At 29.4% G+C, this 67,500-nt stretch overlaps 1 protein-coding gene across 1 annotated transcript; it reads right to left on the reverse strand.

Annotated features, from left to right (window-relative positions):
• Nucleotides 1-4,059: 4,059 nt before the first annotated feature.
• LOC148299517 (uncharacterized) lies at nt 4,060-33,333 on the reverse strand (the record flags this gene model as incomplete). Its single annotated transcript, XM_088275979.1, has 2 exons — nt 33,036-33,333; nt 4,060-5,096 (listed from the first exon to the last, which is right to left on the reverse strand). A coding segment is annotated over exon 2 (920 nt), but the record flags the coding sequence as incomplete, so codon positions are not given.
• Nucleotides 33,334-67,500: the final 34,167 nt, after the last annotated feature.

Raw genomic sequence — 67,500 nt, forward strand, 5'->3', positions numbered from 1 at the left:
TCTCGATAAAAAAACTTTTTGCACACTTGTGTTGATATCGTTAATATGCGTATAATATATAAATTAAAAAAATAAAAGTAATTTGATAAAATTTATTTGGCTGTCATTTTGTGGTAAAATCTTTTAATTTTAAATAATTTTTTTAAATACTATGTTTGAAAATGATGCAGAATGTATCGACATGCGTATTACAATAGATTTGAAGAATTAGTGGTATTTACAAAATAACAATTAAATTAAAAATATAATTACAGTACACTACAAATGAACGCATCAAAATTCTTAAAAAAAAAGTAGCATTAAATACATAATGGTAATAATTACAACATTTAATACGTACTTTAAAAATTAATCAAAGGCCTTAGTATTTCTCTGGGTATGTAATATAAATAAACGTTATTTAATTTTGATAACATAATACATTTTAAATCAGGTTTCTAAACGATTACAGCTATCATGAATGGGTTAGAAAAAACATATATATGTTTGATGGGAATTGAACTCTTCACAACTAACACGCTAGCATAGGGGTCCGCAAAGTGTGGCTCGCGAACCACATGTGGCTCTTTTAGCAATTTGTGTGACTTTGTTAAATTTAAAATGAAATTTTTGCAGATTTTTTTGTTGTTGCGCTTATTCATTTTTAGTTCGGTTGAGGAAGGAGAGATGGTGCCGTTTAAGCACATATGAACCCTCATAAAACCTTTTTCTTGATAAAAATGCAAACATTGGAAAGAAAAAAACCACACTACATAGTTTCAAACCACTTTCATTGTCCAATATGCCAGCAGAAGGCTCTCTGATTAAAAATCTATTACTATGACTAGAATTTCATTAGTGACATCTATGGTGAGATGAAAATGCCCCGTAAATGCCCAGACTTCTATACTCTTCTTTATCTATGTTGAGATGTCAAAAAATAATAAAATAAAAACTCGTAATTGGAGGTAATCCAGATTTGGGAACAAGTATTTGAATACACTCAAAATGTTGAAAAAATTGGCTTCCTAAAAATTTTCTAACCGTTTTTTTGTTCTCATGTTTGGCTCTTTTGGTCCAAAAGGTTTCCCACCCCTGCTCTAGCACATCGTTCACCACGCTTCTGCAGATAAACTGGGTCAAGTTGATGGATAAGACACGTTATAATCACCAAATAAAACTTGATTTATCTTCGTACAGAGTAACTTAATTATATCGTTCATGTTTATCGTTTTATCTGCATCAGGTAGATATAAATTAAAAATCTACTGTTAATTTGTTTGTATTTTTGCCTTGTTACTTACTCCGTTAGTTTAATTAGCTTACGTATGAAATTCACACAACTACGTATACGTTTGTACGTGCAGTATGATTGTCTGCAATTAATCTATTTAAATAAATTATACGGTGTTTGTTTTGACGTTTCTCACGGATTACTAAATTGAATGAAATATAAACTGAAGAAAATAATTTCAGTATTTTAAAGGGTTAAAATTTTCGCAAGGTTCACGTCAGATAACAAGGTCGTAATTTAGTTTTCTAAGAGGCACTAAAAAAATATTTGTCTTACATAAGTTCTTACATTCGTTTTACAGTATATATCATTATTGTAAAAAAAATATCGAACAAAGGCAAAATAAAGGAGTGGGTCAAGTATTAAGATCGAGAGTAATTTTTATAAAAATTGTAAAATAGTTTAGGTTCTTAATTTTTCTCTCTTTTTGTGTGTATGTAGGTTAGAATGGTTAAAAACAAAAAAAAATGTTTGCAAAAAGAGCTCCACCGACAAGACACACATGGTGGCTTGGTGGAACTCTGCAAAAAAAGATTAAAATTGTTCTTCAAATAAATAAATACAATTTTGTTAAAAAAAGTTAAAAAAAAATAATTGTCAAGTGAACATTAATATTATGCTTTCACACGTCTTTTTTATTTTATTTTAAATATGTTCAAATTTATTCTTATCGTGTCATCTGGCACTGCATTGAGAACTCTCTATAATATACAATATACAAGTTTTGCTCAGTAGAAGAATGTTAAGTGGTGTTGCATAAGCCGTAGTTACATTTCAGAATCACTTGGATATTAGTCAAAGTGTCACTAGGATGTTATAATCGTTTATAATACCATATATTATATTGTACCATTTTTATAATTTTACGCTTACCATATTCTTTCGTTAATTTTTTTAAAAATTTGTATTCACTTTGTTTGAATAAAAAAATAAAGTGATTCAAGTTAAACACCAACATTAATTACCAAAAGTAAGTAAGCTAGTACGTATATATATATATATATATATATATATATATATATATATATATATATATATATATATATATATATATATATATATATATATATATATATATATATATATATATTATATATATATATATATATATATATATATATATATATATATATATATATATATATATATATATATATAATATATATATATATATATATATATATATATATATATATATATATATATATATATATATATATATATATATATATATATATATATATATATAAATATTTATATATATATATATATATATATATATATATATATATATATATATTATATATATATATATATATATATATATATATACATATATATATATATATATATATTATATATATATATATATATATATATACATATATATATATATATATATATATATATATATATATATATATATATATATATATATGTATATATATATATATATATATATATATATATATGTATATATATATAAATTTATATTTATATATATATATATATATATATATATATATATATATATATATATATATATATATATATATATATATATATATATATATATATATATATATATATATATATATATATATATATATATATATATATATATATATATATATATATATATATATATATATATATATATATATATATATATATATATATATATATATATATATATATATATATATATATATATATATATATATATATATATATATATATATATATATGTATATATATATAAATTTATATTTATATATTTATATATATATATATATATATATATATATATACATATATATATATATATATATATATATATATATATATATATATATATATATATATATATATATATATATATATATATATATATATATATATATATATAATATATATATATATATATATATATATATATATATATATTTATATATATATATATATATATATATATATATATATATATATATATATATATATATATATATATATATATATATATATATATAATATATTTATAAACTCAACTCATTAGAATCGATAGAAAACAGAATAATTGACAAATGTTATGGTCTTCTAAGTTACGTTGGAAAACTACTTGTTGATGCAGATAACCAGCTACAGATGGCAGATGATGATCCTAGTCTTCTTATCGTCCTTGTGAACAAAAATATGTTCTTAAAAGTCTAAATTGCTATGCAGTACTTTGCCATAAAGCAGTTAGACATGTTTTTAGATGAAAAAATAGTAAATTGAATTTAATAGCTGATGAATAATTAAGATAGGAGCTACAATGATATCCAACATGACAGAAGAAGTAACGCGTCAGCATTATTAATTCAACTTGTTGCGAAATACATGGATTATCGATATAACCTACATTTTCCGAACACGTGTTTTCTAACTGACAAAACATCAAAACAAAAATGACATGTAAAAATACAATCAATTAATCAATAAAATATGTCAGAATAAACCTGGTTGAAATTTATGTATGCATTAATTTTTAAATCAAATACTTTTTTTTTAAGTGTAATAAGTTATATTTTATTTTTGAAAAAAAAACACAAAAAAATAGTATTTTGACAATTGTTTCGCCTAGTTATTGCATTTCCAAACAAATGCCATTACTAGGCGAAACAATTGTCACAATATCAATTTTTATTGTATTTTATTTTATTTTATAAAATACAACTTAGTAGACTCAAAATATCTGTGTTTGATTTAAAAATTAATACAAATACAAATTAAAATAGAGTACTTACTCATTGCACGCCTTCACAGCTGACTGAGTGACGGTGATCATTGTGGTAGTCACGCCTTGTGTGGTAAGACAATCCAAGGAGTCGACAGCACCTGGGAGGCTGCAGATTCCTTTCCTGTCTCTTCCACCAGATCCAACGAGGTTCTCACCATTATCTCCAAACATCAGCTGCCGGCCATCATACTTTGGCGGAGAATTCTGGACCGAAGTTCTTCTGTACTGCACATTGGCGTTAACGACGCCTTCAGCGTTGATTGTGGCTTCTTCCGTTACTATAAAAGCACTTCCGTTTCTGCAAACAGTTGTAGTGCTTCTTTCAAATTTTCCACCGTTGTGAGATGAAGGAAGCAGTGCGCTGCTGATGTCCATGATAGGAGGCGGCAACGGTGGTCTTTTGTTAGAAAGGACAGGGTAATTGTTGAAATCTCTATAACTGCTGTAGGGGTAATTCGGATCATCACATGTGTTTATATTATTTTGATCAATGTGCGATTGGGTATAAGGGTAAGAGGGATAACTGGTCGGTCTTGGGGAAGGTGTTTGAGGTGATCCTGTTTGAAATCCGTACATGGTTTCAGGATTCGTTCCCAGGAGATAAGGATCGTGGTAGGGGTAAGGATCAGGACTCGGTACCTTCGACTCAGTTTTTCTTTTGTATTTGATTCCATTAGATGTGACATCAGCGACGTTTGTCTCATTGGGGTTACCGAGAAGAAAATCGTCATTGAGTTCTGAGATTTGAACGCCGTTTTTCTTTCCGCTTGTTGGAGCAAAGTTTCTCCCTGTCGCTTTTCTTCCATACAATTGTCTGTAGTACTTTTCTTGGTCTCCATACATCCAGCACACTTTCCACCATTGTCTGCACATGAGAATGTTGGCGGAACTGGCAGTCTTTATTTGGCTATTAGCTGTGGTAGACATTTTGACGGATGGTCTTCAACACTCGAACAAGATAATCCGCTCAAACACAAATAGATTTAACTGTTTTCTCACTGTTAATCACTGCACTTATTTCTAAAGTAATCGTCTCTTCCATGGCTAGAACGAAGATGAAATAATATTGAAAAACTGGAAGTATGAACTAGAAACGCACGAAAGGTTTTTTTGACGACTACATCTTATCATTTTAATAACATATACAGTAAGCTCATAGCGACGCTGACGGGTAAATCATGTTGAAGCTCGTTTATAGTATCCTAATTTACATTTAATTAAATCTCTGGAAATAGAGGTCGACAAAAAAAGTAGCATGTTGAGAGAGTTACAACATTTGTTTGATTCCGTTTGAGAATAATTATTAAATATAGACTTACAAACATGAATTATGGAATGTTGTCTGTTTGACCGAAACCATTAATCTTTTAGTAAGTTACTTTGTAAAATGGAACACCGTTAAAATATTCAAACGCTTCCATGTAATGTTTTTTGTTTCTCATTTTAAACTAATATATCTTTACAAACATCATAACGAACAAATAAAAAACAATATATATATATAATATATATATATATATATATGTTGCATGTTACATTATATTCAGTTTCAAAGAAGAACAGAATACTTATGGAATTTAATACAGTTATATAAGCATTTTATTTTTTACCTATTGATAATAAAAACGAAGCTTAATATAAGGCGTTACGAATTCTTTTAAAAAATAAGCACCCATGGAGTCTATTATAACAAAATATAACATATTGAGAAGGCTTCAAATTATACATAAATACTAGATGACCACACACGGTGATTAATTGTACCCATTTTAGATTCGACCGCGAATTATTATCCAGATTAAAATAATCATCTCGCGTTTAAGAGCAATGCCATAAAAGTTTTATTTCAAGAACTCGAATCCATCTGATAGTATCTGCGCCAATAATTCTGCACGCTGGTCAGATCGGGGAGCTATTAGTACTAGCGTGTCGTATGTTGATCCAGGCAATACGATATGAAGAATATAAAACCAAGTATGTATACCAAGCTAACTAACAGAAAGTTCTCAAGAGCTTTTGGTAAAGCTTAGGATCTCGCATGTTAATCATTTCACCTTTCTGCACTGGCGCTTCAGAAAATTTGCCTGATCTATTTCGCTCTGTTTCAGAACGAAAGAATGTTTACTCGCGTTGTTACCTGACCACTGTTTCATTTGATATGACGGACTGAGGCAATGTGGGCGTGTATGTGGATGGGTGAAGCGTTCGCAAAGAGCCACCAAGATTTAGTGTGATCAAAAAATATTTTTATATCTGCCATTTAAAGTGGTATTCTGGTACAAATTTTTGACTTCAATTTGGACGTTTTACAAACCAAATTGATATATCATAAATCTTATGTTATTTCATGTTTGAGTTAATGGCAGCATCTATGGTTAATTTGGAAAAGCCTTTGTTTAGCAGAGGCCCTTTTTTAATGTACGCAGACTTGCATAAACTTCTTCATCTACATACATATGATGAGATGTAAAAATGTGGAGAGAGCCAAATTTGTGAACAAGGATTCAGACCCACCCACAAAATGTTTTTTTTTGTATTTAAACCGATTAAAAAACGTCAAAATTTACCACAAACGGTAACAAATGGTAAAAAATGGGAAACAAAAATCATAACTCGTTTGTGAATCAAGTCAATTCAATATTAAACATCCTGTATATCGTTAACAGCTGCTTCAGAAGCAGCCAGGGCATGCTTTAAACCCCCGCATTATCGCTTCTTGCTCATTGAAAAGTCTCTTGGTCGGGAGCTTTTTGATTTCGGTAATTAATACTTTTCACAAAGAAGAGGGCGGTCATTTTCGATTCCCTCGCGAGATTGTAGCGTCATTAGGAGTGCCTCAAGGATCTGGTCTCGGGCCCTACCAATAAATTCAACGCAGTAAGAAGTACGTAGATGTATACCACGATACGTTGCCCGTTAATTAATCTATGTTGTGTGTATAATTGTGCGAACTTTGTATGAATAGCCACGCTGAGCACGGTGATTAAGTTGTCCCGCAGTGGCCTGAGATGTAAGCAATAAAAAACACAAGTTTTCTCACATAAAATACACTTTCTGCTGGGATCCAATGCATCTGGTTGACAGATATCAAAGATAAATAAAGGAAGAAAAATGATTTCTGAATATTTTGTTAAAGCGATTTATTTATTGATTGATTTGTCGTTTAATTTGAAGAAAACCATTATTTATAATTAAAAAAATTATATCAAATAATTATTTTTAGAATAAACTAAGTTGTATATTTTATTAAAAAAAAAAAACAAAAACATGTATATGAATTCATCGTGACAATTGTTTGGACAAGTGCCTACTGTAATTTGGTAATGCCCGGAAAAGGAGAAACAATTGTCACGACGATTTTTTATGTTTATTTTTTTTTAAAGCACATCCTAATGATCAGTGTTTGATTTTAAAATTTTAATTTTAAAGGATTTCGTCAATACTATTAAAAAAATCAAAATTTCACAATGTATATTTGTCTATATCATAAATATATATTCATTAAAAGGAAATAAAAATAAAAAAAATCACAAGGTTTTTGTGGTTACACTGTCATTAGATTAATGATATATGTAGGAGTTCCAAAAAAAATGGGTACTGTGTTTATTAATTGTGGGTTAAATGGTAAATGTCACACTTGTGTAAAGTGATCACTTGACCAGCCTATAAGAGGCCGTAACTTCAACTTCAAACCCCTTATCCGCACCCCAATGGTGCATAGGGCACTGTATCATATAAACGCAGTGTTATCTTGATCGTTAACTCATGAAAGGTGATTAGCCCTCCACTTCAGGTACCAGTCCAGGGTAGTATTGAATAAATATTACAGTGAGAAAATCTCTAATATTTATTTGACCCTCTCTAGGAATCGAACCCGGGACCTCCAGTACGGTAGCCGAACGTGCTGACCATTACACTACGGAGGCGGATAAAAGAAATACCAGATATATATTGAATAAATATAAGAGTGAAAAAGAGGTCATAAGCCCTAAAAATATCGAGACCATATTCTTCCAAGTTGAGGTATCAAAATATATATATATTAATTACCGTTATATTACAGTTTGTCGATACCCGTCAATACTGAATAAGCATTAATGCACAAAAATATTCACGTAAACGTTCCTCGGGATGTGGAACGGTTCAAGGGAAGCACGCTAATTCATTCGGAATGGAGAATCGTGATGGAGATTGTAGCGGAATTAGTGTTTCCACTTTACGCCACGGGTAAACGACTCGCCAGGATAATGCAACCGTCACAGTCACGCCTGGGAGACTTCACTTGTTTGACAGAATGGCGTAGGATGGATCTCAAACCTTACGCACACATTGCACTTGACACTCCGTTAAAGATACGCGTTTTAAACGCTGTCACTTCGCAACCACTTATCAATGTATTATTTAAAGTAAAATGATGTTTCAGCTGTGGTGATATTATTATTGTATGCTTAATTTAAGGCGGGCAAGTTTATTAAGTGATCACTTAGGGCAGGTTATAAGCTCTGGAATGCTCAGACTAATATCATCTTTCAGTGAAAATAATAGATTCCTCATCTCAAGTTGAGAGACCCATAATACATATATAATTTATACTATAGGTTTCGCAACATGAGACAACATGTTAGGAGACATTACAACACAAATTTGTAATGATTCCCGACAACGTATGTTATTACTTGTTATAAATATTTACTCAGTATCTGTTAATGTTTTCAAATAATTTATTTCATTAATTAAGATTTTGCTTAAATGAAGGCTTTTTTTTGTTCCAACACGATTAAGGGTGAAATTTTGATTGGTATTAAGTTGACAAGTTTGTTATTTTTAATAGTAATTCAAGATAAAGCTACCTTATTTCTAACACTTGACAGGCTTGTCTTCTCTAAATAATCCGCTTATTTTAAGGCTCACGAAATATTCTCTCAAATTTAATTTTGATACTACATATGTGCTCTGAAAACCTGTTTATTATTTTAAATGTATTTGTTTATTTCTCGATTTAGAAAGAAACTACGTTCATCACCTCTAGGTAAGCACTATTATTGTCTCTCATAAGGGTAGTATTAGATGCTTTGAATATGAAGTAAGGCTTATTGTTGATATGTTAAATTTTGTATTAGTAAAAAATCCTTTTCATTACTTTAAAACGCCTTTAACAAAAATATACAAAAAATATATTGAATTAGAGTAACAAGCTAAAATATTGATTTTATTCTTTAAAATGTTAATTACACTACACTTATGGTACATATGAACTTGAGTTATATATAAGTAGCTTCCATCATTATTTTTTGGCCTTATTTGCAGCCATTGGTGCAAAGGGCACTGCAACACATCGAAGCAGTATTTTCTTAATTATTAATAATACAAAGATAACGTGATTAGTCTTGCGCTTCAGGTACCATTCCAGGGTGGTATTGAATAAATATTATAGTGAAAAAATCACTTGTATTTGACTCCTCTCTTTGGAATCGAACCCGGGATCTCTAGAACCGGTGCCGAGCATGTTGACCATTACACTACGGAGGCGGGTGGAGAGAAACTCATATATGTATTTATATTAACAAGAGTAACTCAGATTTGTAATATGTGGCCGTTCTCAAAACTTAAATGTCGCGTCAGCTTTAAAAACTGATGTTACTAATTGCATCCTTTTGAAACAGTTTTAGAGCCATGGGCAGAATTAATCTTATCACACGTTAGTAGGCAAGATGTCATAAGATAAACTGACTAGGTTTGCAGATTGCAAGAGCGATTCACGAGGTGTTAATTCATTGGATACGCAAACATATTGTGCTGTTTAAATATGGTAATTAATCATCACGATTCCTCGTAAAACGGCAGATTATCTTCCATCAGTGTCAATATCAATGGCGCGCTAAGAAGGCTGAGTATGGAAATATTTATACACACACACACACATATATATATATATGTATATATATATATATATATATATATATATATATATATATATATATATATATATATATATATATATATATATATATATATATTTACATATATGTATATGTCTGTGTTTATATGATTATCAATGTTCGGAGGGTGTCCTGTCTAGGGCATGTGCTTAGAGGAGATAGCACCTCAGAACAAAAAAAATATAAGGTCGTCTAGGTGTGGGCAAAAAGTATATCTCCTGGCTCCGGAATATATGAGATTAGACGGGGATCAGGACTATTAAATACAAGGATAATGGTCCAGGATGATGAGTCTTTTGTTATACCTACTAAAATAATATTAACATGAATTAATTCAAAAATAATTATACGAGTATGTCCAATGTCCTGCCTATTTGAAAGCGAAAATCATCACTTGTACAAAAAAAAAAATATATATATATATAATTAAAATGCAACTTTGTTTTAAAATCAATATAAATTGTACAAAAATATATGTTCATGTATAAACTTTAATCGATACTGCAGCCGAGATTTCCATTAAACCAGAAGTCCTTATTACGAGAGAAACGGCTTCACCGGGACTCGATCCTGATCGTCGTCAGGTCGTGATGAAACGCAATCTACTATGAGTACCCCTTAACTTGCACATAGATCACTTTTACTGCTGATAGAAGTTCCTATCTTCAGCCATTAACCACTTACATAATAATTTTGCTAAATACGAACATAAATTTATACACGGCTTTGGATGATCCTAAGGAAGCTCGTTCGATGTACTTGGAAATATATTTTTATTTTATTTTTACTTCAAACTAGCCATACTCAGCTACGCATTGCCTACATTGCTGAGGCTCAGCATAGTTTAATAGGAAAAAAGACGCGAAACCGCATACATATTTTACACATGTTTAATTTCACAATGCTAGGGCTTACAACATTTTAACAGCTGCCAAAAAGTATGCTGCCTGTAAAAAGAAATTTCTAGTATTGCGTGTATTGAAGTTGACAACAGATAGCGCTGCCATTACGGTAAAAAAAATGTTTAAAAAAATCAATATAAGGTAACGTAACGTAAACAATGTAACGTTTTGTCAAAATTTTAAATGAATCGGTAAACAAATTTAGAAGACATTTCGAACATCATATGCAAGTCATACTCGTAGGCTGTTAGGTGATCACTTTTCACACGTGTAACATTCACCATTCTACCCATGATTGACAACCACACTACTCAAATTTTGGATGTTAATCATGAGTAGAATGCTGAATGTTATACGTGTGCACACTTACCATTCTATGACAGGTTGTAAGCCTTGTAAATACCCAGACTTCTATTTACTTTTTCCCCTTTGTTGAGATGTCAAAATGTTAAAATACTAATTTTTGAGTTTAGTTGTTTTGACGCAGCACACTCGTGCGTTATCTAAATAGAAGGAAAACTTATAATAATTTTCCTAAGCGCTATTTACTAAATCACTAATCTATGTGGTAACAAGGACCGAATTATTTTAATAAAAAAATAGAGAGATCCAGATTTGTTGGCAAGTATTTGGACACACTCAAAATGTAGTGAACTTTAGAAGATTTAAGCTTCTAACAAACAGACATTTACATTTTTATTTATGCTCGTATAGAGATCTTCGGAGTACCATCATTTCCTTCTTTGTTTTTGTGGTAATCTCGAAGATGGCGCACAACAGTAAAATCCGATAATTATATCCCTGGCGTATTTCCGACGTTTACTGCAGCGGCCAGCCGGGCAAAAGTTATTAAGAAAACGTTATTTTCTATCCCGGGACCGTGTTTATCCCGGGATCGTGCTTCGAAACACGTGGACCATAATAATCATCACTCCGAGATGAAGATGCTGATATCGGCTTTGCGAAAGTAGATAAAACTTCACGCCTGATTTATTTCTGAGTAAGACATGATCGAAGAACACTGGAGATGAAGATAACTTCGATTAATGGAGAGAAACATGTATTTTATCTACCGATATTTTACGAGCAGTTGTTACAAGCATTTAAACAGTACAATAAACTTGCGGTAAGTGCAAATATTATATAAATTAATTTAATCGTAAATATTTACTGGTTATTATGACTCCTTAATGCAAAATGGAGTCATGGTTCCATACTCTAATGTATTTTGACAAAAATGGCAATGGATTAAAATACGTAGACTGAATGCAGTCGGAATGCAATAACTCGGATAAATATACGGTAACACAATATATGGTAGAATATTTAAGTTGAGATAGGCATTATCGCAAAAATTAAGAAACGTGTGACAAGGTTTTATTTGTTTTATTTTGTTTTAATTTTTTTATTTGAGAGTTGCATTTATTATTTACCTTGTTTATTATAAACAAGGTTTATAAATCATTAAGTGGAATTTTATTTCTTCTTGCTAAAGATGTGGTCATATGTCGTAACCGTCTCGTTTATATTTATAATTAAGGATTCGGACCTCACATACAAATGATGGAGTGTCTTCTCAATAAAAAGCTTATTTCATCTCACCAATAGATATCTCTAGTGAAATTCTAGTGATTCAAGCACCATGTTTCGAAATCGAATCATATATAGAACATCCAAGAATTTGAGTAGTGTGGTTGTCAATCATGGGTAGAATTGGTGAATGTTACATGTGTGTAAAGTTATCACATAAACCAGCCTATGACGGTCGTAAGCCCGTCATAGGCTGTAAGTATGAAAAACAACTCATAATCGGAGATAGACCAGATTTGTGAACAAGTATTTGGACGCACTCAAAATGTTGTAATATTATTCATAGTTAATAGGGGTTGAGTATTGAAATGTGTACACGGTTTTGAAAGGGTGATTACAATATTAAATGGTGAACACGATATTTAACTTTCATATAAACAGAAATGAGTTTCTATAGTTGAATATGCCGAGAATGCAATCTTCTCAGCCCGCTTCCCTTATTAACAAATAATCAGAAGACATTTAAGAATTAATGTTCACAGCCGTAATAGTAGATAGCATCTTTCCTTTATACTTAAGCGCCTTTAACTTCTGTTAGCCTGGTACCCATCGGGTGTCGTTATTAATGAAGCAATATATAATGACGTATCTTATCGTATGATTGATCTAGGAATATTTAATGCCAGAGAATAACACTACTGCGAGCTACACGGTTCTGTATTCCTGGTTCTTAAAGGATTATTATTATTTATTGTTATAAAAAAAAACTTACTCGTGTCAATTTTGATACATTACATACTCAACACTCTGATGAAAACATAAGATTTAAGAGATTGCGTTGATTGGGTAAAAGTAATACATATATTAAATAAAATTAAAAGACTGCATTTTTAATGTTTAAAATAAAATAAAACCTTGTTAAAGACCACGTTTGAGATAACTATTTTTTTTTATTTCATGGTTTCATCTAACAGTTTGTATTTTCGATTGTCGATGAGAACATCTGTAGTTTTCGAAATTAGTCGTGTTTATATCAATAATAAACTTAAAAGTGACGTTTACAAGTGTTTTATTTTATAATTTTAATCATCACGTAATATTATGCTCTACTGTTTTTTTTAATTAAAAAAAAACTTTTAACATAATTAACATCCTCAGTCTCAAAAGGAATTTTCTTAAACAAATAAAAAAATACATTCATATTAAAGCATTTGAGAAATATTTTTACAAAGCTCATTTTCATTGAAGTGAAGTATTATTGTCAGGAATAAATATTTTTTTTGGTTCACAAATTAAAAATATAATTTTGTTTGTAACCACTTTTATTTTTGGTGATTTTCTCCAACGGTTTCCTAAAGATGACAAAGTTCTTATCGAAATCGGTTGGAGAAAAAATGTACCAATAAAAAGTGGTTAAAAACAATGTTTATAAAATGTACAAAAGAGTAAAAAAAATAAAAGTGGTTAGTTCTAGTTTATGAAGTTGTACGTAGTGCGCCACAAATCATCTGCATAATTTTTCAAGAAATTATTCTTTAGTTATTGAAAACCCACGAAGATTATATGTTTTTTCTCATTTTATAAAAAAACTTAAAAAGCTGAACAATTTATGTTATCTCGTTGTATTTTCGAATGATGTATAGAAAAGGAAAGAAACAAAGTTTTATAATTAGGATATATTTTTAAATTTATTTGAAAATGACACCAAATAAATATTGCATAGAATAACGATTTATGTTGTTTCCAATCAATTATATTTATTCCGGTGATAGTTGTTTTTCCATAAAATATGGTAACCAAATCTACATAATAAACTAATCATCCTTTTTTACATGCTGTATTTATGTTAAATGTCATATTTAAAAACATTTTCATCAATAAAACAAAACTCTATGTGCTTATCGTAATACATGTTTAATTTATAATGAATATGCTGATAAAAATAATGAATCGTAGTTTGCGTCGAGTATCCCCATAGATTTATCTTGCAGCAGACGGTATTTGATAATGCAAGCAGCGTTCGTAAAATGCACGATCAGTTTTAAAGATCACCTTACGCGGTGCATAAAGTGCATTGCATACGTTATCTTCAAGAAAAATAACAAAAGAACTATCTTGCACTTTCATTTATTTAACACACAGACTAAGCAGAATTGAATGTGAAAAATAAATATCTTAATGGTACCTAATTGAACTTCATAGATTTTTTTACGCCTATTTAATTTCTTGCATCTTGAAGTGCAACTTTCTAAGGCGGCGATTCGATAGTCGATAATTGGACGAGGATTGAGAGTGAAATTTCAAGAACGCGTCACGTTCATTTGGCGATGTTCGTTACATAAACGAACAGAAGGAAAAGAGATGTACATTTCAACGCTAAGGGAGTGGAGCAAAAGAGAACGAAGTATAAGCGATAGTGTCGCGCATTTGCCCGTTGTAGATGTACACGTCAGACGTTATATATGAACAACTGAGGTTGTGTAAATAATATTTATCATTGTATTTTAAAAAAACTCAAAGAATCAACAGCAAAATCCAGAACAACAATCGATGGAATTTTTTTGTTAACTCTAAAATATCGAATCCCGGACTTTAGTTATCACAATCCATTAATATCAATAATACCAATCGAAGCAACAATCAATAACAGTATAAATATTGAATATTTTTCTTGCAAACTTTGTATTGTTGTATTTCTTTTAACATGCTCTCTCTCTCTGTGTTTCTCAAATAAAATCACGCATATTTTTTATTTTTTAAGAAGTTTCACTTTTTTCACGTATATCGCTCACTCCTTTCAAGAACGTCATAAATCAAAAATCGTCAATATTCAGTTGTGCATGTTTTCGGAATGCCCAGAAAATGTACTATATCCCAGCAAACGAGGCATATTTTTAACTTAAGATTTACCCGCTACAGGGCAGAAAGTGTTGTTTTTGCATTTTGAAGAAAAGGTTTTGTTTAATTATTGAAATAAAAATATAAGCACTATATATTTTTCAAATGGAGAAAAAACCGTCAGGTTTTACCTAAAAAGATCTGTTGCACACTAAAAAGTTCAATAAGTGGCTTGATATTTATTTTTAAAACATTGTATTATATTTTTAAACTTTAAAAACGTCCTCCTGAAATATCAAGTTTTTTTATTTATGACGTTTTTGAAAGGAATGAGTGATATGTTACTGCATGGAGGTGGGCTATCACTAATTCAACTAAGCGAAAACATTTTTCCTGATGATAATTTAAAAGTAACATTTTTTAAATGCAGCAAAACTTGCTGATTACTGAATAAGAGGCGGTAAAAATATGAACATGTTTTATTTTCCTCATCAAATCGTACAGCTTAATGAGGCTATTAATATTTACGAGAATACTGAAATATATTTATAGAAAAGACAATTATTGTAACAAACTGGCTTTGAAATTTATAATGTCGATGTGGAAGCAGGTGTATTGTGTGAAACATTTAAATTAGTTTAAAAAGGAGAGATAATTAAAAGGAAGAGATAAAAATCATTTGTTAATTGAAGATTGTATGCGTTCAACAAGACTACAATGTTGGATGTAGTATGCATGTAAATTTATTTTTATAAATACACATATATGTATATTGTACATACATAATACCTTTATTTTCAGATTCTCATTAATGTCACGGAGTAATTTATTGACTAAATTTATATGAGAAATTTTTTTTTACAAAATTGTTTCATTAAAACTTAATAAAATCCCGATTATTGAAAAAACAAATCATTGTTTTTTCTCGAATAAAACAACTGCTGTATAGTTTTTGAAAATTTATTTTATTTGACCAGTTACATGGTTTTGGCATAACGAACATCAGATTATGCCGGTAACGACAAAATCCATTTATTTTCATTAATTGATTCGGCAGTCACATTGTGGTAAAATCTATCAATTTTTTATTAATGTTTTACTTCGTAAATACCACTATTTCTTAAAATCTACTGTGACACGTGTTTCGATGCATTCCGCATCATTTTCAAAAACCGTATGTCCATTTAGTTGTTTGATTATATGAAACGCAGTGCTCCAGAGGAATGTCAATATAAGACTTAAAACATACGTTGTTTTTACTGAACACACACGTATATACATCTATACATCGTGTTTGTGTTTCGTATGCGACATTACACTGGTCATTGGCTTGTTCAAGTGATCATGTTACATTTACAATTCTACCCGGTATAAAAAATCATTGTATTCATTCCATTTGATAGGAAAATATAACATTTTTATTATTTTTGAAATACAATTCTTGCTTTGATTTACGTAAATAACTAGCAGGCAAGCAGTATAGAAATATATGAATGTACTATTTCTAAAATATTTAATTTACAATAGTTGCAATAAATAACAGCGCAATCGAAAACATTATAAACGCTAAGTGACAGGAAATGCCTAGAAGAATTCTGCCCGCCAGCACGCCGCTTCTGCGCAAGGGTGGGATAAAGAGACTAGAACGCCACGTCAATCTGTTTTGCAAACAATCTTTGCCTCTTCTATATTCATGCATCTCCTCATACATAGCCGCCGATTATTCCGACTCATGACCTACCACTATTATTAGATATTTAGTTGATAAAGTCATGCGTGAACTTTAGGTAACGTAAGATTTTTAACAACAAAAAAAACATTTACATTGTTATTTATATAGATTATTCAAATAAAAGGGTAATTTAAGTGACCTAATTATGTATTAAAGATACAAATTAGATCAAATATTATATGATGCAACGTATTATTTGGGTGCGTTTATGTCATAATTTTCCTTCATTGCATATTGTTGATGGAATTTTTAGAATGCGCGAGCAATGACGTTTTATATTATTTTGAGAAATAAAAACACTTTGTTTTTTGATCCATTCACATTTTTATTAACAACAAACTAGTTTCGGCAACAACCTATTGCCCTCTTCAGGGATTATTTTATGACTCATAATTTATCTTAAATAATATAAATAATATATCACCATCATCCATAAGGTTAATGCTTTCAATATTCAAAATATGATGTTTTATTTTAAAGTAAAGCTCGTATATTTTTATATTCAAACTGTTTGGTAATCTAAATTAATTATAAGTGAGAAAAATAAATGAACAGGTTAGAAATGCATATATTAAGTGTCTTGAGCCATACGTTTTATTTCATCATGTACCGAAAAGATAGTGAGATGTTAGAACACTGATGTATGGATTTTATCTCAACATTTTGACAACTCTGTCTAATGAATTGTGTCGGTGTTTCTAAGCTAGGAATGACAGCAACACTTACCATAAATGAGGTATAACTGCCTTTTAAAATTCATTAATTGATTCGGCAGTCACTTTGTGGTAACATCTATTAACTATCTATTTAAATTTTACTTGGTAAATACCATATTACTTAAAATATCTTGAAAAAAGTACCTACTGAAAATAAAAATATGTTTGTAGGTATTCTATACCAGTTCGATGATACAAATCTTAAATGTGAAAATATATATTATTGTTGTTTAATTACATTTTATTTGAATCTGAATATTTATTTTTTAAATTTAAAACCTCTACCTCTATCTCCTTCCCTAAACTGCTTTTTTCCTGTGCCTTCCTTATTATCATCAATTTGAAATATATGTTTTTTAAATGTTCATGTACTATTTACCCTCTGATTGCAAACAGCTATATATGGTATCAAACGTTTTGATCAATGTCACTTGTTTGTTTTTTGCTGGTTGGAAGTTTTTCTTCTCTGTACAAAAAATTTCTGTACAAATGATAGGATACATTTGATGAAAAAATATGTTATAAGAAAAAAAGTATTATAATTTCGCTACATTCTGAAACATTTAAACAAACGTAATTGTGTTTTTGTTTATTTATATAAACTTCACTTGATAAATATCAATATTTTTTACTATCTTATATACCATGCCATACTTTATTTAAAATAGTGGTTTTGAAATGTAAAATTTAAATTGAAATGCATAGATATTACCACCAAGTATCTACCGAATCAATTAATGAAACTTAATGCAATGTTGCTTGGTACGTAAGTTTTTTTGGTCTCAATATTTGGCAGCAAACATTTTATTACGCACGTATATGTAATACTCATGCAAAAATTCTTCAAAACCATATGCCGGATAGAAATAAAACATACGTATACCATTTTAACTGGAAGGGGGGTACTTTACACATCATATATTATTCTTTATTGCGTTTTTTCCTGCTACCTTTTCTCAGAACACCCTGATTCATATTATTTTAATATCTAGTAGATATTTAAGGCTGTATCCACCAATTCCTAGAAGTTATCGTTATCGTTTAGGTAGACGGGGGGCGTTCAAAACCACTCCGCTGGACACTTCACTGTGTACGGCCCGTAAAAGTTTGACAAGGTCAACTGGTATCACTTTTCGAACGCCAAGGTGCTAATGGATACTAGAAAACAGATCGGCGATAAGCTCTTTAATTAGACCACTTTTAAGGCATTTAAACGACACAGAAATATACTCCAGTCTCTATAGAATGAGGCGTTTCAAGCACGATGCGACATCGTTTATATTATATTTTACATTCTGACTCGAAGAAAACATCTTGTTTAGTATTACCTAATGAATTTATACGTCATTAATTGATTCGGCAGCCATTTTGTGTTAATTTCTATCCATTTTTTAAATTCAATTTAACTCACACAGAATAAAATAAGAACTATGTATTGTTGGGTAATATATCCAAAATTAAACATGGTTTGTTGGATTGAATTCTACATTTATTTATGCATATGTTAATACGTGACGCGTTTCGTCTTCTTAGAGTGTTTGATAATGTCCTAAGAAGACGAAACGCGTCACGTATTAATATATACATAAATAAATGTAGAATTCAATCCAACAAACCTTGTTTAATTTTGGATATTTTACCCAACAATTGAATATGGAATTCTACCTACTGTCTGCAGTTACAATAAATAAGAACTATGTAGTTTTTTCCACATCACCAGTCTGATGATGTCAGTTACGACAAAACACGGTGGCTGGTAAAATAAAATTAATGTGGAAAAAACTACATAGTTCTTATTTTATTCTATAAAATGCAGTTCCACCAAGAAATCTCATTAGGTACAAAACTTATAACAAACTAACGACCTAACTAATTACCCATCATGCTGCTTCACCGCATGGGTAGGCAGAGAGAAAAGAACACCACACGAACCTGTGTTTTGCAAAAAAATGACTCTTCCACATTTATGCATCTCCTCATACATACCCGCTGAAAAATACTTGATCATATTAATTTTTCCTCGGTCTTCCTTTGCTTCTATTATCAAAAAAAACTATTTAGTTTTACTATTCATTCTTCACTCATTCGATTCTCATACTTAAACCAACTTAATACACATTTTTAATATGATCGATAGGTAATGTATTAATTTTGAAATCAAGCACTGAGTCAAGTAAGTTGTATATTATTCATTAACATTCGTTTGAGAATGCCATAACTAGGCGAAACAATTCTCACGATATTAATTTTTATGTATTTTTGTTAATAAAATACTTTATAAAAAACTTCTACAAATGAAACGCCAACTCAATAAATAAATTTTCAATAGCGTTTATCTCAGCCTTGCATTAATTCCTTATACCAACATTCGAACAACTATTATACAACGTTTTGCTACAATTTCACTTGAAATATACCAATCCAAGTTAATACCAAATCAAAAAATGATCTAATCCAGGAATTTGGCCCATATTTCAGCCGAATCAAACCCAATGAAAATAAATAAAAAAGAGAAAGTATTGTAGACAAACCGCCAGTGGTTCAAATGAGATAATTTATCAAGCGCTTTGTGTTTAAGTTCCCAGAATGTCACGAATCAGATTAACAGCTTGAAATTATTGTGTTTGATTGGTTCCTGAACAGATAAATCCGATTGGTCAAAAGCTCCCATCGATTTGAACAATATCTTGCCCGTTGTGAGTTTGCATTCTTTATCTGTCGGTATTCGAACCCGCGGCTTTGGATGACTTTGCAAAACCTAACGACAGGTTCTTCGGATTACCAACAAAGGTTTATTATCCGCGGAGAAGCCTCGAGGAAACTCGGTCTGATGTCTTGATGCAGGGCTCGAATGCCTTAAATACATATCTTAAAGCATGATGGATTGTCTGTTTAACAAGAAGGGTCTGTTAAGAAACCCTTCACGCATACCGGAGATAATTTCAAACGTGCATACTTAGAACTTTTTTACATAAAAAGGCGTAAAAAGTTAGGATCTTTAAATAATCGATTGGATACATTTCTGCACACACACGCACATACTTTTTGCATATATTTGTTAGACATATCGCTCACTCCTTTCCAGAACGTCATAAATTCAAAAATCGGCAAATTTCAGTTGTGCGTGTTTTTGGAATGCCCAGAAAATGTACTATATTCCAGCAAAAGAGGCATATTTTCAATTTTAATATTTATCCGCTACAGGGCAAAAAATGTTGTATTTGCATTTTGAAGAAAAAAATATTGTTTACTTCTTTTTTTAAATTTAATAAATATTTTTCAAATGGAGAAAAAACCTTCAGGTTTTACCCAAAAGATCTGTTGCACAGTAAAAATTTCAAAAAATGGCTTGTCATTTATTTTTAATAAATTGTACAACATTTTTAAACTTCAAAAACGTTCTCTTGAAAAATCAGGTTTTTCTATTTATGACTATCTTGAAAGGAGTGAGCAATATAGATTTTAACGCCTATATTCCCTATACTTTCTATTCTAAGAGTAGAGGCTTTGTGGATTTTTCCATTAAAAAAAAACTTCTTTGATATATAGGGTCCGCCATCTAAAGTTTTTTTTTTAACTAGTGCTTATTTCGTGAATGGTAACACTTAGCTCATGTCTGATTTGACAGATAATTAGTTTTATCCTTCCGCTAAGCGAATATGGTTGTGTATACGCTTGAACAACGCTGGGAAATATTGCGACATTACTTTGAAAATCATGGTAATGTTGCAGAATGTGTGCGAAAATTGCGTACGGTTTTTGGAAGAAGAGAAGCACCGTCAGCTCCGTATGTTCGTTATCTTGTGAAAAAAGTGAAAGAAACTGGCATCCTCATCGATAAACCAAAGCGTGAAAAGCCAAAAACAGTGCGTACACCCGAGAATATCGATGTTGTGGCAGAAAGTGTGCGTGAAGCGCCATCAACATCAATTCACCGTCGTTCTCAACAATTGAACATTTCGGAGACATCATTGAGACGAATTTTGCATAAAGACCTTGGTATGACGCCATACAAAGTCCAATTGGTTCAGGAGTTGAAGCCAACTGACCATCCAATGCGTTTTCGCTTCGCTGAGTGGGCCTGCGATCGACTTACAGAAGATGCCGATTTTGCCAAAAAAATCATCTTTTCGGATGAAGCTCATTTTGATCTTGGCGGGTATGTAAACAAGCAAAATTGTCGTATTTGGGGCACAGAAAACCCGCACGCATACATTGAAAAGCCGGTACACCCAAAACGAGTCACTGTTTGGTGCGGATTTTGGTCCAGAGGCATAATTGGGCCATTTTTCTTTGAAAATGAGCAAGGAGTGGCCGTTACAGTCAATGGCGATCGTTATCGGGCCATGTTGAACGGATTTTTGTTCACAAAAATTGAAGAGGAGGATATTGGCAACATTTGGTTTCAACAGGACGGCGCTACGTGCCACACAGCCGAAGCTACGAAGTTTTTTTTTATAGCATTTTCAAAAAAAAAAAGTTATTTGGCGGACCCTTTATATCGTAATGACTTTCCTTAAACTTCGTGTGATGATGAGACACCTCAAGATGTCCCTCGCCCGTTGATGCTTTGCTCCCATTTCAGCTCTCAAAGACAACAGTTGGAGACGCGTTGCAGGAGCCTGGGTAAGGACCTATACAACATCGGATCCGTGATAGTTCATAAGGAACTGTCACGAGAGGTAGTATCATACATGATAAAAATAGTGAAGGACATTGGTACCATAAACCAAGCTAGATACAAAACTCTGAACCCTCTTCTAGTGGAATGGAAAGCCCGCTGACGACAGTCAACAGTCCGGCTTCTCCTAAGGATTTTAACGTGGTTTCCTCCTAGCAATAAGCAAATGCTGATAAGTTCCTGATTTGCTCATACTAGTTTATCCCTCGTTTTCCCAATACAGATCAAAATAAAACATATTTTTTGGCTAGAAGAAACAATAATCCACTAAATTATCTATAAATCTTGTAAAAATATCCTTAATTTTCATTGAGGAAAAAACAATCAAATTGGAAAATTTGAAAAATGTTAAACACTAGATTTATCTCTATAGGGTTAAAATAAATATACCATACATGTTTCAAGAAAGACAGATTTTCTTTTTTTTTAGAGATTTTTATCACATTTGTAACAAATGCATTGCTATGTTCAGCGTTGAAGAAGTACGAAAGTAAACGACATCATTAATATTTGTACAGTTGCATGTCATGATGGCTATCATTTCAACCTATCTCCCTTCTTTACGGATATAAAATAACAATACGAACGTAATAATAAACGTCACGGACGGAAACCGGACTATTTTTGCACTGTCTTTGTTTAACCATAAGTTTATCTGCACTACAACTAATACTCTCATTCAAAACCTTCAGTTATCATTAACTAAAATTTAGACAATTGGATCGGTAGTTTCGATAAAATAGTCGTGTAATGATAAAATTATATTGTAATGTATTATAATTCTAATAACAAGTATATATTCAATACAAATGGATTTCCATATAAAGAGTTACATTTATAATGGCTTGTGGTTTGTGTAACTGCATTGTAGGTATTAAATTGTCAACCTTTATGGTTAATAATAAATTTTCCGGTCAAATAATAAAAAAAGTTTATTTTTTGCTTTTAAGTCCATATATGAGACGAAGATAAAAATACACTTTTGAAGTTAAACTTTTTAGGTGACGATTCGATAATCGTTGATTGGGCGAGAATTGAGAGAAGTGTATTAGGGACATTTCGTTACATAAGAGAGAAGAAAATATAGAGCGAAAGAAAAAAGAGCTACACATTTTGACACCAAAGCGATAGAGCAAAAGAGAGTGACGTATACAAAAAACGGTGGAATAAGATAGTTTTGAGCATGCACGCGTTGTAGATATACACGCCAGATGCTATATATGAACATCTGAAACCATCACATCTGAGACCATCTCTTAGTATTGAATTTTGCTGTCGTAAATAATCCATATTTGGATTTGAATTTGTATATGGTTGGAAAATTTTACTTTCTGAAGTAACATAACTTCAATTAATGGATTTGTCCAGTAAAAAGCCACCAAAATGTGTGTCGATGGTTTTTTAATGTCTAATGCTAACTTATTTTAGCCCAAAAATTTAAGACTGATATTTTAAAAATAAAACCCGATTGGAACAGAACTCAAAACGTGAGAACCAGGCGCCGAAAGGGAAAAATAATAAATATGTATTTAGATCAGATGTACAATAATTATTTTATGTATTCCACGAGATTAAAAGCGTTTTAAGAACGCCTCCTTATCTGAACGGCACAATTTTGATAGAATATAATTTTAACGAGAGTTGTACGCGTATCCGGCGCACAATCGACAAATTACACGTACAAATTACGAAATACCCGAGCAACCGGTTAGAGCACTAAAAATATGCAAATTTTGTATTACTGCCTTCTGTGTACCTTCTATGTACGAATTATTTTTGGGAACAGCTGCTAATCTTACGTCTAAAACACGCTAAAAAAACTCAGTAAAAGTTAAGCTATTTTTGGTGTAGTTTGAGATCATAATTTCAAGGCTTTGCGGAGATTTAATGCAAAAATTTTGACCGCTGGCCACGTATGACAAGCGTAAAATTTAAATAATGATAGATGAAATAAGAATTATTTATTAAAACTTTATAAAATAAAACAACTCTGTTTAAACCACTCTTTATTGGTTCAATTTTTCCAACCGGTTTCGACAAGAACCTTGTCATCATCAGGGTTTATGTACTAATTCTAAAACATTGAAATACTCAAAGTTAAATTATAGTTAATTACCCTTCCCTTCGGTGCCAAAAACTTCCACGCACTCCGTACACCATACGAAAATGTGATTTAAAAAACGGGAAAAAACCCCTAAATGTTGCTCTTATTTGCGGAAGACCGAGAAAAACATGGCACGATCTGGTTTGCCAAATACTTGAAAGTGGTCAGGTTAGGAGTCGTAACAATCGGCGGGTATGTATGAGGAGATGCATGAACGTGGAAGAGGCGAAGAATGTTTGCAAGGACAGAGTGGTGTGGCGCTTTATTCTCTCTGCCTACCCCTGAGGGGAAGCGGCGTGATGGTAAGTTAGTTTTTTTTTTTATGTTCCAATAAAAATGTTCCATTGCTAGATCCGAGAAACCCGGGACTGATTAGCCTATATTCGATTGATCAAGTTAACACTAAGTTCGATTGATCAAGTTAACACTAGATTCGATTGATCGTGTAAGCACTAGGTCTTTTTGACTTTTTTTCACTATTTCTTATACACCACTTGAGTGCGGATGAAAGGTACATTAATATTTAATATAATTCACCTAAGGGATGTTATTAATAAAAGGGTAGATACAGAGCTGCCTTAGGGGTGTAAAAAACGTGGGAACGGAAGAAGATACTTACAAGAAAGTCACCTAGAACTTGTTACCTCGACTACTGAAGTGTATCCATCCGAAAAGGTATTTTATCTTCTTAAAAAAAAAAGTATTAACGTAATTCATTTTTTATTTGATGAATATGTGCTTCAATAAAAACCAGTTTTTAGTTTTAAAAATATTTTTCTAATTTCCAAACAAAATATTAATTATAAAATAAAACAATTGTACAATACCACTTTTGAGTTTATTATTAAGTTTAAGTTTTGAGAATTAGAAATGAGAACTACAAATCAATTGATGAATGCTATGCCTATAATTTGTATTGTATATAAATGTTTTATTACTTCATGTGGAATTCCATCCATCCAATCCAGCCTACGACAGGTCGACTCAATTATACAGGCATTATAAAAGTGTATTTATTGACTTGGCGTTTAATTTGTAGAACTCCATTTTAATTTATGTATTAATTTTAAATCAAACACAGATTTTTTGAGTCTACTAAGTAGACTCAAAAAATCTGTGTTTGATTTAAAATTAATGCATAAATTATAAAAGTGTTTAATATTCTATATTAAAAAAAGTAATATTTTTATACGTTTAAAATAAAAGTACTTAATTTTTCTTCTGGATTTTTGTAATTCTTTTATAATGTAACGGCCTCATACATCTCGGTGTTTTTTCTCTCTCTTCATAGCAGGTGTGTAGTGAACATATTATTCATACATTATTATAGTTCACACCTGTGTATTACTAGCTCGGCTATTAAAACTATGGTCACAAATGTTTTGAAACGAGTTAAAAAAAATATATGTGTAACACGAGACGATAATAATAGAGATTTGGTATTAAAATGTAACATATGTAGATGCTTACATCAAAAGTAAAATAAGTATGTTAATATCGTAATATAAATGCAACAAAATTCTTGTCAAATTGGCTAGTTAAACACATAGATATCATCTTTATTTTTTATTAATATAGTTTAAAAAAAAACTAACGTTATTAGACTGACTAACGTAAAATTAATGAAATTTAGATATGTGTATACCTATATTAGGTGAAATTGATAAACTTTATATTTTATTAGTTTATCATACTCTCCGGTACAAGAATGACAGAAAAAACTACTATTTCTTGACTATAGATATTCTCATACTGTTTATATTTTCTACATTATTTTTGACATATCAACATAAATGAAGAAGAATATGGAAGTCTAGGCATTTACAGGGCTTAAGATCCTCATAGGTTGGTTAAAGTGATCAATTTACACATGTGTAACATTCACCAATTCTACCCAAGATTGACAACCACACTACTCAAATTCTTGAAACTTCTAAATATATTGATCAAACTTGAACCAACAGTGTGCGAAAGTTCCTAGAGAAATCTATGTTAGGATGAAGAAAGCCTTTATTAAGCAAGAACTCTTTCATTTGTATGTGAGGTTTAAATCCTGTAGTGTATGTAGTGTCGTTGTCAATCAGTGAGTAAATGACCAGAATATTTATATTCTGCTTCATCTTTGTATGTATGTATTGCAAAAATAATGTAAAAATAACTCCTTATTAGAGATAATCCAGACTTGTGAACAAGTATTTGGATACACTTAAAATTCTGTTTATATTTTCACCTGTTATTTGTTGATTAAATTAAATTAATATTTCTTGAATGTTTTTCGTAGATACTTTGTGGCACATTTTATAAACTTTATAAAATAAAACAACTTTTTTTAACTACTTTTTATTGGTACACTTTATCCAACCGGTTTCGACAAGAACCTTATCATCATCAGGGTTTATATACTAAATTCTAAAACATTGAAATACTAATGTGCGTGTAAGGTTTCGGTAAGGGAAGGGTTATTAACTTTGAGTATTTTTTGAGTATCCCAGATAATGCATACCCGAAAGCACTAAAGCAAAAGTGCAAGAATCCCGTACCCGTAACATGACCTTGGATATATAAGCAGGGTGCAAAAAAATGTGAGAGGGAGAAAAAAAAAAAAAAAAAAAAACTTTGAGTATTTCAATGTTTTAGAATTTAGTACACAAACCCCGATGTTGACAAAAGTTCTTGTCGAAAACGAGTGGATAAAGTGTACCAATAAAAAGAGGTTAAAAACAATTTTGTTTTATTTTATAAAGTTTTTAAATTAATGAACCGAAAAGGCGCTTTTGAAACAACGTTTATTTTTTATATGTAAATAATAAAATTTTTCCAGAAAGTTAATACCATATCAATAAATGATATGTATTTATCAAAGCATATTGTTGCTGTTATCATATCAGTCGATATCAGATATCGATATCGATTATAGAAGACTTCCAATCTCTACGGCCGGCGTTACAGATGCTAGTTTATAACCATAACACAGCAGTCAGGTATTGCATTCCACTTTAGCGTGTAATTTCAGCAATAAAGTACTGCGAAGAAAATGATAAATCATCACCCTGAAACTAGCTACCATTTACCGTTGAACGAAGAAATGGTTCATATATAGATGGAGAAGAAACCACGCATCACACACCGCAAATGTATGGTGTATAGTACTCATCTATGCATCAGGCGCATGACGCTGACGTTTAACTGAGTCCTTCAATTTATTTATTTAAAATTCCTGTACCAACAGAAAAGAAATATGTAATGGTCGAGGCCTAAAATTACTAATTATTTAACTAAAAAACCTATCTACGGTAAATTGTTATTGTATCTATTCGGCTGTCCAAACTCAAAACACAGTAAGGGACATTTTTTTGTAGTACGTTTTTTTTGCATTTTTGGACTAAGCAGATGCTACTTAGTCCAAAAATGCAAAAAAAACGTACTGCAAAAAAAATGTCCCTTACTGTGTTTTAAGTTTGGATAGCCGTATTGTATGTAATGTATTAAATCTAGTGATTAATAAAAATCATTTTTGTGTCAAATGTAAGTATTTTGGCTCAACACAGGCTAGGCCTAAAGAGCCGTGCTTCATATTATTAATAAAATGTATAAAAAAATTCATCTACATACATAAAATAAATATAAAAAATATATATATTTTTAAATCCGTTTTTTAAGGCCCAATACACGATAAATTGCATCTTAATTATCTTTAAACCCCATTTGACGTATTTTAAAATTTTAATTAAAACACTGTATACAAAAAATATTAAGTACATTAATATGTTCTAAGTAACCAAAAAAAAAACTAGTGATATTGGTCAAAATGTTTGATACCATATATAGTTGTTTGCAATCAGAGGTAAGATAGTACTTGAACATTAAAAAAAAACATAAATTACAAATTGATGATAGTAAGCAAGGCACAAGAAAAAAGGGAGTTTAGGGAAGGAGGTAGAGGGAAAAACTAAGGGATGTAACAGCATTTCATTTTTATGTGATCATTTGATGTACCTACCAACGTCAATTTCAAAACAACGTCTTCGTATGGAGATGTGGCTAATGTTTAGTTTTTGTTGATGTTTTTAACCGAGAATCGATTTATGGGCTCTGGTAGGTATATTTTTCCAAAATTGCGGCCCATCGATTAACCGACAATGATGGCAGTGAATTTTGGCGTTTGAGCTTGAATTTGTCGCAGTTTACACGTTTTTAAAGTTCTGATTCGTTAATAAAACTAAAGAACAAACCAAAAATCAAGAAAACTAAAGAATAAGAAATTAAACTTTTTCTAAGTGAGAAATATTTTTTTTGTATACACTTATCGTTTAGTGATGTCGAAAGCGAACGAACTATGATATATTATTTGTGAATTTTCTGTTTTTATTTCTTCTTAAATTTGATTTATTTTGAAATATACATAAGTATGTTAAGTACAAAATGCTATTCAATTTGAGATCTTGATAAATTCTCTATTAAAACCAGCAAGAAATATCAAAATCCATTAATATCGTTGATTTTGTACACACATAATAAAAATATCATTTTTGCAAAAAAGTAGTCAAGAATTTAAACATACGAGAAAAATCTTATTCCTATTGAGGTTAATAACTGAGTCTATCAGGAAATTAAGTATATATTTGGACATACTGAGATTATGTTGGTTTTTTTCATGTAAAAAATAGTATAATTTTGTTATTTATAGAGACATTCAACGCATCCATTTTTTATATGTAAATTAATGAAGATTTGAAATTATCATAAATTGAGATGTCTAATTTATTTATCAACCGCCTATTTATGTTAGAATATAAAAAGATGGGTCCGTTATAATAGCAAGCAAAATAAATTACGGAATAGACTAATGACGAGTGACGAAATGTTCGGCAGTAAAAAAGAGCAAGTCCCAGCTCTAATAGTACTTAGACAGAGAACATGTCATTTAACCCGTTCAGTTAATTAATGTGCCAAAGAAAAACAGGTACAAAGTTCACAACATTTTTAGTGCGTACTAATTTACGTAAATATTGGAAAGTGGTCAGGTCAGGAGATAAAGTAATCGGCGGGTATGTATGAGGAGATGCATGAATATAAGAGTGTCGAATAATGTTTGCAAAGATAGAATAGTTTAACGTTCTTTTTTCGCTGCCCCTGTGGGAATACGGCATAATGGTTGGTTAGTTTTGTTTTATATTTTGAGTGTGTTTCTCTCAGTTCTGTTTGTATCTCAGTTCACACATTTTGGGTTTGTCTCCATTTAGAAGTTATTTATGTTGATATCTTAGCAAAGATTAAAAAGAATATGGATATCCAAATATTTACACGTCATACAATCAGTCATGAGCTGGTTTAAGTACCACTTAATTAATACATGTATAACAATCATTATGATCCCATGTTTGACCACCATACTACTCAAATTTCGGTTGTTGTATTTATTCTTTAAATGACACCTTATTTCACATGCTGTTGAGTTGTTTTTATTTATTTAGCAGAGACCTTCATGAAACGTATGCCAGGTTCTTCCCGAATTACATATTTTACATAAAAAGAGACGCTTTGTAAACACGATTTAATGTTTTTATTGAACTTACAAATATGTAATTAGAACAAATATTTTATAAAAAAAAAATTGAATATGTCTAAATTTTTCTTCACAAATTGGGGTTTCTACACTTGATAATTATATATACATCTCAACATAGATGCAAAAGAATAAAGAAGTCGGAGAATTAAAGTAGTATTTTTTTATTAGTAATTTACGTAATTTGAGTAGTGTGGTTATCAATCATGGATAGAATGATAAATATTAAACGTGTCAAAAATTATCATTTCAACCAGCCTATGATAAGCCCTAAAAATCCTTATTATACAGGGAATCAATTTAAATAAAAAACTCCTGTGTAAGCAAAAGTCAGATTAGTGAGCAAAGATTTGGAGACACTCAAAACCCTCTGAAGAATTTTCACGAAAAAAAAATTTTGCCATAAATGACTTCGGTCTCAACGGGTTAAACCAAGACGCATTCAATTCGTGCCAGTTTTGAGATTACGCTATTTAAAATAGAATACATAGACAAAAGAAATAAATGACATTCTCCACAAAGCCGACGGAGTCTTAGAAAAAAGGTAATTTCACAGAAACGCTAATTTCAAAGATCTCGTCATTAATTTGAATGAAGCGAAGGAAAACTAAGACCACGAGCTCGTTCCGGAATAAAAATAAGAAATTATCGTCAAGATCTTCAATCTCGCATGTCAAAAATAACGGAAATTCAGGAAATTGACAAAATGTTGGAAACGAACACAATATATATTGTATAAAAGTTGTATTACACAATGTGAATTATGAATGATAAGGAGAGTGTTACGAACACAATAATCAAATTCTTGAATAAAACCACTTATTGATTCAAAGTGAGGTTTTAATTAATTGTTTATTTTTTTTATATAAAATGAATATGTCATTCCACAAAGTTAACGCTGAATCGATAACTAATATATGTAATATATAATGTCTTATAAATATAAATAATAAAATAACAACTATATACGTAGTTAAACAACTTTATTGACGAGTGACCGGGTTTTGTCATTACCGACATCATCAGACTAGTAGGAGGCTGGACAGAATTCTATGTTCTTCTATATCCTTCATAATCTACGTTAAGATTTGATTTCCGTTAAAAAAAATCTTATATAAATTCACAGCATTTTGAGTGTGTCCAAATACTTGTTTCCAGATCTGGGTTTCTTCATTTCAACATAGGTGAAGAAGAATATTGAAGTCTAGGGTATTAACAGGGCTATCGACCTGTCATAGACTGTATATTAATAACTCCCAAGTAGAGCTGAACACTCAGAATTTATGAACAAATATTTGAACAAAAACTCAACAAAAAAAATTGCAAATAATTACTGAATTTATTTTAAAAGATCATGTGTAAAGTAAATTAAATTATCAAATAATATTCGACAAATGTATTTAATATTATCCTAGACTGGTACAAGAAGCGCAGAACTGATCGCCTTGCTTTTATTCAATTAACGAGTAAGATAACACTGCGTCGATACGATGTAGTACCTTATACACCACTGGGTGCGAATATGGGTTAGAAGAGAGATTATATCGGAAGGTAAGGGGTAAACTATCGTAAATCTAAAACATGAAATATTTCGGAGAGACAAATTAATATTTTCTTGATTTTGTCGCTGTATGTTATTTATAGGAAAACTTATTATTTTCTTCATCATATACTATTTTATATTTCAGTTAATCCATTATGTATCCAAATATATTTACTCATTTGACCGTGGAATGGTTGCCTTATAAAAGCTGTAGGAAGGAATGCAGTATGCAAATACAAGTTCAAAAAAACCTTTCGTGCATTTTTGTAGGGAACAAGAAAATGCACTTGACTCTTTTACAAATACACCTGAGCAAAGGATAGTATAGAAGTGAATAGAACCAAAAGCAACAATCTCCAAATATGAATATTTTTTAAAATGTGATATTGTTTTGAAATAAAACCGAGGAAATAGTAAAACGTGAAATATTTTTTTTAAGTGTAAATGAATTTTGTCAATAGTGATATTATTTTCTTATTTATTGAAGAGAATTTTAACATTATAGTTATTACAATATACAAAAAAAAATCTTCTTTTCATCTTGAACCAGGGACTTTCTGATATCAAGCAGGAATTTATATTTATTTACATTATAATAATTATTATATGTTCGCCTCATAGTATTGTAGTAAGAGCGTTAGGCTATCTACTTGGAAGTCCAGGGTTCAATTTTCAGAAAGGTCGAAATAAATATTAGCGATTATATACTCTAATATTTATCTAATATTACCGTGGTCTGGTACATGAAACGCAGTGCGGATCACCATTCTTTCGTGTATTTAACTATCAAGGTAACACTGTTTTTATACAATGCAGTGTCCTTTGCACCTCTGGGTGCGGTAAGAGTTAAAAGTGGAATAAATATATATATATATATATATATATATATATATATATATATATATATATATATATATATATATATATATATATATATATATATATATATATATATATATATATATATATATATATATATATATATATATATATATATATATATATATATATATATATATATATATATATATATATATATATATATATATATATATATATATGTAAAAATCTCCTAATAAATATTTTACTAACGAAATCTTTTTTTTTCTCTAGAGATATCACTACAAATATTCCAAGCAGTTTTCCATCTGGAATTTGGTATCAATAAATATTTTTTGTCATAAATTATGGAGATTGCTGCAGTCGACTTTCGACACTTTAGATTCAATGCCGTGGAGATTTTAACTGAAGGGTAAATATTATTTCGGATTCGAAATATTTGTACAAACGGTTCGTTCAAACGAAAATAGTCCATACAATGATTAGTATACAAGGGATTAAACCTAGTGATGAATTCATTAATTGTGAAATATTCATACTATTTTTATATTGGAAAATTTGTAAAATTAGGATTCATTACTAAATTATTTACTTGATATGAAAAGAGGTTGCCGACGTATGGTTTGTAATCCATTGTTCAGTGAACTTTGCACCATTTTAACGAACACGTTAAACTCAAATTACTCTTGTAATTTTTGTTTGATGAACTTCCAAGTCACACGTAAACACATCATAATTTTTCAATACATTTTGCACTTTTTATCACCAAACATACTTTTTGCACACTCGAACTGTAAATATTTTTTTACACATCGCATTTTTCACTGTTTATTCTCAAATTGGCTGATTTTATCTCTGGATGTTCACTGTCACTACCGACGTTATCCAATGCCCGCGAAAAGCCGGAGATACAAAAACAGGCAGGCTTCACACACGACTTTACGCCAACATAGGTAAGTACTGACTGAGTGTAAAGCCATCACAGAAAGCTGTTGTGGTAAGTTGAGATACAACAATAAAAACGAGGTGCAGCATCTTGGCCACTAAGGAAAAAGGTGGCTTTAATCACATGCCTACAAAACATTTACGGTATTACGGTCTAGTACCTTTCTATTATTATTTGTTTATATTTTTAAAATTTATTATTTGTTGGGTTCAGGTAGTAATAATGTCGGATCGGACCGTAAGGAGAGTGTTGAAGGGGGAGAGGATAGGCCAATCATCTGGCCCAGGTACGTGGAACCTTTTGCTTCTAAGGAATATATATATCTGGAATTTAAAGAGTCAATCAATTTGAATATTAAATCAGGAATGCGCTTTACAAGGAAAAATAATACGTGATGAAGACTCCTTACACGTTTATGGGGTTTAAACTGCAGAGCATTATTGATTTTTTGGGGATAACGAAAAAATAACGTAAGCATTTAACTTGTCAATTTCATTTGATATTTTATCAAGTGATGGGTTGCTTACATTTAAATCATCATGTGGAGATGAAGTTAAGAGTATCTTCTTCACAATAAACTTGTCATCATGAGTGTATAATAAAGACTTTATAGTGTAAAATATGAAAAATTGTTTTTACACATTTTTTTCTTTTTGCGTGTACCAATTATATTATGACATAAAAAAAATATGTAAAAAGAACTCCACCTACAAGAAACCTAAGGCGACTTGGTAAGTTTTCACAAAAAAATAAAAATAGGTAAATATATTGACTGTAATATTTATTCAATATTACCCTGGACTGGTTCCTGAAGCGGAGGGCTGATCACCTTTCCTTCATGTGTAAGCGATCAAGATAACACTGCGTTATATGACGCAGTGCCTTATGCACCATCTGGGTGCGGATAAGGGTTTTATTTATATATATATATATATATATATATATATATATATATATATATATATATATATATATATATATATATATATATATATGTATATATATATATTAAATGTGTTGACAAATCTACGTTTATATAAGATTAAAGTATTTTATAAATATATTTTGTTCATTATATAAATGTTATTGTCAATCTTTGTCCACTTCAGAAGTATGGAAAACTACAAAAAGTCTACATGGAATAAGATAATTTTTTCTTCATTTTCTATGCTTCACAAGTATTGTGATATTGAAATTTCAAAATGAGTGAGTGTATTCTATTTTTTACCATTTGATCAGACTAAGTCATAGCAAAAAACGGCCAGGTAAAGCTAGTACAATATAGAATTACTATGTATGGTATGAAGATTCCTTTTCGTGTAATAAATATTAAAATTATAAAAATATGCGTAATATATTTCAATACGTGTTTTCTAAACTTGTTTTTTTTCTACGTGTTTTATAACTTGTTATTTGATCTAGTGTAATTGATGAAGTCATAAAAATGTAGGTTACTTGTAAAAAAGTAAAAAGGTTTCCTTCCCCCTTCCCAGCGGGCATTTTTACAAGACAGGTGCCTTCTACTGCAAAACCGCCAATCATTCCATATCATACCTCGGGCTAGGCCTCGAGTTATTGGGATTAAAATATGTTTTCACGACACTAATTGAATTTCAAGACAATGTCAGCGAATTGAAAACAGAAAAAAACAGCATTAATCCATCGCGAGATCAAATAGAAAATGATATTAAATTATTTCCATTGTCATTTTACTAAATTGAGTTGATAACATTACAAAGAATTCAATACAAATCAATCATTCAAATTATATATTTTGAATTTGATTTTGGATAGATAGTACGAAGGTTATTTGGAGATTAGATTTATACTGAATAGAAGACCAAATGCCATCTATATAAAGCCTACATCGCTCCTATTATTTTAAAAGGTTGTGTTACATGTCACTATACAAAACCCCAGAGCAGCCGTATGTAGCTTTGTGAATCTTCGAAAGTTTCGAGTATCGTAGCTTTGAGAATATATATGACTACGAATAATTTTAGACGTGCGGGTGTTTGACTTTGCGAGGAAAAGAAATACGGCGTAGGACGCCGAAACCATGGTAAAAAGTGTCTCCAAGAAAGGCGATTCAGTTGGCTAGGCCATGTACTACGTATTCCTCCCGAGAGTCACCATTAATCGCCAAGGAATAGGACCTTAGAGAGTCTTTGCTTAATAAAAGCTTTCCCTATTCCAAAATAGATGGCAGTAGTAAATTAACATGAACTGTGTCACGAGTTTGATCAACTGTGTCAAGAGAATTGGTGAATGTTACGCGTATGTAAAGTGATCACTTAACCAAGCTTATGCGGTCGTAAGCCCCGTAAATGCCCAGAAATTTCCATATTCTTCTTCATCTATGTTGAGATGTTAAAAATGTATCAGTATAGTAAATCTAAACGTTTTGTAAAAACACTCTAAAATCGTGCTTAATATAAAAATAATTATTAAAGCAACCCGATCGCTTATTCTTGTATAAACATTTTATTCTCAAGATATTTAAGCGATGAGGAATTACACATACAAATAAGACATCTCTGTGTAACGTTTCGAGAACATTATGCTCATCATCTTCAATCTTAAGTTAATATTCACGCAATTATGAAGAAATTACACGTAAATGCCATTTTACCAGACGCGAACAAGATATATATGTATATCCAGCTTTGTACGAGGCGATGAGGACGTTTTCAGATTGACGGAAACGACTTTTTAATAGCTTTATAGGAATAATAATGGATTCAAAATCATTTTTAATGTCGTTGTATTAAGAATAGACGTCTCTAGATTTCCTTTAGTTTTTTCAGAACTGTTGTCGTTATGGTGCTTATTCCTATACGATCATTTAAAAAATATGTATATTTATAAAAAATTATGATTTTGTTTGATTTTTGGGTAAATCAGTTGTAAGTAAGTTGTAGCTGTGCATAAAAGTTTATATGTTTATAAATTTAAAGTTAAACAACTAATTAATTAACACGCGTTTTTTTATTGTTGATAAAGCAAGATGAGAAATAGAATGTCAAATTTTATTCCAAAGCAAACAAGATCAAAAGAAAATTTGATATACTATAACGTACTTTTCCCCATTGTTTTTTTTCTTCTGGAAATAGAACGAGTATAATATCAAATTTCATAAATTCTCAAAGAACATGAAAATATTTTAAATGCGGCGCCATAGAAAAATGTTAAAAATATCATGGGTGGAAAAGAAGAGCTATAAGGGGAAAAAAACCAGAGTACTTTGGCTATTTTATGAGGAAGAAAAATATGAATTAATACGTATTACATTATATGGATTGGTCAAAGGTAAACGCAGCATAGGAAAAAGAAATATTTGGAAAATAAAATATAATAAAAATATAGAACACAGTCGTTGTAAAGAGTGCAGACAAAGTAAAAATTGTCATGATGATGATGACCTTTTGCGTAGAGTGGCACAGTTAAGAAGAAGTATACAACAAAAAAATACACGTTGAAAAATGAAGCTGAAGTTTTTGTTAACGAAGTACGTGGTGTACTGAAATGTCAATTAATCCATAAAAAAGGCCATCATAAAATGTAAGGTTTGATTTGCCTTGAAGAGAGAAAACAACCATGATGATTGTATACGATTTAAAAAAAAAACACATCATGATACACAATCTACAAATGGAGATGAAGAAATAAAAGGTGAAGATCTTGTCAATTTAAAACAGTGTTGCATGAATAAAATTATAACTAACTTATCATCATGTTGCTTCCCCCCAGGGGTAGGCAGAGAGAATTGAATGCCACACCAATCTGTTTTAAAATTATCTGCTATTGTTAATATGTATGTTTATATATAAATTTATATATATATATATATATATATATATATATATATATATATATATATATATATATATATATATATATATAATAAATATACACATATATATATATATAATATATATATATATATATATATATATATATATATATATATATATATATATATATATATATATATATATATATATATATATATATAAATATATATATATATATATAAATATATATATATATATATATATATATATTTATATATATATATATATTTATATATATATATATATATATATATATATATATATATATATGTATATTTATATATATATATTTATATATATATATATATATATATATATATATATATATATATATATATATATATATATATATATATATATATATATATATATATATATATATATATACATATACGTATGTGAAATAATCATTCGGTCATGAATATAACATTTTGGTTTTATCTTGCCAAGGCATTGATGTTTTAAGAAAAGTTTTAAACAAATACATTCATTCCATCAAACGAAAGCTTTTTTTAAATGAAAGAGCTTTTAAAGAGCAACTTAATTGCCCAAATAAAATATTAGATAATACAGTTATATTAGCAATAATATAATGATATTGAAAGATGTAACAGGTGTAGCATTTTCTTATACAGAGGAAGTAATAAATAAAAATACAATTAATTTTTAAAACAATAAATAATTTCAATCTTAAAAGTAGCCAAGGAAAAACCTACCTAGAAAAAAAAAATTATGGACACGACAACTTTTTTTCTACTGTCAAGATACTCTTATTGATTCCAATTTTTTTTATTGTTTTTTGAATTTATACAATTTATTAGATATAAGTTGATAATTGTGTTTATTAGAGAATAAAACAAATAAATAATTTCCCGTCGTTAAATAAAACCACGATATCCATCCCATTTTACTATTTATACCTATATTATTTTACTACTTACACCGTTATTACTAAGTTCTGTATTTTTTGCAAAGATATCGACGTAATTTTATTTACATCAATATTAAAACATTTTACTGATTCAATTACACATAAAGTCATTAAATAACGAAACTATATAATAACGAAAATAACGATTTATAAAAGAACTATTCATAATGGATAATAGAGGATTCATGTCATAAACAATTTTATTTCATAAAGTTTAATAAATAATCGTTGTTAAATGTGTCGTCGGCATGAAAAAACTCAATGAGAGCACATTAATGTAAGTTGTAATTTGTAATATATGTATAAAAACACAGGTATAGAATTTACTATATGGTAAAAGTATCATTTCAAATGTAAGATAGATGCTCGAATGGTGAATATGTCAATAAAAATTTAGGCACACTCAAAATACTATGAATAACGTTTCTCTTTTTAAAAAATCTTTTTTGATTATACATACTTTGTGACACATTTCATAAACTTTTTAAAATAAAAAGTTTACTTTTTTATAGCACATATCCATTCCCGAATATGATATTTGAGTGCTTGTCGAAACCGGTTGGATAAAAGTAAATAAAAGTGTTTTTTATTTTTGGTAAATTTTCAGTTTTATTTTATTAAGTTTAGTTTGCTGTTTTTTATTATATATTATATTATAAACCATATCCGCTCCCTAGGTGGAGCATATGGAGTCCACAAACTGTCTCCAGGCTTTTCTGTCGGCTGCCAGCTCCCTTGCATCCTCGCAAGTCAGATCCGCGTCCCGAAGTTCTGACGAGAACTGCCGACGAATTGTCAGCAGTGATCGTCCTGGGCGGCGCGAACCTGATGCCTTGAAAAAGAGGCAAGCTTGATCAAGGCTCTCAGGAGGCATGCGGAGTACATGGCCAAGCCAACTGAATCGGCTTTTCTTGACGACAGTTGTGACCAAGATTTGCTGCGTCCTACGCCTTATCTCTTCATTCCTCACAAAGTCAAACCACCGCACGCCTAAGATTCTCCGCAAACACCTATTCTCAAAGCTTAGTACACGGCTGCTCTGGGCCCTTGTAAGGTGCCATGTTTCACAGCCGTATAAGAGAACAGGAGCAATGCAGGCATTGTTAGGCGGCATTTGGTTTTCACCGAGTATAAATCCGATCTCCAGACAGCCTTCATTCTGTTTTTTATACTATCCTTAAATAATTTAGTTCTTAATTAATTTTAAAAAAAATGATGAAAAAGCGTGTAGTAAGTAATCTCCATATATTGATATTATTTATTTTTGGATGATACAACTAGCAATTAACAATATGCATACATTTGTACATGTTCAAACTCTGAAAGACAGTGAACATTTCTCACTGTCATGGGAGTTCTTAAACGAATACCAATTTTGAATGATTGAAATTAGATTTTAATCAACTCCGTGAACCTACAATGAAATATAGACTTCATCATCGGAACGATACATAAGTCTTAGTTCGGTTTGAATGATATTTTTCAACAAGCTCAGTTCGTTTCAGTAATTTGCGAGCCTGTATAGGTATAATTCATGGTCTTCAAGACACCCATTTTATGTATCATTTGAAGTGTATTACAAACAATTAACATATGTATTTGACAAAGTAATTAATATAGAATTTAATACATTATTTTATCGTGTTTTAGAATGTATAATACTAGTTTAGAATTTCAGATAAAACCGTTAATTAATAAAAAATAATACGTTGAAAAAATCTTCTAAGCTCTCTCCTGTAAAATAACAAATTTGCAGATAGAGTACTTTACGTAGGGGCCGTCGATATAATTTATCTGCATGAATCCAGATCATTGGCGATCGCTCAAAGTAAAATAAATTCGCAACATTATTACTGATAATCGGTTTTAGTACAACACGATCTCGCTCAGACAAGACTAAACGGAGACATATTTTGCTGACAGTCTTTTAATCTAATCATTAATCTTACCAACAACAACAATGATATATATTTAGATCAACAGTGATTTAGATTCGGATAAGTCAAAGTAATAAGTGACCATGTTGAACAAAAAAAAAACTAAATTCAGGCCACAGGACAGCCACGTAATAGTTCGCAATTAATATTCTTTTTCTGTGAAATATTAATCATGTTTTGGAGCGAGCGGTCGAATGCAGGGTATGGAAATGAACCGAAATTTCAACTACCGGAAAATTGGTAAATTTATTATTAATTTCGGTTTACTGGTTTGTTACCGGAAATCATAAAAATTTTAAAAGAATGACTTTGAAAATTATGTTTTTAACTGAAGAGTGTATGATGGAAAATACCTTACAATTCAATTATTATTTTATTTTGTTTACCTATTATTTCTTATGATCTAAAACCAATTACCCAACCTGCTTCGTCGCAGAGGTAGGCAGAGAGAATAGAACGCCACACCAATATGTCTTTGCAAACAACCTTAACATGCATTCATACAAATCCGTCGATTATTCCAACTTCTGACCAACCACATTGTTTGTATACTATTTGGAGAAATAAAAGAAAATATCATGATTATCTGCTCACTTGTAAGTTGGTTAATGCTTTAAGCATTCAATATATATATACATTGTATTTAAAAATTTTGACGATTACAAGTTTTCCTTGGTCTTAACACTTAAAATATTCTCGTATTTTTTTATTTTTTGTTGTTTATTCTTAAAATACAATAAATACACTTTTGAGGTTATTATTTTAAACAGGACTAGTTTCGAGAACAAGAAGTGTTTTTACAAAACTAAGTGTATTTTTTAAGTTTGTAGTTTCACATCTTCATGAGAACATCACTAGTTCTTAAAACTAGTCGTGTTTACATCAATAAACTCAAAAGTGGTATTTTACAAGTGTTTTATTTTAATATTTAAATCATCATTTTATTTCACAAAGCTGACGCTAAATCAATGAAAAATAATTTGTTTTTGTATAAAGACAAAAAAGACAAAGCTGTCATTGATTTAACGTTGAAACTATATTATATATTTAAAAAACCGTATGTGCGGTGTAAATACACACACTTTCAAATCAATTTATTACTTATAAAAAGCTTCGAAAATACAGGTGAAAAAGATTATTTGTAAAAATATAAGTATAATATATATGTTCTTAGTTTAAGTAAGTACCTTCCAGTTAATAATAGTAAAAACGTATTTTTTTGTAAAACGGTTTCTGCAAACCGGTAATGCGCACCCTACTGGAGTGGCGGCAGTTTGAAATGGATTTCAATAAGCAAGAGTTGATTATGTTCAATGGGTTTCGGATCTGGCGGTCGCCGGACTCGATCGCGGTATCCCGCCGAGTAGGAGACTGTTACGGCCCGCATCCACTTCGGTGACATGACAGTGATGAATTTTAGGATCAAAGATAAGATGAAATCAACTGGTCACTTGTCAATATATATATTCAATGTTTGAAGCCGTAAATAAACAATTGAAAAATATTATGATTTTAAGTCGGGGTCAAAATAATCGGCGGGTATGCATGAGGAGATGCATAAGTGTGGAAGAGGCGCAGGAGTGGTGTGGGGTTCTATTCTCTATGCCTACTTCTGCGGAGAAGCGGCGCGATGGTTAGGTTAGGTTAGTAAGTGAAATGAAATGTAATGACAATCATTGCATTACAAAAATGCTATTTTTGCTTTTAGTATTGTAAATGAAAATAAAATGAATGAATAAAGATTCGTGATTCATGAAAAATTAAAGTAGCAAAATAATACCATTAAAGAGGCCAGGAATGAAATTAATTATAAATAGATTTGTGGGAAAGAAGTCAACATATGTTGATGGAATACATATACCATAAATTATGTTATTTTATTTAAAATCTCAAATTTCCCAAAGCTTTTCACAGATTGCTTTAAATTATGTCACAACGTTGCATTCGAATACGCGCGCCTTATAACATTTGTTTTTATACGGTAGAGATAATATTTTTTAATGTTTTTTTACCGCAATGACAGCGCCATCTGTTGAAAGTAACAGCAACACACGTGATATTAACATTGTTCGTGGCGGAGAACGTACTTGTGAGGCGTCAGAATATATAGCTCTTTCTCCTTTTCTCTCCCATGTAACGAAATGTGCCTTATAAACGTAAAGGTCCTCGAAAAATTTCTCTCTCGTCCAATTATCGATTATTGAATTACCACTTTAAAAAAATATATTCTAAATTAAAATCAGTAATGTAGATGAAGCCTATAATATACCATTTGTGATGCTTAAAGTGCGGGATTCAAATTAATTTTACTAGCGTGTGATACATATACCACACACATACACACATGTACACATTGGCAAGCTTCTTACACAAACAAGATAATATTAAAATTCATATTTAAGCCGACAAAAGAATAACTCCTTGATGATTTAGTTAGACGTCAACATTTATTTATACGAGAATTGTTAAGGAAAAAATGTTCAATGCAAATTTTAAAAACTTTTTCTTTTGTATCATATGAGATACTGAAGGCCATAAACTATGAAATATTAAAAAAAAATAACCATCTCGTCACTTCCCGTAGGGGTAGACAAAGAGCATGGAGAATAGCCACTGAGAGAATAAAAACAGATAAACCCTTTTATTTAGATGTATGCAAGATGCCAACCGCATAATTTGATATACTGGGAAACGCCAATTTTAAATTTTTATGCAGTTTATTGTATTGCATACATTTGAATAAAAAAGTCTCTGTTCTAAATAAAAACTTTCTTTTACTAACCATAAATCACTCCAGTGAACTCACAAAAGTGTCACTTGGTTTATTTATATATTATAGGTTAATTTATAACGTCAAATATAAAAAAAATCACAAATTTTCAGTTGTGCATGTTTTTGAAATGCCCAGAAAATGTACTATATTCCAGCAAAAGTGGCATATCTTAATATTTACCCGCTTCAGGGCAGAGAGTATTGTTTTCGCATTTTGAAGAAAAAGTATTGTTTAATTATTTTTTAAAATATACTAAATATTTTTCAAATGGAGAAAAAACATTCAGGTTTTACCTTAAAAGATCTGTCGTACAGTGAAAAGTTCATTTAATGGCTTGATATTTATTTTGAAAACATTTTATATTTTTTTTAACTTAAAAACGATCTCCTGAAAAACAAGTTTTTTGATATACGACGTTGTTGAAAGGAGCGAGCGATATGTGGAGTTCAAAAAAATTGAGTAGCGTGGTTGTCAAACGTGGATAGAATGTTGAATATTACGGGTGTATAAAATGGTAACTTAACCAACCTCTACATATTTCCATATTCTTCTTCATCTTTGTCAAAATGTTGAAATGTAAAAATAACTCTTATATGGAAAAACCCAGATTTGTGATCATGTGTTTTGTGGACACAGCCAAAAATAGTGTATAATGAGTTATATTTTATTGTTTCGACATTAACTTTGTGGTAAGACATGTTACAATGATTAAAGAAAACATTTGTTTTTTACCACTTGAGTTTTATTATAGACTACATGTTTCAGAAGTTAAACTTCCATCATTTAGGTCCGTATAATAACCAGTAGTTATTATACAGACCTAAATGATGGAAGTTTAACTTCTGAAACATGTAGTCTATAATAAAACTCAAGTGGTAAAAAACAAGTGTTTTCTTTAATCATTGAGTTATATTTTATTTTAAATAGTTAATTTTTAAAATATGCTACTCATAGATTAGCACATACTCAATGTACATTATGAAGGAAAAAAATTTTCAATTAACAAACAGTTATGCTTCTAAAAATGTTGTTGTTTATATCTTAAAAGGCGGTATGTTAAAAAGACAAAAATTATCAAATATTACTATCAATAAAAAGTGATAATTGCATATCATATATCTCGAGAGCTTCCTGTTAATTAAATGATACGGAACACTGTTGGAATCTAACCGTTAATTTCTGAAGAATACTCAAAGAGCAAATAATATTAATGACACAACCTAACCTAACTTTATCATTTTTTATATATTTCAAACTTTCTAGCTAATTGCGTCTAATTGGGGCCTGTCTACTGTATAACAGGATTTTAAAAAAATGCGACAGTTAATAATATTTAATTATATATCTTGAAAGTTATGAAACGGTATCCGTCTCAAATATTTCAAACTAGAAAGTTGTTTTTTTCTCGCTCATGGTAATATTTTAATAATAGTAAAAATAAGTTTCTTATATGTTTTTCGCAGATACTTTGGCACATTTAAAAAGCTTTATAAAATAAAACAACTCTGTTTTTATCCACTTTTTATTGGTAAATTGTATTCTCCAACCGGTTTCGATAAAATTTTTGTCATCATCAGGGTTAAACACGTACTAGTAGGGTAGACTGGGTACGGTTGAAACAATTTTGCTTATATTGTCCATAGTATTGCTCTTTACAAGTCAAGCGATGATGAAGATGCATTAAATACAAGAGCGTGTTTCTGTCTACTAATGGGAAGTATTATTTCAGTACCCGGTGTGTTATTTTTAGTGGCAGATCAAATTTAAAAAATATATCCGATTTGTTTCAACCGTCCCCATACCAGGGGCAGTTGAAACAGTGATTGGGGTCAGTTGAAACACACGCAAATAAATCAATATTTAATATTGTAAGACGTTTTATTCATTATTTATTTTTGTTTTATAAATAATTATGGCACCGCATGACAATATTAATCAAACTACAGATATGTAATGAACAAAAACAACTAAAAACAATGGCAGTTAAGAAAAACAAATCGAACGAAAATAATCTGTGAATAAACTAAAAGGAAACACTTCTTTCATTTTGATTAGTCATAAATCAAGCGAAAATCTAGCTTTGGGATCATTCCGAGTCGCAATTGTGGCAAACATAGCTAAGACCACCTATTGTGCAGTCTTCTTGAGCCCACAGTTTACAAGTGGTGCACTGTATCCACTTTTCACCAGATCTGCTCTCTGAATACAGTGACAGACAAACAAGACAATAGCACTCGTCCTCTTTTGATGATGATTCCTGTTGCGTATTATGATTATTTTTTCCTTTAACGATCCTTCTACTTTTTCCTCCATCCAATTTTTTCTTGACTTAGTTTTCAGTTTTCATCCGTTTCAACCTTATTTCATGCTCCTTTCTTATCTCTTCTTTCTCTGTTTTTTTAGTAGCAAGTATTTTGCAAGCTCCTGCTCCTACTCTTTATTAAAAACTTCGTTGTGGGGTTCATATCCCATTTTCTTCTTCACCAGATGCATCTCACTTTAGTATATATCTAATGAGCGAACAGTGGTTTAATCCATGCTTCTCCGCCGCTTTTCGCAGTGAATCTCCTGCTTTAACCTCCTCATAAGCGTATGTATACCTCGACAAGTCGACCTCCTCTCTCGAAGTCTTTCTTGCGCGTACTCTCGGCATCAAGAAAACAGGAAAACTGAAAAAATATGTTGTTTCAACCGTACCCACAAAAAATGTTTCAACCGTCCCCAACCCCTCCTTTAGGTGGAAAACAGAAAATAGTAATGTTAACAATAATGGCACATTAAAACTAATCACTATATCGTATTCTACAAGCTTTATTTCAAACACGAAATCATACTCAATAATATCGTTTCAATAGAAACCGTAATAAAAGGAAAATTCTCAGAACAAAAATACTTACTTTTGGTTATCAAAATACAATAGGACCTCCTACAAGCAACTGCACCGTGCGGCGAGCGATGCAACACTGATATTCGTGTTTGAACTTGTTGTCCGCTTTGTTCGTCCCTTGGACCCTTCACCCTACCGCATACGGCTTGCAAGATATTTGCTCTGTTTCAACCGTCCTTTGTTTCAACCGTACCCAGTCTACCCTACATATTAAACAGTAAAAAGAAGCATAATAAATAACATGTTTGGAAGTGAAGTATGAAGTTGGCAGTAAAAGGTTGAAATTAGACTGAATTAAGTCGAAATGTGATCTCTCAGATGAATGTGTGTATGTGTGTGATACTCGGATAGTTATAGTTGAGGAAATAATGCAAGACTGAGATAAACATTTACCATAAAATTAAGAAAAGTATATCAATATTGTTTAGGTATGCGAATCTAATTAGTGAGGAAAAATAACAGTTAAACAGATTTATAAGACGAATCTAGAAGCAGAGTGAGACCGAAGAAAACATGGAGTTATCAATTATTTCAAATACTTGAAACTGGTCAGGTTAAAAGTAGTAATAATAGACGGGTATGTTTGAGAAAATGCATAATTGTGAAAGAGGCTATGATTGTTTATAAATACACATTGGTGTGGCGTTCTATTCTCTCTGCCTATCTCTACGGGGAAGCGGCGTAACAGTTAGTTAGTTAGTTTGTTAGTTTAATAACACTTTACAAAAAAAATCCATTAAAATCAATTTGCTTTTTTTACAGTCGTATTTTTGAATTCCTACCCACACAAATAACTCAGAAATAAAACAAGCAGTTTGTTAGGAGTTTTTTTAAAGCATTAATATAAATTTATAACTGTTTATGGACCGAAAAATTTTAATGTTGAATATAAAATCGAATATTTTTTGAAAGGAATTTTATATCAGATAAATAGGTAAATATTTACAAGGATAACGACTTTTTTGATGGAATATTGAATCTAATTCGATAAAAACAGGTGTTTTTAGTCAAAAAGACGACAAAAAATTTGCAAAAACATGAAGTGACTTACCTTCTTTTTCATCATTAAATGTAAAAAATCAATAATTAAAGAAAACACTTCGTTTTTTACCACTTGAGTTTTATTATAGACTACATGTTTCAGAAGCTAAACTTCCATCATTCAGGTCTGTATAATAACTAAAAATACAGACCTGAATGATAGAAGTTTAGCTTCTGAAACATGTAGTCTATAATAAAACTAAAGTGGTAAAAAACGAAGTGTTTTCTTTAATTATTGTAACATGTCTGACACACCACAAAGTTAATGCCGAAACAATAAATAAAATATAAAAAATCAATATTTGCGTAAGTGATTGCTTCATACACGTGCAACATTCAGCATTATACCCATGATTGACACTACTCATATTTCGGAAGTTGTATATACGCGTATCGTTTAATTGACACCTTCTTTCACGTGAGTTCCAGCACCATCTATAGTTCAGTTGAATATTTTTTTTTATTTAACTGAGACTTTCATAAGTCGTCAGCAATATCAATACCCAGACTTCCATATTTTTCTCCATTTTTGTTGAGATGTCAATATAAGTAACCCCTAAGTGGATAAACCCAAATTTGTTACCAAATATTTTTCGATGAAAGTTTTATTAATACCACTATTTTTTTAAAATCAAATACCGTATACTGTGTTTGAAAATGATGCAGTATGCATCTAAACATACGTCACAATAGATTTTAAGGAAAAGAGGTTTTTACCAAGTAAAACTCAAATTAAAAATTGATATAAATCTAAGTGTCACTAAAGGACTGCCGAATCAACTAATGAAATTATATATGCTGAATAAAAGCTTTTTCAATCCAACATAGATAGCTGTTGTCAACTTATATGTATCGTGTCACGAGATTGATCAATATATCTAGATGTTCCGATAATTTGAGAAGTATTAAAGAAAAAATATTTACCATAATCGTATTCACCGAATATCTTGAGAAAGGAAGAACCATTGATATCGAAAATAACATGGTGTTATTGATGCGTTTGAAGGGAGAATTTGTGAAAAAATACTTAAAAGAAATCGTTCACGCTCAAGTTTTAAAATATAATACAATGTATTAAAAATAAATACCAAGCCACTTATTAAACTTTTTATTGTGCAACAGATCTTTTTAGGTAAAACCTGAATGTTTTTTCTCCATATGAAAAATATTTAGTAAATTAAAAAAATAATAAAACAATACATTTTCTTCTAAATGCATAACAACACTTTCTGCCCTGTAGCGGGTACATATTAAGTTAAAAATATGCCTCTTTTGCTGGGATATAGCACATTTTCTGGGCATTCCGAATACATGCAAAGCTTAAAATTGACGATTTTTGATTTATGACGTTCTTGAAAGGAGTGAGCGACATGAAAAAATTAACAAGTTTCATCAGTTATTCTACGAACTTATCGGACAATGGATATATAATATAACTGCATCGACCAAAAGAATGACTTGAGATAACATTCACTAAATTATGTGTTTCAGGACAACCATATGGTGGGGAAAAGACACCGACAATGCAAAAAATGGTGTCTACGAGCAACAGGTGACGGAAACCCCATTATTTCCGTCATTTTAATGGAATTTATTCGTAATGTAGGTTGGAGGGTCATTTTATGGGAAGATGCTTCGAGTTACAGTTATTATGTTGAGTATTTCAAGGCGTACGATAGAGAGGTAGCAAAAATCTCACGAAAATGATTAGATGTTCAATTTAGAGGTACAATGTATATTTCTTGAATGTTTTTCGCAGATACTTTGTGGCATATTTTATGAACTTTATAAAATGAAACAACTTTGTTTTAACCACTTTTTTTATTATATCATACACTTAAACTTACCGGTTTCAACAAGTACCTTGTCATCATCAGGGTTTATTAAATTCTAAAACATTAATAACATTAAAATACTCCTAATGAATTACATTCCCTTACCACAAACTAAATCCTAAATGTAATTGATTATAAGTTTTTAAATGCTTTTATTGTTTTAGGATTTAATAAACCCTGATGATTACAAGGTTCTTGTTGAAACCGGTAGGCTTAAGTGCAGTAATGATAAAAAAGTGGTTAAAACAAAGTTGTTTTATTTTATAAAGTACAATGTTTATTTACGTACTATATTTCATCCAAATAAGTGCGATTTGAAAACGATTTTACTATAGCAAAATCCAAACAATTCCAAAAGAACATTAAATGTTTGAGAACCGAATATTTCAATTACTAAAATGAATTTTACTAATTTTATTCTTTGATTTGGCACCCAGTTTGAGGATAGAATTATTGTATTTTTTATTCAAATTTTACTTGGTAAATACCATCATTTCTTAAAATTGATCGTGACAGGTGTTTCAATGTATTCCGCATATGAAAATGAGGCGGAATGTATCGAAACACGTGTCATAGAAGATTTTTAAACTGGTATATAACAAAGTAAAATAAAAAAATTTATAACACAGCATATTACATTTTGGATTTTCTATGACATTGTAAAAAAAAGAACGGAATTCAATGTATTTAAAAAGCTCTGCTACAGTTTAGTTCGAAACAATTAAAATACAAGAGGTAATTTGCAAATATATTTGTGAAATAATTGTTGTGAGAATTACTCCTAATTCATATCTGAATGGATTTATATAACAAAAATATATCAATTTAAATTTTTTGATTAAAGTTATTTTTACGTATTTTCAATTACTTTTGACGTGTTCAAATTAATTAGTTGAATGTATCTAAGATTGGATTGGTATTATACATACATCTCAGAGAGCCATTTGGTTCAGATAAATCCTAAATTATTGTATGCGCTCTTCTGCCGGCAACGCGGGAGCTGTCACGCTAAGTAGATGACAATTTTAAACCACTTCATCAAACCTCTACATGTTTACGCATCCGCAGATGAGAAATCCATGGACATTTTGATGTCGTGCCTCGCAAGTTTATGGAATTTAAATTGTATTTTCAATTTACCACAAACAATCCGTAGAAAGATTTATATGGGTTCGGTATTGAAGCGAAAACTGAATTTGCGAATGCGTTAACCCATCATACGTATGAGATATTGCTTCTACATAACACAAAAAATGTTAAATAAATAATAATGTTCAGGTGATAAAAAATGAGTCAAAGAAGATTGCATTCATTCATTAATTCATATGAGTAAATGTATGGACGTGAAGGAAGCTACGAGTGTAGGTCAGGACAGAAGAGTGTGGCATTGTATCCGAAAAATATGAATGGCTGTTGAAATTGAAGCTAATATTTAACTTAATAAAATTTATGAAACGTCACACTTCACACTTCTTCATTTATCAATAAAATTAATGTTTTTTTCTTCATATTTTCAACGTTAAAAAATATCCAAGAATGTTTAAAAACAATATGCAAGAATGATTAAGGAAACACATGTTTTTATATCACATGAGTTTATTAATGACTACTAGTTTTGGAAGTTAAACTTCCATCGTCAGGTCTGAATAATAACTTATTCTGACCTGACGATGGAAGTTTAGCTTCCGAAACCAGTTGTCATTAATAAACTCAAGTGGTATAAAAACAAGTGTTTTCTTAATTATTTTAACATGTCTTACCACAAAGCAAATGCCAAAACAATAAATAAAATATGCAAGAATGTTTAAAAACAAGATATTATTTGGCTGAGAATGGGATACTTATCTTAGTTAGATCAACTGATCAATCATGGTCTGAGTTTATTCTCAGTAACCACATATACATAATAATATACCATTTAAATATATTACATTAAAACATTAATTGAAAGATATTGTATTTAAGCTCGAATGGGTGTTTTATGGCCAACATTACAAGATTTTGAAAGTATTCAATTTATTTCCCACATTAGTTAAGTCATAAATTTGTTTTAATTTTCTCTATCTTAAGTCAAAGAAATACATACAACTCACCGTGATTTCTTCGTCTCATCAATTATGTGAATGACTAATTATCTTCACAAATGTCTATAGTACGTTTGATTTTTGATTCAGATTTACTCCAATAAGTCATTACTTATTTATTTATAACATTTTGAGTGTGTCCAAATACTTGTTCACAAAATATAGATTATCTCAAATTACAGGAGTTATTTTCTTATTATTTTTTGACATCTCATCAAAGATGAAGAAGAATATGGAAGTCTGGGCATTTACGGGGCTGACGACCGTCATGGACTGGTTTAAGTGATCACTTTACACATGTGTAACATTCACCAATTCCACCCATTATTGACAACCACACTACTCAAATTCTTGGAAGTTCTATATATATATATATATATATATATGTGTATATATATATATATATATATATATATATATATATATATATATATATATATATATATATATATATATATATAAATATATATGTATATATATATATATATATATATATATATATATATATATATATATATATATATATATATATATATATATATATATATATATATATATATATATATATATATATATATATATATATATATATATATATATATATATATATATATATATATATATATATATATATATATATATTTATATATATATATATATATACATATATATATATATATATATATACCAATTTTGAAACATTATTCTTGAATCACTACAACTTCACTAGAGACATCTATTGGTGAGATGAAAAGAAGCTTTTCATTGAGCAGAAACAATTTTATTAGTATGTGAGGTCCGAATCCTGGATTATAATCAAAGCGCCCTTGAGGTATTATTTTACATTTTAAATTATTATTTTTATAATCACACACATGAGGAACGCCAGAAAATATCTTTTTTTTCATTAAGCTTATAATTGTCAATAATAGGTAGAATTGGTGAATGTTCCACGTGTGTAAAGTGATCACTGAAACCAGCCTATGACGTTCATCAGCCCAATAAATGCACAGACTTCCACATTCCTCTTCATCTTTGATGAGATGTCAAAAAAAGAGTCATTACTAATTTGATTCATAAATATTTTGTAAAACCCGGATCGTCAAATTAACGATGAAAAACTTATTAGTTTAGCAATGAGGAAGTATCCCGTACTAGGTGGCTAATAAGCGAAGGCGAGAGAAGTCCCTTGTTGCTATTTGCAATTTTCCAACACGTCTCAGCATTCCGTATATTGTTTTTTATAATAAGTAAAAGGTGTTATAAAAATAGGATAGTTTTCTCCGCTGTGCAGTCATTCGTGCCATAACGAGTGCACGATTATTGGAATCGCAACAAGAAGGCAGTATTGTGTTAAATATAGTATACCGATATGTTATGGAGTAATAAACCATCTAGGTGCTGCGTCAGGGGCGTAGTTGAATTTATTGTAGAAAATTATTCTTAATTTCAGTTTTACTTGGTAAATAAAATAATTACTTAAAATCTGTTGTGACACGTGTTTGATGCATTCACATCTGTTTCAAACACCGCATTATTCATAAATATATTAAATGTTAAAATTGAACACGATTTTTAGTGACTACTAAATTGTATTTTATTGGTATAAACACATAAAAATAATAATTGTACAATTGTTTTGCCTTGTTATGGCATTTTCAAACTTATGACATTAGTTATCAAAGCATATCAATTGTCACAATTTGAATTTTTATGTTTTTTAACAATAAAATACAATGTAGTAGATTCTATAAATCAGTGTTAGATTTTAACATTTAATACGTAAATTAAAACGGAGTTCTTCAAATTAAACGCCAAATCAATGAATATACAGTATTATTTACCCTACACGGTGTTTAAAAATGACGCGGAATGCCTTGAGATACGAGTCACAATAGATTTAAAAAATAGTAGTAATTACCAAGTAAAATATGAATAAAAATGGATAGATATTTCCATAAAGCGACTGTCGAATCAATAATTGATAAAATGAATTGTCTATTTATATAAATTAATTAAAAAATATATATGGCGTAACTGAATAATTTTAATATTAAATATTAAAAACCCGTTCATACAAATGGTAAGTAAATCGATAAATTAAATAAAAAATAAATTAGTTTTTCTAAATTGGGACAGTTTTAAATATTTTTTTGAAATTAATTTAAAATTTTTTTTTGGAAGCTAAATATTAAATGCAGCGCTATTTCGTTTAAGATATGTGAATTTGAAACATCTAGCTTTCATTTTATACGAAAGAAGGCGGAAACTGAGCATCCCAAGGCTTACTTTACACATAAATCACTTAAGCCAGCCAAATGCTAAGTCGTAAGCCCTGGGATTCTCAGACTTCCATCTTATTTAGTATAGCACCTATTATATTGATAAATCTTCTGAAGGTGAAAAATTCAGTGTGCGATTTTTTAGTTTTTTCAAATTATTTATTTGATATCTTACAAAAGAAAAAAAATTCATTAAACACTTTTATGTTGACGCTCTTGTTTTTTAAATTTATTTTTATTTTAAAAAAAATTTAAAGTTTACTTTTTTTTTCTAAATCACCCTCAACTATTTTTAAAGCATTTTAAAACTTAAGCATTTACTTAATGTCAGAAAAAATAATAAATTCGATAAAAACTCATCTGAATACCTAAGTATTCAAAGTTTAATTTCAAATGCTATTTATAAAACGAACCACCTTTTTTTTAAAGGCCAAACAAGCACTTATGTTTCAAGTTGCAATAATTGAGTACTTAGTATTAAAGGTTTTTAAAGAAAACTTTCGAACTTAAAACATCCAGTACAGTATGCAAACGTGGAAACTACTATGGAGTGGTAAAAAACCTTAATGCAGATACACTTCTTATTAAATATTACATATTTTAGTAAAAGTCTACAGATATTTGAAGAAGTTTTTTTTTATTAATTTTTAATAAAAATTAATAGTCCAGATGTGATGAGATTATATCATTCTTATGAACATATTATTTCTATAACCTGTTCAGGATATTGCATTGGAAAGGAAGCAATAAAAAGCAGGTAAGAGCAAATTTCCAGAAATGTGAAATACAATGTAGTGCCTGAACCTATAAAAAAAGAGAAAAAAAGAAACTAAATCAATTAATTAGATTACACTTCAGTTGATTCCTTTTTCGCTATACTAATAAATATTTTATCCATTAAAGTGAGTTACGGGATAATAAGGACTTATAAGGAGAGGGATATGCTTATCAGGTAATTGCTTGCAGTAAAAATCTCAGCTGAGTTAGAAACGGGAATAGTAATAGTTCGTTTTACTTTTTTATGCTTGATTTTAATTATCTTCGTTAATTTATCTCAATTCCATTTTATTACGTTGTAAGTTGTTAAACAAGCATCTTCATCCAGTCGATCTAGCTTATAAGATGAAATAACGTATGAATTGCATCAGAGTTTTTTTTTAACGAAAAAAGTTCCATAACTCACTTAAAAATTATTCAAATATCATTTAAATATTCATTACAATACCATTTTTCATCATTTTGACTAATTATATAAATAAATCTATAATAATAATAATTATATAATAATATAATAATAATAATTATAATAATAATTAATAATAATTATTAATAATTATATAATAATAATTATATAATAATCTTGGCGAAAAATTTTATATACGGGTTCAATAACTAAAAATATTTCAAAAATCTTACCCTCCCATATACAACCTGCATATTATACAAATAATAATTTACATAAAATCCTCGATAACTCAAAATCTAAAATTGATTTATTACAAAAAAGTGGTGTTTATGAAATTTCGTGTGGAGATTGTGATAGAAAATATATTGGCCAAACTGCGAGAAATTTGAAGATTAGAATTAAAGAACATCATAGCGGTCTTGTTAGTAATTATTTTTCGGAATTCGCAAATCATATAATAGATACTAATCACTCATTTCACTCTCATAAATTAAAATTATTACACCTTGTTCCATATAAAGGCCAAATTATGAATTATCTTGAAAATTTAGAAATACAAAAAAACCTGAATTCTAGTAATAATTTATTAAATAATATATTGTTTCAAAATTCTTCGCCATTGCTTTCAATTTTTCCTTTGTTTTCAAACTCCGTTCCTTGACTAACCCCTTCCCCTTACTTTCCCCTCTCCTTATTTATAGAAAAATTTTATATTTTATATTTTAGTTATTATACAGACCTGAATGATGGAAGTTTAACTTCCGAAACATGTAGTCTTTAATAAAAACTCAAGTGGTAAAAAACAAAGTGTTTTCTTTAATTATTATATAAATAAAGATCGTAATAAACGGATATTATATGTTTCTCCATGTGACTTTTTTTTTTAATTGCTACATTAAAAAAAAAGTCCACCTCAGTCTAGTTATTAGCGTGCTAGGTTTTTGTGTTCGAGGCCCCGGGTTCCATCCTTAGGATTGTAAAAATAAATATTCCTGATTTACCCTAAAAATCATTGAATATTACCCAGGACCAGTACCCGAAGCACAGGGCTGTAATCACCTTTCCATAGTGTATTTAACGATCAAAATAATACTGCTTCTTTATGATATAGTGTCCTATGCATTATTGGGTACAAAGGAAATCGATCATGAATTGTTAGAAGGCAAGGTCTTGCAATTAGATTCTTGGATATGGGAGTGGAATTTATATTTGATGGGATAAGACAGTGCATGTAAGGAAGTTATTTTTATATCTCAACATAGATGAAGAAGAATATGGAAATCTGGGCATTTACGGAGCTTACGACCATCATAGGCTGGTTTAAGTGAAACATTCACTAATTCTATCTATGATTGACTACCACACTACTAAAATTCTTGGATGTTCTATATAAATGATCCAATTTCGAAACATTATGCTTGAATCACTAGAATTTTCAAAAGTGACATCGATTGGTGAGATTCATCTTCATTGATGTTGAGATGTCAACTAAATATAAAAGAAATAACTCCTTTAATTGGAGATAATCAAGATTTGTAAACAAGTATTTGGACACACTCAAAATGTTGTGAAGGAAGTTTAATTGAAGTTCATTTTTGATAAATTATAAAAAAATATGGAAGAATTATAAAATGTAGGAAGAAGAGAAAAGCATTGATTGGGATAGTAAAGATGGGGTTATATCTATAGGCTAATTTATTTCATTTAACTACACATGTGGCTGCATTGTTTTGTATTCTGTACTATAAAATGTATTCGTATCCATGCAATGTGTAACAATGTTTATACTGCACCATATGAAGAAGTTGTCCATATATATTCGTATTCTCTTTGCTCATTATTTGGAGAATGCATATTGTTTTAGAGTTTCCTTGTGTTGTCTTACCTTAGTTATACTATTATAATATATTTAAAGGGAGGTGTTGTATCAAATAATATATTGTAACTACAACATTTTGAGTGTGTCCAAATACGTGTTCACAAAATCTGGATTATCTCCAATTACAGGAGTTATTTTCATATTATTTTTGACATTTCATCAAAGATGAAGAAGAATATGGAAGTCTGGGCATTTACGGGGCTTACGACCGTCATAGGCTGGTTTAAGTGATCACTTTACACACGTGTAACATTCACCAATTCTACCCATCATTAGAATTTGAGTAGTGTGGTTATCAATAATGGGTAGAATTGGTGAATGTTACACGTGTGTAAAGTGATCACTTAAACCAGCCTATGACGGTCGTAAGCCCCGTAAATGCCCAGACTTCCATATTCTTCTTCATCTTTGATGAGATGTCAAAAATAATATATTGTAACTATATTTATTTTTTCTATAACACGCAATCTTTTAACATTTCTCACAGTTTTTTTTAAAATATCCTCATCTGATACTAAGTACATATTAATTTATTCAATGTTTTTACTATATGGATAAATGGGTTCTAAATAAAACTTTAAAAAGTCATACCTACAAGTAAATGCTCATTTATTCTGTGTTTATAAGTGAATTAGCTTATGTAAAAACGATAAACGTACATAAAAATATTCAACTCATCTCCTCGATGATTAAATCTTAAATGAAACTTTAGTGTCCACTATAAGAATGAAAAAAAAACAATGGCATAATAACCTAAAAACAAACAAAAAATCATACAAATGATCGTAAAAAAAATTTCAGAAACTTAAACCTACTACTTATTTAACCATCAGTTTTATAAGTTGAATCTTACCTATAATAAAGGCACTTACTTTTTTATATTTAAACAAAATGAACGCCTTTAATTTGAATATAATGGTGTCAATAAAAATTAACATGCAGTGATTAGTATTCTAAAAGCTTTTTAGCTCTGCTATTCTTCGAGCAAAATAATACAAGGATGACTTGGGCTTCTTCATCCCACGGTAATTAAATTAATTGCTTTCTTCAGGCCGATCGCTTCAGCTCCAAATAGATCAAGATACAAGGGAATTTTATAATATATGACTTTTTGGAGGCGAAATGGTAAGTACGTCCTACTGCCCCCAGAATGTTGAAGTTATGCGTTAGATTTATTATGTTATAGTTGCGTAATAATAAAAACCAGTTCTTACTTATATGATATCCTGCCATCTACTGTTTTTATTTATTATTACTTCTTAATTTTTTAAATAAAAAAATTCAAATGTTTTTTATAAAATTTTAATAACATATGAGCTTTTAAAGGCTTGCTCACTTACCTTAAGATTTAGAATATAGTTCGGAGGTTAAAGTTTAATGAAAGCTTGTCATCATCAAGTATTTCAAATACTTGAATGTGGCCAGGTCAAGAGTCGAAATAATCGGGGGGCACGTATAAGGCGATGCATGAATGTGGAAGAGGCGAAGATTGTTTGCAAATACTGACAAGTAAAGCGTTTATTCTATCTGCCTACCCCTGTGGAGAACGCCGTGATTATTAATTAGTTACTTGGTTTTACACAAATATTTAAATGATTTAAAAAAACAAATTTTGACGTAATATATATCATTTATTCGTTTGTAATTAACTTTGTGGACTGAAAAGTGTCTTATAAACGTAAATTTTTATTTAAGTTAACTTCCTTCTATTTTTAATGTGCTGTTAGTTCCTTTCATATTTTTTATATTTTGTTCTTACATTTTATGTTATATAATACATATGTAATATGAACCTCTGAGGCTTGCACACTTCGCCTTAAGACTTGAATTTAAGATAAAAAATAAAAATAAATACTTGAAGTTTAATTTAAATGGAGGAAGTCATTTAAATTCATTTAGGAGGACAGGAGGAAATGAGACTTCGTTAGGTTCAACGTTTTGTTAAAAGCGTGAAATGTAAGGTTTCGCGCCTATCCGAGCGGTGGAATCTCCATACCAAGCACCACAGTGCACCGTAGCAAAATATACACAGGCAAAATGATTTTTTGTTTAGACGTTATTTTTTTTTTGTTAGACGTAATAATTTTTTGAGTAGACGTTTGAATTTATCGAAGGGATAGTTTGATATTCACCAAGCTGCTTTTTCTTTTTGCTGTTGTGGTCTTAATTTTTTTCATCGTACGCATATTTACAAATTTAAAATTCCACTATTTCTTCAGTATTACTAACACCATCATGCAATTTCTCAGGGATAGGAGAGAAGATTGAACGTCACACTCTTATGTTCTGACATTCACTCTTAGCTTCCTTCGCGTCCATTCATCTAGTCATAGCCATTCGATTACGTAGACTTTTGACATCACTAGATTTAAGGTTCTGATCGATCTGGTAGTGTCAATTCTTTTTTGGCCGTCTTCGTTCTGTTCTTCTGTTCACATTTGACAAGTAAACTTTTTCAGTTAATCTCTCGTTATCAATTCGCTCCGCATGTCCATACCACCTTAAATATTTTTTACCCTTTTTAATTATCTCAAGTCAGCCTTTTTCTTTCTAATATCCTTATTTTTATTTCTGTTGTAAAATGATTTTCCACTTATTCGTCCGAGGGAACGCATTTAAACATTATTCACCATGTATTTATTGATTTTGCATTAAATTCGTAGAACTCCATGTTAATTTATGTTTTAATTTTTAAAACAATCACAGATTTTTTGAGTTTACTAAGTTGTATTTTTTTAAAAAACACAAACAATAATATTGTGACAATGGTTTCGCCTAGTTATGACATTTTCAAACTAATGCCATTTTCAAACTTTGAAAATGCCATAACTAGGCGGCGAAACAATTGTCACAATATTAATTTTTGTGTGTTTTTTTTTTTAATAAAATACAATTTAGTAAACTCGAATAATATGTGTTTGATTTAAAAAAATAATACATAAATTAATCACCATCCTTCCATTTATTCCTTCAATTTATCAGGCCATAAAATTCTAGTTAACGATATTGAAAAACCGTCCATCGAAGGAAATATTTTTAAATATAAAATCATGAAATAATATGATTAATAATAGTGTATCAACCCCGCTTATCCTTGAAAGAATTCCTATAAAGGAGTCGTTTAACTACTACCTGCAGTATAGACAATGTAGTGGTACTGATTATCTCATATGAATCGTGGAAAGTAGCGTTACCTCGGTGCAGTTACGTTTTATTTACTCCACTTTATCTTCTTACCCGTTTAACCATTATAAAGAAAATGAACATTGAAAAAGAATATCAACCGCTAACAAGACGTTTAGTAAGAAAGGATTTGATATTTTTTTTGAATTTTTTTCAAGTAACCAGGTTTATTTTATAATTTATTTAATAATTTAATAAACAATAATGAGATAATTGCATTTTTAAATGTGTAATTTAACACTTTTTGTGGAAAGTTTTACGGTATCCTTAATTTTTTTTAACATTTAAAATTCCGGAAAACAAAAGGATAGATTGACTAGATATTAAGTTATAAAATAAATGGTTTTCAAATAGTTAACACAAAGCACCTTTGGAATAAATAAATAAAAATACAATGAAGACCAAAAAACGTTTGCTTACTGAATTTTCTGTTAAGGTCTCTATATATGAACACCTTAGTACAATTATTGTTAACAACTAGTGTACAACAAATAGAGTATCAAGCACAAGAGCTTAGTCTTATTTTAGGAGAGGCCCAGCGAAACTAGAATAAGATATTTCAAAAGTAGATAGAAATGTCTTGTTGATAAATTATGGTTGAAAATTTTTGGTATCAAAACAATTTATTATAAAATAAATCTTTGTATTTAGAGACGTACAAGAAACATTGCGAATTTAAAAAAATACGAAAAATAATGATTTTTGTGTGTGTTTTAAAAAAATCTTTAATCGCTGTTTTTGGGATACAATGATAAAAATAATATCCCATGTTCAGATTAAATTGATAACAGAAATTTATAATAAGTTGCAAAACAATTATTTCAATTTTAATTATTCATTTTCACTTTTTTTACTACGACTGATCAGTTCTTATGAGATCATGAAAGCGAGAAGAATGATAATTCATAATGGAATGAAGTTCTAGGTGTTAGGATTGAACTTGCTATTTCTACACCAGGAGTCTATGTGAAAAGCCGTTCGCATAAAAACTGTATGTATTAATGCAAGCTTAGTCTTCTATAACCCAAGTGAAGTAAATCATCCATCAACATAATCGAGTTTTCAAGTAAGGACAGATCTACGCATCTATGGTCGTAAATAAAAATAGATTTGTAACATTATAAGACATATGAAGTACTTTTTGCCACAAGAACTTCATGCTTATTGGAAGTCTTGTAGTTATAACTATTTAAGGTAAAAGATGTAGGTTTTATTAAAGATAGCTACAAATTACGATAACTCGTATTACATCTTAAAATATGGAACCGCAAAAGTGTTCATTACTGCATTAAAATGAACGTTTTATTTTTATTTATTGTTTCATAATATAATGATTTCTTATTTATTGTTTTGGCATTAACTTTGTGGTAAGACATGTTACAATGATTAAAGAAAACAGTTGTTTATACAGACCTGAATGATAGAAGTTTAACTTCTGAAACATGTAATAAAACTCAAGTGGTAAAAAACAAGTGTTTTCTTTAATCAATGTAATGATATCAGCCATTACTATTATATAATTAAATGTTATCGGTAAACCTCCATTTTTTGACTACTAAAGTTAGCTTTTATCCATTCACTAAAACTTTTAGCATTTTATTTCACCCCAAGCTTTGAAGAGAAGTGAGCAGGTCTCTAAGATACATTTGGCATAAAAACATGAAACAAAAGTCAAAATGTTTCAACTAAAACCCTATATATCAGCTGGTAGACTTTTGGCAGCCGTATTTTAGAATGTGCATGGTATTTCACTAATCGATTACTTGTAAATGCGTTTGAAAAAATGAATCATGAAAAATCAACCCAAAATTAAGAAGTTTCATCAGGAATCATCCTACAAAGTGATTGAGTTACAATACATGATACACATACACAATATTTACTTGTGAGAATAACTATTAGCGACCAGTTTTTCTGTATTCTACTTTCTTCTTTTTCAACATTTATTATTCTGTGACAGTTTGGATTATAATCTCTTCTGATCGATATCAAACCGCACTCTTTGAGTGATGGGTTCCTATTCCGTTTCCTATAAAATACAACTCTGTGTTAAAGGCGTTATTTTTTATTCAATAAAAATCATTTTCTTTCTCAATTTCCCTGTAATTTGATATATATATATATAAGGTAAGGTAAGAATGAGGACGTCTGAAATATAAATTATTTATTATTATGTCATGATACCCATCACTAATTAATTATTAGTATTTTTTCAATCATCAGCCATCAAATTACCGTGCGTTAAATTTTACACATTCTAATTTACTCGCATAGTGAGTTTATTTTCACATTATGAGCTAGAATTATTAACACAGAGTTAGTAAATATTTATTCATACAAGAATCATACATAATGATTCACTAAGTAATCAATTTAAAAGTTTGCATTACGTAAAATACTAAACAAAATAAAATACCATAGATTTATATAATTTTCGTCGTCTTAAGATTTAATTTTATGTATTTTATCAGGAAAAAAATTATAAGATATATTCTTAAATGTTTACTTGCAGTTGTTATCTTGCAGATATGCAATATCTAGCATTCATACAATCTGTTTTATTTTCCAAACAGCATTCATTGTAAAATATATATATATATATATATATATATATATATATATATATATATATATATATATATATATATATATATATATATATATATATATATATATATATATATATATATATATATATATATATATTTATATATATATATATATATATATATATATATATTTATATATATATATATATATATATATATATATATATATATATATATATATATATATATATATATATATATATATATATATATATATATATATATATATATATATATATATATATATATATATATATATATATATATATATATATATATATATATATATATATATATGTTTATATAAATATATATATATATAAATATATATATATATATATATATATATATATATATATATATATATATATATATATATATATATATATATATATATATATATATATATATATATATATATATATATATATATATATATATAATATATATATGTGTATATATATAAAAATATATATATATATATATATATATATATATATATATATATATATATATATATATATATATATATATATATATATATATATATATATATATATATATATATATATATATATATATATATATATATATTACAAAACACATTTACTAGCACAAATCTTACACACAACTGTTATTTTTCCTATTATTTTACTGTAAGATAAATTTGAAGTTTAAAGGAAAAAAACATTCAATTAACCAGTCAAGATGAATTAGATTCGCGAAAACAATTAAACATTCAAATTGAAATTGACCTGTTTACAGTATTTATTCAAATTATAACGCAACCTCAAACGGTTTTTTTAATGAGGTGATTTTTTCACAGTCATTATTAATGAGTTCTGATAAGCTTATAGAAGATTAGTGTTAAGAGGTCTCTGTTATAATATTTACTGCTTTATCTTAACGCTAGAATGTGAAACAAAGATTCAGCAGGGAGTCAGGTATTTTACTTCTTTTTCCCCTCATTACGGTCACAATTAATAGTTGTTTTCTCTTTTGTGGGATAAACGAAGTACGCGAACGTGATTATAAATTAATACGAGCATATAATTGTTTAATTTTATTTTCAACTCATTCTCAAATAGCATGAGATATATTGTCATGAAAAAAGCAGTTTAAATAATGAATTAACTACGTTAAAAATATAAAAATGGAAATGCTTGTATGAGACTACTTTTTTCAGTTTTTTTTTAATGTAAACACGACTAGTTTTGAGAACTACAGATGTTCTCATGAACAGTTGAAAATACAAATTTATTTGTCCTAGAAAAGTGTTTCGTTTTTATATTTAAATCATCACATTATTTCATACAATTAATGGCAAATCAATAAGTAATATGATACACGTCGTCACGTGAATGCAGAACTGTCCTATGGGCACATATAAATTTTTTACTCAGAAGGCAATTTTTGAAGTCCTTTTAATCATTTAAAAGTAATTTCAAGTGCACGAGATAATACAGGAAGTTAATTTTAAAGTGAGTTCTTTCAATCTATTAGTTGAATTTTCTTTTAAATATTTAGAATGGTTATGTTATGTTTGGTCAGTACTACTGTACGGAGTTGAATCGTAGACCCTCAAGATCAGCATACAATCAATACGATCATCGTAGAATGCTACGCATTCCACGAACGGATATGGTCATCAACATGAATGTCTTCCAAAGAGCAAGAGTAGGAAGACAGTTGCTGACTGATATCAATGTCCGGGCGGTGATCTATCTGGGGCATGTTCATAGTATGAGAAGAGAAGTACGAACTATTACACCTAATCATAAAAACTAAGATAGAAGGTCAACGAGGTGTAGGGATAAGACAGATCCATTTTTATTAAAATTTTTACTTACTTACTATACATACCATTATTTTTTTAAATCTACTGTGACACGTGTTTCTATACATTCCGCATCATTTTTAAACACCGTATGTAAGTTCTTTAAGTAATTATCTTATTTTGGTAATTATTATTAAAATGGTGCAGAATGCATCGAAACACGTATCACAGTAGATTTAAAAAAATAGTGGTATTTAATAAGTAAAAGTTTAATTAAAAACCATTCCATTTTACCACAAACTGACTGACGAATTAATTAATAAAATAAGACAGATTTCCTGCCTCCGGAATGTACAAGAATGGACGGGGATTAGAATTGTCGACGCGCTGTTTAGAGCTGCCCAAAGACAATTACTCTCAAGTGATATTCGACGTCAGGGAGGACCAGACAGGACACGAACAGAAGAGGGAAAAGAATATACGAATTTTTTACACAGAAAAATGAGAACATAAAACGTAAATGCAAATTCAGATGATAATATGTCAAACGAACCTCTCTTTTAGTTTTATATTTTATGCTACAATGATTAAAGAAAACACTTGTTTTTTACCACTTGAGTTTTATTATAGACTACATGTTTCAGAAGTTAAACTTCCATCATTCAGGTCTGTATAATAATAAACAAGTGTTTTCTTTAAGCATTGTAACATGTCTTACCACAAAGTTAATGGCGAAACAATAAATCAAATATTTTATGCTGTTTTCTAGAATTTACGACTATTTTTAATAAACACATTTCGTTGTATTATTTTGAGAAATAAAAAGACTTCGTTTTTTTGATCCACTCACATTTTCACTCACATCCACCCACACAAGAAAGTCTTATTATTTCTCAAAACAATATATCAATATGATCCACAAATATTTTATTTATTGTTTCGGCATTAACTTTGTGGTAAGACATGTTACAATGATTAAAGAAAACACTTCGTTTTTTACCACTTGAGTTTTATTATAGACTACATGTTTCAGAAGTTAAACATCCATCATTCAGGTCTGTATAATAACATTATACAGACCTGAATGATAACATTATACAGACCTTATACAGACCTAAATAATAACATTATACAGACCTGAATGATCGAAGTTTACCTTCTGAAACATGTAGTCTATAATAAAACTCACGTGGTAAAAAACGAAGTGTTTTCTTTAATCATTGTAACATGATCCACAAAGTTAATGCTTTCAATATTCAAAACATTTCATTGTTTTAACTGAGCATAAATACAATTATTAATTCACCATAAGATGCATACATGATTTTTAATTAATAGTTGTAGATGTGCAAATATTAAATGTGCACCGTTTACGGAGTGCCCTCACGATAAAGAAATTTCAGAGGTCGGAAACGTGAGAAGAATGCAATTAAACAGTCCATAAAAAATGTGTGCAAAGTTGAGATAGGAAAAATTAACGGCAGTCTTAATTATTTACTTTATTAAGACTACATAAAAAATGTGCAATATTGAAATTAACGGGAATCTTAATTATTTGTGTCACTTTTGAGCTAGATTCAAACTAAAGTGTGCGTATTAGTATCATTACTAAAAAAAACTAGTTGATCGAGATTTTTTGTATTAGTGAAAAAGTTTCGGATTGACCGGAATTTGCGCTCGAATGAGATAAATACCGTTTAGATAATGTCTGTTTTGGATATTGAAATTCTGCGTCATATAATTATGAAATCATAAAAAATATATAAGACGGATTATTATCAATAGCAAAATTTTCATATAAAAGTTTATAGTGATTTACTGTCTGGGCCAATGGTATAACAGTAAACACAAAAAGCTACATTTAATATGAGACACGAGAAGAAATCAACCATACAGCTTTAATGTTTTTAGCTTGATATATATATATATATATATATATATATATATATATATATATATATATATATATATATATATATATATATATATATAAATATATATATATATATATATATATATGTATATATATATATAAATATATATATATATATATATATATATATATATATATATATATATATATATATATATATATATATATATATATATATATATATATATATATATATATATATATATATATATATATATATATATATATATATATATATATATATATATATATAATATAAAGAAATACATATTCAGTATACACATATTGTAATAAGTACTTTAAAAAAATATATGTTTCCTTTTGTAACATAACGTCATTATTTTATATTTTGATGTACGATATGTAAAAAAAGTGTTTTTGAAATGAAAGGGGTTGTATTTAAAATGGAAAGGATTTTTTTTTAAAAATAAATATAATATAAAAAAAAAATAATAATAATTCAGAAGTGGTCTTATCTGACGTGATTCAGTACTATTAGTTGGGTACTTCAAATTTTATTTTCTAAGCAACTGCAATCGGAACATTTATCTATACGATTCGCATATAAGTGATGCACTATTTATCTATACATCGTTTCACATACAATGACGTATGCATAATCACTCCCTAAACGATAATACACTCATTATCACCCTTCTCTCACACATTCCGTTACACTTCTCCATCCTATTAACACGACAGGGAATGCCTTTATTCGACTGTTTCTCATCTTTTAATGCACATATTCCTATAACTTCCGACGTGATCTGTTCCCACCATTACCAATTCATACCTGAAGATGTAACAGACGTTTGATTTGATTTAATATTTCACTCAAGAATCCCATTTAGTTAGTATGCATATACCAATCAATCCAGTTTTTTGATCGCTTACTCGCGTCCCTTTTACATACGAACGTTTCATTCTTCGTTAGACGAGAGAAAATTGTAAGAAAAAAGTGAAAAATTGAGGCCGAGCATTTTGAATGGTCACCAATCTGGTTTCTCCACTTAGAAGTTATTTGTATTAAAATATCAACATAGATGAAGGTAAATATGGAAGTATGGGTATTTACAAGGTTTGCGTTCTGTCATAGGCTGGATTAAGAGATAATTTTACACAGTGCAAAATTCACCATTCTTTCACTACTTAATTATTTGGAACTTGTATATCCAATAATTGACGCGTTTTTTCGTATGAGAGTTTTTGGCAGCATCTACATACAGTATCGAACAGATTTATTAAAACAATTTTTTTTTATAAATATTTTGAGAAATAATAAAAACTGTGTTTTTTGATCCAATCACATTTTTATTAACAACCAACTAGTTTCGGCAACAACCTGTTGCCCTCTTCAGGGTTTATTTTATAACTACATTATACATTATAACATTATATATATGTATATATATATATATATATATATATATATATATATATATATATATATATATATATATATAAATATATATATGTATAAATATATATATATATATATATATATATATATATATATAATATATATATATATATATATATTTATATATATATATATATATATATATATATATATATATATATATATATATATATATATATATATATATATATATATATATATATATATATATATATATATATATATAAATCAGGGGTGTACAAATTGACTTGCCACGATTGCAGAGCTTATTATATAGGCAAAACATCGCGTTCATTTCACATTAGAACTAGAGAATATATGTGAGTCTTAAAAATAACGATTTTTCGGAATTGAATGTTTCTTTCGAAACACCATGTAGCCATTGAAAAAGATTTAAGATGGCTTTTAACAATACAAATGATATCGAACAATACAAAACCGCAATCACGACCAAAACCTCTCATATAGGTTATCAGAACATTATCTCGGCATCCTTACGC

Source organism: Brachycentrus maculatus, unplaced genomic scaffold, assembly GCF_059751285.1.
Source record: "Brachycentrus maculatus isolate JH-2025_06_01 unplaced genomic scaffold, ASM5975128v1 h1tg001104l, whole genome shotgun sequence".
Classification (NCBI taxonomy): domain Eukaryota; kingdom Metazoa; phylum Arthropoda; class Insecta; order Trichoptera; family Brachycentridae; genus Brachycentrus; species Brachycentrus maculatus.